This window comes from Uloborus diversus, chromosome 2 (genome assembly GCF_026930045.1).
Source record: "Uloborus diversus isolate 005 chromosome 2, Udiv.v.3.1, whole genome shotgun sequence".
In the NCBI taxonomy this organism is placed as follows: domain Eukaryota; kingdom Metazoa; phylum Arthropoda; class Arachnida; order Araneae; family Uloboridae; genus Uloborus; species Uloborus diversus.
This window is the reverse complement of record NC_072732.1, coordinates 88,782,898-88,854,986: the sequence shown is the minus strand read 5'-3', so window position 1 is coordinate 88,854,986 and position 72,089 is coordinate 88,782,898. Positions and strand designations below refer to the sequence as shown.

The 72,089-nt window shown below is 33.3% G+C and overlaps 4 protein-coding genes across 5 annotated transcripts in view; 2 read left to right on the top strand and 2 right to left on the bottom strand.

The window, feature by feature from the left end:
• Positions 1-1,693: 1,693 nt before the first annotated feature.
• On the bottom strand, positions 1,694-10,764 carry LOC129216411 (G patch domain-containing protein 4-like). Its single transcript, XM_054850626.1, has 5 exons — positions 10,632-10,764; positions 10,343-10,416; positions 6,925-7,017; positions 5,169-5,252; positions 1,694-1,756 (listed from the first exon to the last, which is right to left on the bottom strand). The coding sequence occupies exons 1-5, from the start codon at positions 10,678-10,680 to the stop codon at positions 1,694-1,696; spliced, it is 363 nt and encodes a 120-aa protein (XP_054706601.1). The 5' UTR covers positions 10,681-10,764.
• Positions 10,765-25,202: 14,438 nt separating this feature from the next.
• On the bottom strand, positions 25,203-44,548 carry LOC129217159 (ras-related protein Rab-31-like). Of its 2 annotated transcripts, none has more exons than XM_054851421.1 (7): positions 44,408-44,548; positions 43,823-43,902; positions 42,378-42,474; positions 41,442-41,511; positions 41,249-41,342; positions 33,920-34,075; positions 25,203-25,607 (listed from the first exon to the last, which is right to left on the bottom strand). In XM_054851421.1, exons 2-7 carry the CDS (start codon positions 43,863-43,865, stop codon positions 25,438-25,440), a joined length of 630 nt encoding a protein of 209 aa, XP_054707396.1. In that variant the 5' UTR covers positions 43,866-43,902; positions 44,408-44,548; the 3' UTR covers positions 25,203-25,437. The 2 variants fall into 2 exon arrangements, with proteins under 2 accessions (XP_054707396.1, XP_054707397.1); XM_054851422.1 differs by having other exon boundaries at positions 44,466-44,529.
• A 1,948-nt stretch (positions 44,549-46,496) lies between these two features.
• LOC129217158 (RNA transcription, translation and transport factor protein-like) lies at positions 46,497-60,309 on the top strand. Its single transcript, XM_054851420.1, has 2 exons — positions 46,497-46,909; positions 59,863-60,309. The coding sequence occupies exons 1-2, from the start codon at positions 46,565-46,567 to the stop codon at positions 60,259-60,261; spliced, it is 744 nt and encodes a 247-aa protein (XP_054707395.1). The 5' UTR covers positions 46,497-46,564; the 3' UTR covers positions 60,262-60,309.
• Positions 60,310-70,802: 10,493 nt separating this feature from the next.
• LOC129235279 (cytoplasmic dynein 2 heavy chain 1-like) overlaps positions 70,803-72,089 on the top strand; it is a 288,399-nt gene continuing 287,112 nt past the window's right edge. The window contains 1 exon segment of the mRNA XM_054868999.1: positions 70,803-70,991. Within this exon segment, the coding sequence (XP_054724974.1) occupies positions 70,803-70,991 (189 nt within the window).

Sequence of the window (72,089 nt, the reverse complement as noted above, 5' to 3'; positions counted from 1 at the left end):
CTATTTTTCGAACTTGTAGCTCTAAGAGTACAGTTTTAGACGATCTTTTTGATGATGTTAGAGTGAGGAGAAATTTGAGGGTCCATATCCCAGGAAATTTTTCTTTATTTTTAATCTTCGAAATGCATTCTAACTGTCTTTCGTAATATTATGCGCTCGGGTGCGACTCCCTCCCCACGCCCGTTTTTCGAAATTGAAACGTTCAAAACGCAAACATTATGTCCAATAATGTTCAGAGGAGGGTGATTCGGGGGTTGTCCGGCGGATTTTTTTCTGCAATTGTAGTGCTAAAAACGGAGTTCAATGCGCTCACGTGGAGGAGTGATTCTAGGGCCCGCAACAAGAAATTTTTCTAATTTGCAGTCTTAAAGATGCATTCTACTTGTCTTTGATAATGGTAGAGGAGAAAAGGTTTGGAGCACTCTCTCGGAAATTGTAGCTCAAAAAAATAAAAGATTAAAAAACTGAAACCCGACTACGGCAAAAAAAAAAAAAAAACAACCTAAAAGATAAGAAACAAGGTAGGTGCTGTTTAATATCATCGTCCTATGGAGTAAAACTAGTAACTTGATAGGATAGATATTCCTATTTATTGAGCTCTATTGAAATCCTCTGTCACTTTCATATTAATAACATTATAATTCAATTCAAATGCCGTTGTCGTGCGTTCTCAACTACAGTTCTACTATACCGCACGACTATGGTATTTGAATTGAATTATAATGTTATTAATGTGAAAGTGACAGAGGATTTCAATAGAACTAAATAAATAGGAATATCTAACCTATCAGATTACTGGTTTTACTCAATAGGACGATGATATTAAACAGCACCTACCTTGTTTCTTATCTTTTAGGTTTTTTTGCCATAGTCGGGATTCAGTTTTTTAATCTTTTATTTTATTTAAATATTTTCCGTTTTAATCTAAGATGGACAAAAAATAATAGCGTGAGTAATTTACGGTAAGCATTTTAGTTTGATATACAAGAATGGTAAACTTAATTTATTGCTATTACATGAAGCTGATAGAAAATTTAAACAATAAAAGATTGATTTTACTTAATAAGACTATAATAGTAATCAACACCAAACTTGTTTCTTACCCTTTTTTCCCTTAGTCGGGTTATTAATGAATTTATTTAAAACCCACGCTAAAAAAAATCCTTTAAAATCGAGTTTTACAAGGTAAAATCAACTCCTCCTATTGTTGAAGTCGATTGATAGCGTACGTTACTTGGGTCGTAATACTGAATCAATTGGCACTTTATTCATGAAAGTCGGACAAATAGTTTAGGTGCTACAGTAGAACATACACAAATACAAAGACTGCTAATTTTTTTTAAAGCAAATAAATCATCTCATGCTACATTTGAAGTCGGTTAAAATATAGCCTATGTTACTCGGGCTATAATAGGGAATCGATTGACACCTTATTTATCAAAATCGGATGAATAGTTTAGGCACTATGGTGGATAATACGTAAATACAAAAACATACATAGACTGATGAAATTATAACCCTTCCTTTTGGCTTCGCCGTAGCCGGATGAAAAACAGAAAAATGTTCCGCCAAAAGTCCGTAACCTTTCTGAAACGGTCCTTGAAACTTTTAAAGAATTGGAAAATCTCCTCTGTTAAAGCCAGCCATGTCTCGGGAACCTTCGAGAAGAATGTGGTAGGTGGGTTTTAAATAATTAATTAGAACCTCGCCGTTCCACCAACAGAGCTCCAGAAGCATTAAAGCAGACACGGCAGAACTGCAAATAAGAGAACTAAGCATACTCCTAGCAAAGCTGAAGCGATCCTTGACTAATTCGTTCTTACCGATACATAGAAAGTAATCGTGGTAAAGCCGACACACTTAATAAACAAGCTCAGTCAGTCTTTAAACTGGTAGCGAAAAAATATTCTTCACAGCAGTGAAAAGTCGGCATTCGTGTAGGTTTTGGCAATTCAGGAAACTGTTTGACAAATATCCTCGATTTTCTCAGGAAGTGGATGAAAACCTGCGAAATCCCGAAACGTTCCACTGAAATAGCCAGTAACTTCTGCCTTTTTTTAGTGTAGTCATCCAACTTTGGTGGTTGATTTTCGTATCGTTCGAAGATATTTTTAAAAGATTCAGGACTGTAAGTGTCAAATGTAGCCTATGTTAGCCGGGTTACAATTTAAAAACGAATGACACCTTATTTATCAAAATAAGATGAATAGTTTTGGCGCTGCGGTGAAACAACCGTAAATACAAACATACATAGACTGCTAAAATCATAACCCTTTCTTTTGACTTTGCCGTAGTCGGGTAAAAACGAATAATACAATAGCTTTAGCACTATATACCTGCAAGCAAGCATCTTAGTTTGAAACACAGAAAGATAAATTAAATTAGCGTTACTACATAAAACTTGTAGACAACTTAGATTATGAAAGATTGCTCTTACTTAATAAGAATATAGTAATAATCATAACACCTAAATTGTTCTTTACCAAATGATGTTTTTTCTGTAGAATGGTTACAGTTTTTGTTATATTTATTTAAAACCCGTGCTAAAAAGAGAAAGGAATGAAATTGGTTAAAATCAGGATGTATAAGGCTAAATCAAATTTTCCTATTGCTGAAGTCTGCAAAAATATAGCCTACCCGGGTCTTAATTACGAAACGAATGACACCTTATTTATCAAAATCGGCCAATCTTGAACGATGCTGGCGAAAAGAGAGGTGGGGGCACCCTCCTATGGAAACTTTTACAAGTTTTTTTTTAAACGCAGTTTGTAGACGATCTTTGGTAATATTAACAAAAGGAGTGGTTTGGAAGATCCCATATTAAAAAGGGAATGAAGAATAATTGCATAGACTAGCAATATAAAGCCAGTTTTGTTACTATTTCTAAAACATTTATGATCAGGGCCGGATTTAGACTTAACGGGGCCTTAAGTTATTTCAGGTATGGGGCCCTTTTTGTAATCCGGACCACTTTGTCGGTGGCGAAAGAGGAAATGCTAAAGTGTTTTTTTTTTATTAATGACTATTATTACTTTTTTTGCGCTATATTTGTCTTTTCCCCTGAGACACATAAAGTTATGCATTATTTTCTTTCTTCCTTCCTTTCTTTTTTTGTGTGTGTTTTTTTAATGTGTGTTTGCCTGCTTTTTTGGATTTCCCTTAAGAAGGGGAATAGCATCGAGAGAATGATGCAGGGCTCCCAATTTAGGGGTTCTGGGGGTTCCCCCAGAGGGAATTTTGGAAAAAAAAATGTATAGTAAAATTCTGCAGTTTGAAGCCATATAAAGGAAGATTGGAATCAAAAATATTCGGGGGAAAAGTAGGCAAACAAAACTTTTTCAAATTATGTACTCTTGCAAGTTGAGATAATACACAGTAAAATTATTTTAGGGGTCGACACATCGATGAGGCACTCCACAGAGAGAAAAAGCGAGGGAGGATAAAGGATAATGCATTGTTACTTGCGCTCATGGACTTTCGATACAGCTAGTTTTTAATCACCCCTGCAACCCATCTACAAATTGCTTTAAAAGAAATAAGGTACACACTTAGAAAATAGGTAGCAAGAGAGTAACATACTGCCCATTTGAACAATTCATAATTTATACTCTTAGTAAGAAATAAAATTGAAGCATACTTTGACGAACATACATTGAAGCACACACTGAATTTAACATATTTTGGCACTCCTCCCCCTTATCAACTCCAATTTGTTAGAAATTTCAAAATTCAAGGCTTGTAGCCATATTTTTGCATCATTTCAAGCATTTGAAAATGAAATTGATTTTTTTCAAGTATTTCCACTTTTTTTTAGGAACGACAACTCACATAACTTTTCGTTATAAGCAATAGCTTTCAACTAAAATGTAAATCCGGCCCTGGAAATGATAGTATAAATAACAAAGTCTCCAAAACATTTTTACAAATTAAAAGCGGTAATGGATAACTAAAGTAAAAGTTTTAGAAATAAGTAAATTTTTTTACGAACCAAACTTGCTCTTCAAAATCCTTTGTTTGAATCATCAAAATGAATTTCAATTTCATTATAACTTTAAAAGGATTTTTAATTACAGCTAAAACGTGTTACAAAGACTCCATCATTCTTCAGTCCTGTTGCCTCGAAGCTGGAGAAAAAATAAATAGATTGCCAGTGCCTGCAAGTTTCAACGCGCGAATCCCTTTTATACATAAAGCCACAAAAAAAGGAAGTGGTAGGTGTGGTATAATCCTCAGTTACCCTAAAGCAAAAATTACTGAAAAGAATTCCAGGAAACAATCCCGACCCTTCAGCCTTCGGCTTCACTCTCGGGAAAAATTCCTCTCTCTTTGCATCTTCGAATGAAAAACAGCTGTTTCCGTTCCGCAAACTGCTTTTGCCGTCCCGTCCCAAGTAGTGTTCCTGTACTGGTCCCTGTCCCCTGTACACAGATGGCCGTGAAATGGTTATCGACTATCATCAATGAAAGGGCTAATGAGGTGGGGTGCTAATCGATTGCCGAGTGCGTGGTGGGCCGGTCCACAAGGGAAGAAAAAGAAGGCTTTCGTCATGTACGAGTCGACGGTTTTTTTTTTTAAAAGAAGGTAAGGGTCTTCCTAAGAGTTTTACAAAGATTTGAAATCCGTTTACAAAAATGAGTGAACCTATTTTAGATTTTCCAATGTCGCAAAGTGGTTTGATTTCGCATTTTCCAGGCGACAGATTTTTTTCACTAGTTTTTTTAAGGAAGAAAAAATGAAAAAAAAAAAAGCTTTTTTTTTTTGTACTATTCAATTGAAAGATTTAATGCGGCCCAAACCGAGGCGGCCCACCGGGCATTTGCCCGGCTGCCCGCCGGCCCCATCCGCCACTGGGGGGGGGGGGGTATTTTGCTTTTTTTTTTTACGACTTTTCAATCAACCCAACAATTTCACCATTGAATGATCATCTAAGCTGGTACATTTTATACCAAAAAAAAATCTCTGCTATTGTTTGTGTTTCTTTGGTAAATGCTACATACTGCTGGAAGCTGAAAGATTTTCTCTATTGAAAATGGGTTCATTGTAACCTTAAAACACGTATATGCACAATCTTTGGGTTTAAATAACATTGAAGGTATTATTTATTAACAAATGACATGTTATAGAGAGGTTAAATTCCATATTAAATAATATTTATTTATAACACTTACTTTTATAAAATGCTTTCTTATTGCAGCAGATGAAGGCAATATAGGATTGACAACTCTTTTCTTACTCGATACTGATACACCAGACTGAAAAAAAAAACTTAGACTTATGCAGGGCATACTTATAGTTATGGCAGGTGAAAGCTCAATTCATGTTTTGTGTGAATGTGACACATCTACTCTGCGCACAGGTTTAGACACTTAGGATACCACTACGTCGATCCATGGAAACTGCCTAAAATATTGGTTAGGCAACTGCTGAAATTTATTTCGGTTATCGGGCACTACTAGTAGTCAAAGCGGGGACAGTACAATAGACCAGTGGTCTCAGTGCTCGTGCTCGTTTCAAGTGCCCCCTTTTTCACGTCATACTTCATATACAGGGATGGATACAAAAATAATTTTTGGAGGGAGCCCCAAAAATTGCAACCCCCCCCCCCTTTCCCCAACCATCCAATGTTTCATAGCAAAGTTTTCATGACTATTTTTAAGTGTTGTTCAGGTTCTCTTACGGCAAATTAATCTAATTTTAAGTACAAGTGAAAATGACCCTAAGGAGGGGCTTCAATTTTACAATCATTTTTCAAAATGACACTCCTCTCCCTTGGTTAATATCATGATAGAATTAAAATAAGGTTTTTGGAAGGAGAGCTCATGAATCTTTCATTCCTTGCTCTAATACGTCCCAAACTAACTTAAAATTAAAATTTTAGGGCCTCAGTGGCAAAATATTCCCAGGAAGGGGAGATTCCAAGCACCCTCACTCTCCCTTTAATGTCATTAAACATTCCCAAAAGGTGCATTTTTAGGCTCGACAGTAGGAGAGATAGAAGAACTCCCACCCCCTCTCCTAATTTCTCAACATATAACAGCAGAATATTTTGGTTTCTAAGCTTCATTTCCAAAAAGTATTTTGGGGTTAGCACCCAAACCTCGACCTTTCTCCTTGCATTATCAAAAATTGCCTAAATTGCATTTTTAGGATTCTATTCCAAAATCCATCCCCCTCATGTAATGTCTCTAAAGATAGCCTAAAATTGAGTTTTTAAAACTTCATTTTAATAGAATTTCTGGGGAGTTTGCTCATAAATTTTTGATAGCCCCTCCCGAAATGATCGGCTAGATCCGACACTGCTGTTAGGGTCAAAGTACTATAGTTACATGGTTGGTTTAAAATGTTGCCTTGGCAACATTTGATGATTTCCTGCCAACTTGGAGATTTCTCTTAAATTTCTCACCAGGCTCATAAAGGTAATGTTGAATTGTGCATAAGGCAGCATCAACATACGGGTAAAGGTTCAAGATCTAATATAATTTTGTGTGGAAAATTAATGCAATAAATGCCAAATTTAACAAAATTACAACAAATTAATCACAAAAAAAACATAAAAATAATAACTATTTCAAAAATTTGAAACAATATATAGCAATATTATTAAAACTAAAAAATAAAATGAAAATGCATTATATATAAATGAAAAGATACACGGAAGAAAACAAAATCAGAGGAAAATTTTTAAGAATTACGAGCAAAGTGATTGAAAGAGGCATCTATCTAGATGCCTCTTTCAATCACTTTGCTCGTAATTCTTAAAAATTTTAGAACACAAAAGCTGCATTTTACGTCACAAATTATTTTTTAATAGTGTGCATACAAATGCAATTTTTTTTATTTAAATCTTTTCTCGTTTTTATTAAGTATTTTCCAAAATAACAAACATATACATATTTTTTTACGCAAATAAACAAGTTAACATACCTCATCATTCACAACATTAATACATTGAGATGCATCATTAAAAACTTCACACCACCATTTTGAAGTCCATACTTTAGAGCTATCATGTCCAATCTATGAAACGAAAAATAAAGTTATGGTACAGTAAAAACCCTCCAATGCGGACACTAACAGGAGAGACTTTTTAATCCAAATAGAGGGGTGTCCGCAGGACAGGGGTTTAATAATTTTATTTGCCTTAGAATCGGGGAATTAAATACTGTCTGCATAGGAGGTGTCCACATTTGAGGGGTGTCCGTTAGGAAGGGTTTTACTGTAATAAGATTCTTAAAAGTGCAGTGCATCATACACTAAATATTGTTAAAACATTACAAGTTTCATACAGGGAAAACAAGCAAGTATTTACAATTTTAAAAATTTTTAAAAGTCAAGTTTCACAATTATTTTGTGCCTCCAACAGTGACATAGGTAGCAAAAAATTTGGAGCTTGATTCAATATAAGTTCGGGGGGGGAAGGGATGGTTTGCTTTGATCTTTTTAGTGGTCAAAATTAAAAATCTATTGCTTACACGGAAGAGAAGGATTATGTCTGAAATCTTTCCCTTGAAAATGCCCCTGGCCTCAAGTTGCGGCATATTCCATTGGGCTACCAAATAAAGCAAATAGATATATATACAGTATGGGGGACCCCATATTAAGAAGGATTGGGACCTCGATCTTTCCAGATTTTGGATTCTGACTCAAAACTCTTGTCGTGCAGTATTTGTCATTCTTCCTGGTTTTGCTACTGTTCATGATAAATTAATTTCATTTTTGGACTCATCTGAATGAATGTATATAATGCTGGGAATACTACTTTTCATTTAAAAGCTTTGATTTAAGATGGAAAGATGAAATACTATTTCAAAATTTAAAATAACCTAGCAATTTTTATGTTTGCAAGGCAGGGGGCTTTTTTTAACTGCAAAACTTATTGTTTACTTCTGAAAAGTTGTGTGGTTGATAGAGAATTGCGTTATATAGGTCGGCGTTGTAAAGATATTCTACTGCACTGCTAAACGTTGTTAATTTTAAATTTTTTTTTAATATTTATTAAAAAAGTTCTGCATTTCAGGCCCCCCCCCCCAACACACACCCGGAAAACTCTTCAAATATGCAAACAAAAATCTTTTTTTTTTCATCAGGCATGAATGTGTGGGTAGTGTGTATGTGTATGTATGCGTGTGTGTATGTGTTTGTTTGTGTGTGTATGTATGTACCTTACTAGCAAAATTTCTTGCATCAACCTTGACAGATCTTGATATTATACTGACGGCGTCAATATTGACATGTTTCATATTGCATAAAACTTGCATAAAGATTAAAAAGCAATGTTACAATAACAACACATATGCAACATTGCATTCATCTTAAAATATCAATATTGATATTACCTTACAATAACAACATTGCATACATGTTGACGCCGTCAAGATGATATTGATTTCATGCTGTCGCCGTTAAGGTAATTAGTACACAATAGAACAGGTGGACCTTTGTTGATACTTGCGCATGCGCATAGTTCTTTCTACCCAACGTCCCTCGCATTGCTGGCACATCTTTTTCCTTCGACCTTCGATTCAGAGGAGCTGCACGTGGCGTTGCATTCTTTAGGCTTCGTTAAGTTGATTGCTCAGTTATTAGTGTGGAATAGTATTGTTTTAGGAATAACTTATGAATGACTGATAACTGCATTTGTATATTAATATAGTACTAAACAAGTCATATCGCAGACGATGTGCGATCAATGGTAAAAATGGCCGAAAATAACTTTTTTCGTCCCTAGACTTTGAAACAAAGGACATGAAGCCCAGAATGTCGTATTATCACTTCAATCTCACGAGTAAGATTAATTTTATTCAATAGTTATTTATGTTATTCTTTAAGATAAATTCATATGTTTTGTCCATGGGATATTTTCAATGCTGACATCCAATTGAAAATGTACTTTAATGTATTAATTTATTTATTTATTATTTTGCTATCTTTACTCTTAAATGTGCTATAAAAACTTCCACAATTATTCCTAACTAGGCATATTATGCCTTTATAATACAATTAGAAGCATGAATTAAAAAAATAAGTCAAATATTACGCAAAACGAAGAAACTTTCATTTTTTAAATTAAATTGTGAGTACTATTAATGCCTTTATATGAATTTCCGATCAGATGTCAGCTTTAAGAAAATATTCTTAGGCTAGAAAACTATTTTGAAGAATAACCAAAATAATTAAAGAATGAAATTTAATTCTCGAGTTTAAAGTGAAAATTATACAAATAAATAAATAGATAAAACACCTTGCAAACATGCTGATTTCATACTGTCATGTCAATATATCCTGATATTTTCCTGTCATATCAGAACGTATGCAATATTACAAAAGCAAGATCATCTTGCCTAGACCTTGATTTCATGCTGTCATGACAACATCTTGATATTATCCTGTCATGTAAATACGTATGCAATATTACAAAAGCAGCCTACCTTGATAATTTCCTGATATTATGCTGCGTACACCATGTCAGTCAATATTGTGGCAGCCTGCTGACAGCATAAATGGAGTAACATAACAATATTGAGGCAGCATTAATGCAAGATGATTTTTCTTGCATGTCAACCTTTATGCAATACTGAGGCAAGATATTTTACTTACTGGGTATGTGTGTGTGTCGGCATGTGTTTGTGTATGTGCAGGCATGAATGTGTAGGTAGTGTGTATGTGAGTGTGTGTAGTTGCGTATGTATGCGCGTGTGTGTAGGATATGGATGCAACCTGGAGACGACTTTCGCTGTAGGAGCAGCATCGTGAGGAGCCGGTCGACGGTGATGCTGTAGAGGGTGGCGGAGGGAAAATTAAATCATAGTACATCATTTGACATCAAAACAGTCAAATAAAAGCAATAAGCAATTGTGATTGCTCAAAAAAAATTTAGTTTTTTTTAAAATTAATTAATTTTAGAATGTGTTCTCAGCCTAAAATTTTTGGAAACGGCAACCAAAATTGTTGGAAATTTCGGATCACAATCACCACTTGGTCCCCTCCCCCCCCCCCTTCCCCAATAAATTTTAGTTGAGGACGCCAATGACATTGCCAGTAATTTAATACTTTTAGTGCAATCAGCCGTTCATTGAAGGATTTTCATCAGAATAAGTATAAAGCATAACAAGAGAAACTTTTGTAGATACTACCGTAACAAACAATTTATCTCATATTTTCAGAGTAAATAAAACAAAGTACTTTTTGAAAGAAGCTTTTCGAAAGCAAACGAAGAAAAAAAATTTAAAAATACCTTCTCATAGAAATAATAATCACTTGAAGAGTAAATACTAAAATAAATGCACCAGTTTGCTTCAGCACAATAGTTATGATCAAGCTTTCAATATCAATATAAACTTACCCCATGATTATCAAACTTCAAAAACGGTTTTATCGGTTTTGAAATACCATTTTCTTCTTTTCCAAGCCCTTTGCCTACAAATAATAGAAAAATTGAGAATAGTTACTACAAAAAATCAGTTATTTACCAATGAAACATTTAAGATGATGGCGATGAGTTATGATGTGTCTCATAAAGAAGTTTGTGAAAATCAATTCAAATGCGTTTCTTCTAAAAACAGCCTGATTCTGTATGCTTTTTTCACTTGTTTACAGACATAGAAATCACTCTGAAAAGTTTTTTAACTAACCTTCAGTCCATCCATATTTTTCTAATTGTTTACGGGCAAATGAATTCATTTTTTACATGGTGTTTACAAATTTACGATCCGAAGCAAAGCAGAGCAGACGACCAGACAGCTAAAATGTAACAGTGAAAATTATAGTTATAGCTTGCGTTCGATGAGCGACCGGTAGTTCACCTTTTAAAATAATGACGTCACCTCCAATGCTTAAGCATTAGCTGACGTTACTAGTTGCCACGTGATCAATCACGACAATACCGACGAACCTCACCGGTCGACCGGTGAGTAACTCGTTACTAACCGCAGCGTTCTTGAGAGCTAACCGGTTAACTGGTTGCTTCCGATGTTTTATGAGCCTCACCGGCTGATCTACCGATCGACCGTAACTCTAGCTGATTGATTGGTTGATGGAACCACGTGACATTTTTGACCAATTATATGTATTTTTCACCTGCGTGTTATTCGTCTGCGTCATGTCTGCGCAAGTAACCGGTGATCAACCGAAAGCGTTCGATGAAGCATTGGTTCGTGAGCAACCGGTTAGTAGCCGCTGACGTCATTGTTGTCACGTGATTAACCAACCGGTCGCTACCGGTCGTGCTCGTCGAACGTAAGCATATAATGTTTTCCCCTTTTATTTTGTTTATGTTAGGATATTTTTCTTTTTTAGCAAAACCATTAGGTTGCATAATCAGAACGATTTCTTTATAAGACAGTGACGCAGGTGTTTATTACTTTTTCTCTGGGCTCTGCAAAATAAAGTTATTTACAAATGCAGGTAGTAGAAACTTGTACTTCTATCATCAGAAATCTACTCATGTGACAAGTGTCAGAAAAGTTATTTTCTTTGGATATCGCTCGATGAATTTTGTGTGCTAAAAATTACTAAAATGGAAAAAAATCTACATCGAGTTCTCGAAAATACTTTGAACAAACCAGGTGTTACTGGAGTTCTTTGTGCGGATGCGAATGGGCTTTGTCTGGCTTATAAAGGTGTTGTAGACCGCTCCACATCAGGAAGTCTTGTTCATCTAATGCAGTTGGCTAATAAATTAGAACCTTCTAAAGCCCCTATTTTAAGATTGGAATCGGATACGAAAGAAATCTTAGTTCAAAGTGAAAATGACTTAACGTTGGCTGTTTTGAGAAATAAAAAGTGACCCTATCATCCTCAAAAATGAAAATCTGTGATCTTGACATACATGTTTTTGAAAACTTCTTCTGACGTCAGACTACAATTTTCTTCGTCACTATCTCATTTTCTTCAAGAATTTTCTATGGTTTTTTTTTCTTGTTCCGTTTGTTAAATTTTGTTGCGCGCAGAAAAATGTAGGCATAAAGAAACCTTAAAATTCCGCATTTGTGAATACTCAGCTATATGAATTTATTTACTTTGTATCTTCTCACTAGTAATGAAAATGTAAGCAATTTTGAGAGTAAATATACCAAATGTTTACTGCATAAATAACGCATGTATACGACCTTTGTTCAATGGTATTAATATTGTTACAATAGTTGCTTATAACATTCATATTATTCTGTATCATAGCTAAATATTTGATCCTTATTCAAATAAATTTATTTAAACTAACAAATATGTTGGTGTAATCTGTATGTACTGCTGTTGTTTACGATTGTTTCCAGGGTTACCCATCTGGGGGGGGGGGGGGGTAATGGCCCAGACTGCACCATTGAAATTTTAGGGAAGGGTATTTTGAGGGATATTTTTCTCTCACTCTTGGGGGGAGGGTGCGCCCTTGCCCTTAGGGGTGTGTGGACACCCTTGTTTCTGTAATCCACAGAAGTGGGACCTTTCCGAAGTGGTGGCTCAAGTCAAGTGAGGCCCTATGAGGGAAAAATTTTGGAGCTCTATCTTTAAATATGAGTTTTAAAAAGACGCTACAAGAACAGAAAAAAACAATAAGCCATTAACAAAATGTTAAATCAATAAAATTTGTACTTAATGTAATTATTAATGGATTATTTAAATGATTTTTTACATTGGCTCATTTTTTTACATATTCATCAATTATTTTTTTAGTATCGATGCAGTTTCAAATTTCCTGTTCTAAATTTAAAATGGCCAAGAGTCTCTTCTCCTGTTTTACTTCGTTAATATTTTCCCTCTCTTTCTCTATTTAATTCTGCTGTGTCTATTTTACAATATAGGTATGATTTTATTTACAGTCAGACCTTGATATATGGTCACCCGCTTAGGTCACTCCGCATATAAAGTCACTTTTCTAAAGTCCCGGCTCGCTGAATAGGAATTCTATGTTATGTATTATTGGATGTATGGTCAGTTCATAATGCATTAATTGTTTATAAGGTCACTTTTGTCTGATTTCTTTAAATGATATCATTGCCTAACAGATTCACTTCCAAGAATTTTCCGCGATATACGATCCTTAAAAAGTGAAAAGTCATTTTTCCTATTAACGTAGTAAATTAACAGTAGAAAATGAGTGTTACGACAGTGATACTAAAATATGAAGCAGTAACATGGGCACTCAGTATGTACATATCGCAATTTTTTACCAGTCATTAAAAGTCGATAAAAATTTTCAGAAGATACTTAGAAACTATTGTGCTTAAACTAAAGAAAAACGCGTCTGTCTTGTATTAATGTAATTTTAAGTAAGTTGCACATCAGTTCTTTGCTTGGGTATATTTGAATGCAGTTTTATTATAAATGGCATTTCAAAATTTCTTATTAATTCCAAAAATTTCTACTGGTTCAAATTGATTCAACTATTATAATTTAACTGATGGTTTTGGACGTATTAAAGTTTGAAGAGGACTAATGTATACATCCTTTTAAATACATCCTTATTTATCAATAAATATAAATATGAATCGGTTATAAGGTCAGTTTTGTGAAGTCCCGTGGGGTGACCTTATATCGAGGTCCGATATATATATATATTTTTTATTCATTTAATTTGTTATTTTTACCTATGAGTTAAAGACAAATAAAGTAAGTTACAAAAAAATCCGGAAAATGGGTAACTTTGCAGGTCATCCTTACAACTTCTCGCTTCTTGAGCTCATAAATTGAAAAATTATTTGACGAAATGACTTAAATGAAAATTTTTTTAATCGAAAATATCGGATATATACATATATATATAAAAATATTCGGATATATATATCAAAGTATCGGATATTTTTAAAAATATTATGAAACTTTTCGAACCCTGATTAGGGGCCTCCACTCCTTTGTTGTCCCGGGGCCTACACACTTCCAAATCCGGCCCTGTCTTTAAGGTATGTTGTTGATCTAGAAAAAGGTAAACTAACTTCCATGTTTTAATTATTTTTATTCAATGCACAGGGAAAAACTTAACGAGCTTCTTAGAATCTATTCAGCCTCTCCGCTCCTTCACTTTCTGCTCTGCAGGACAAATTGTTTCTTGAACAACTTCCTCACAGTTGAAAATAAATTCTTATTTCCTTTAAACTTGCAGTTAAAGTGCAATATATATATATATATATATATATATAGTTTTTTTTTTCTTTTTTTTCAATTCTATATTATTTTATGTATACGATATACACGGTAGTTTCGCTATTCTTTTCAACCTTTATCAAAAGAATATTCAGTCACTTATTGACACCCTATTCAACAACCGAGACCACAAAAAGGAGCAATGTTCCCAAATTCTGAAACATTCGACCAACTTTTCTAAAATCCAGTCTGCAGCAACTCACTTCTTTCCCAGGACACTGAATATTTTTTGGAACATTTGATATTCTGCTCATTTTATCATATCATATATTTTTATGCTTTACCTTCTGAGAGAGTGCTTAACTCCCACAAAGCATGTTTGCCGCCCCCACCATGTCGGAGTTTTTGCTCCGATAAAAAATTATAAAAAGCGGAAAATCAATCTTCTTCTCAAAAGGCAAGATTAAAACTCCTTAGAAAGCAGAGACATAAAAAAAAAAGAAAGAAAAAAAAAACAAATAATGACACATCCCAATTTAGTTTTAGAACCGTTGTTCCATAATAATTCTTATGTACAATGCCGGAATTTGCAAAGCTGCGAGACAATTTCAATATTTTTGCACAAATAGCATACAAAGAAGTCATGTAGTGCACAGAATTATTTCTTTTTCGAATCATATCTGATGTTGCATAGACAGCTCATACGGAGGGGCAAGGGGAGATGTTTTAGGCCTCTCCCCAGAAAGGTATCCGTTGATTCGTTGGAAAAAATTCCCCCCTCCCTCCTCCCGCCCTGCTGCTACTGTGTTTGATAGATTAAATGTAACTAAAACAGCAATTTATGTTGTGAAAAAAATCCGAGTTGAAGCGCCTATATTTTTCTAAAACTATTAAACAAATATTGGTCTAATCTTCCAGGGGGTATCACTCAGAGCAACAACAATACAACAGAGGGAAAACAAAAGTACACTTCTATAAAAATATCTTCAAAAAATAGTGTCTCGGAAAAATGTGAAACACTTATGAAGGAACAAGTTTGTTGATGTTTTTTTTAATAGCAAGTATTCTCAACTTTTCATGCCTACATATGTTTTTTCTTCTTTTTAATTTTTAAAATTGAGTATTAAAAGTATACTGATTTATACCCTAGTTTACTGGGGGTAATTCTTGGTCAGCGGAGTAAATCAGGATCAGTATATTTTCGGATATTTTTCTTGCCTATTTTTATGTAAAACATAAAACTGTATTGACTTTAACTGATCCTTTGCTGTGCTAAACTCTCTCTCTCCAAAATAAATGTTAATACTTCAAGTGCAGCATTGGATGATATATCATCTCCGGTAGCGGATTTTAGGGGGGGGGGCAGGGGCCCGGGCAACCCGAATAGGGAAAATTAATTTAACTATTTTTTTTAATTGACTTCTCAATATAAAATGTGACTTCTCAACATAAAATGAAGAAATGTTTATAATTATTTAAAAGAGCAGAAAAGACACAAATCGTATATGAATAAAAGCATTTTTGTTCGTTCAAGAAGTAATACTGGAGTCGGAGACCAAAGCAGAAAAAGAGTCAGAGATCAGAGCGGCAATTTAGTTTACTGCTTTCGAACTCAAAGGAAAGCAATACCGCCATTTGTCCATTAATTCTTCTTTGATGGAATCCGTAAGTAACATTTTTTTTAAAATGTGTGAAAATGTACCTAGAAAAGTCATTTCAAACCAGGAAGCTATTTGCGAAATAATTGATTTTTTTTCAGCTTATAAAAAATGCAAAATGAAGTAAATTGCATGACCAAACCATAATAATAATTTAAACGGCATGTAGTGTCTAAATTTTTTTAAAAACAAATCAGCAACTGCTTTGAAATTCGTAAAGTAGTAGCTTCTGAATTCTATAAAACCTACATATTATAAAGCTATAATTTTTCTTATCTACATAATATTTTATAGTTAAAATATAAATTCATTTAAAAAACTCAAGTGAGGTAGGGGTTTATTTAATGACCTGGTTCTCGTGTCATAATCATTATGAAAATGTTCGTAATAAACCCGCTCATTTTTCCGCATCTCGGTGAAATTATATAGCGTTTAGTGTTTAATATGTAATTGGCTTGAAATGTTAAAGATATTTTACTCCTACATTCACAGTAGAAGAGTGCATAGTATTTATGTATTTAAAAAATATTAATTTGCCTCAAAGGATACTGTACAAAAAGAAAGAAAAAGAAAACACATTTGAAAATAAAGTCATGAAAACTTCGCTATAAAAAAATTGAAATGGGGAGGGAGAGCTTTTCAATTTCTTGGGCCCCCTCCAAATATTATTTCTATATCCACCCCTGATCATCTCCAATTACTGCTGAAGTGTCATGCCCTTTTGCCTTGGCAAATCAAGTCCAGCTTTGAAGATAAACTATGCCAACATGCAATTAGGGGCACACATAAAGTGACAAAGTAAGAATTAAATTAATAGCAATCCCTCGAGTATCAAATGAGACAAGAAGAAAAAAAGATGGAAGAATTTTCAATAAAACAATTGCAAAAACATTTCTGAAACTGTTAAAAGATGGTGCTACAACGGAATTCAATCTGTACTTGAACATCAGAAATATTTTGATGTGTATGACAATAGCGTGCCATTCTACAATCGGAGAGAAACTTAAATTTTGGACAAGGAAAAAAATAATTAATAAATTTCTGGAACAAGGTGTAGGAAATTTTTGCTTGTTCAAGAGAGACACTTTTTGAAGTAATTTGAAAGATGTGCATATTTTACAGCTTAAGTTAGCTCAGGGGTTCTCAAATTGGGTGTCGCGACACCCAGGGGTGCCATGAAGTGTCCATATTATCAATAATATATGCTAAGTGGGTTAGCCCAATAAGATCATACAGACTAATAGTCATCCTACATTTTTGATGTAGTATAGAAAAAATTCGCTAGATTAGGACTTCCTCGTCATCAGAAACTGATGATAAAGTGTTATCAACATGCAGTTTTTAATAACCAGGCAAACGTGTAGCAAAAGTTATTACTGAAGAGTAGAGATGTATAACATTTCCAGAAATTTTTAAGTGGTGAAAAAAAAAGTTTTTTTCTGGTTTTTTCTGAAAAAAATGGAAAATTTAATTTTTTTATGAATAAAAACAGGGTTTCTTAATTTTTCTTGGAACATATAAAGAGTTAAGCATTAAAAAACATATGCAATCCAGGCATCTTCCTTTTCTGTTGACAGAAATACCCATAAAGGTAAGTTTCATTAGAAAAAAAATAGCCTTTTTGTCTTATAACCGAAAGCTTTCTTGGTGAAACACGAGAAATAAGTCAAATCGTTGGTTCAACCAATAATATTGGGTAAGGTGTGTCTACTAATAACAATTAGGTTTTCTATTTTAGTTTTTCGTTGGCACTTGAAATAATAATAGCAATCATTGACATTCAAAGATGATTCATATTGTTTGAAAGAAAAATAAGTATGATTTCCCTCCCTTGCAATGTAACTTTACTGTCTGAAAATGAAAGCTTTTGAGTTTTGATTTTTTTCGATCCAGTCTAAGTCCAAATCAAAATTAAATTGGTTTTTCTTTATCTTTCCAACAGAAACTGAAAACCAAAACGGCGTAAAGGTTTCTAAAGCTGAACCAAAACTCACGCTTGAGGTTCAGTTAACTATACGGCCGTGGTATTAAATTATATGAAACTTTTTTTTTACAGTTATTTTGATCTAAAAGAAAAAATATAAGAGGGTGTGCGACTTGAAAAACCATAGGTTACTAGTATAAAAAAGTCGTTTACCGTTCTTGTAGCCTAATTTATGCAGTTGTCGAATTCACGAAGAGCAATGTCGTATGATATGGCATTGGAGTATCGAGGCGGGATATGATCATGTGCTCCATATGCTGCACATATATTAATGAATCGTACGCTTGAGTGACGAACATAACGATTGATCTTATCTCCTTTCCAAGGAAGTAAACATTGGATTTTTTGTTTTAGAGGCTACCAAATGTAGTTTAATATGTATTGATATTAAAGATGCTTTCAATTTGTTTTAGTTTGATAGTACTTTTTGGCGTTTTCTGCGTGAAGTAATCCTTCCCCAGATTTTTCCTTGTTAGGGCCCATGTTCCTAATGAAGCCAAATCGCTTTTCTTTGCTAAAACTGCTGAAAAACATAGTTAAAGCTTAAAATTTCCCTTGGTTTTTATTTTTTTTTTCTTAATTTTATGAGCCATGTGATGAATATGTAAAAGCCAGAGCAATTGAATCATGAGCGACACATTAGGTTTTGAACTTTTAGGGTAGCCTTAAATGGGCATTTATTTGAAACTTCGGCATTTATTTTAAAAACTATGGAATTACTAGGGTGCCGTGAGAAAATTCTAATTCTTCAAAGGGTGCCGCAGATCGGAAAAGTATGAGAATTTCCGAGTTAACTGAAATGATAATTTAAAAAAAAAGACCTCGTAATTGATAGTAACATGATGAAAGTAGCATACAAATATTAAAGAAATTTCTTTCTGGAATAGTGTGCTTAGGGCAAAGAGCAAAAACTAATTGTATTCAACTAGTAAGAGAAACATCGAACTATTTCAATTATAATGAGTTATTTCGACACTTTTTAGCATTAAAAAATCTCTTTGTGACGTAATAAATAATAATTCAGAATATTCAGTTACTTTTGACTCATATATCATTAAAAAGAAAAAGAGGGGGTGATCCATATTCACCCCATGTGTGACCAGTAATTTATAAAATTCGTGGTAATTCTTGGTCTCTCAATAATTTAAATAAAATAATAATGCAATTTCAGGAAAAGGGATTATTTGACTAGTTTCTAAATTATTTAAGCTTACTCCATGTCAAATCAAATCATTTTATCTTATATACTTTAGAAAAAAGTAAGAGATTATGGTTTTTTGACCCATAATTCCCTACATCCTTGCCTGACCCTACAGCTGAAAACGTAAGTCTGTAAATAAAATATATTTTTAGCATACAAATTATAATCGTTATGAAGTGTTTTGTCTGGGGTGGATGACTTCTGGTACATAGCAGAACTGACAGATCATATAATGACTTATTTCAAAATTTTTTGAATTTAAAACAAAAAGCAAAAGAAAAAAAAGTAAAGTAGAAAAAAAAAGGAAAGTGAAGTAAAGTAATGTAAAAAGAAAATCATTCAGGATTAAAACCCCCATTTTCATAAATTCATTTAAATCATTGATGCCTTTATATTTTAACAATTTTATTCTTCTGGTGTAAAGTAGCAATCTTTTATTGAAATAATTTATCTAACATGGCTCAAAGTTACTCTTTCTGTCAGGATATTTTTGAACCAGGTTAAAAATGTCTTTAAAATAACATAATTGAGCATGTAATCTCTTGTGTTAGCAATTTCAATACTAATTTTAAGAAAGTATTAAAAAAGAAATAAATTAATAAAAGTTTATGAAATAACTTCTTAAAGTTATCAAATAGAATTCGAAAAAGAAAATAATAATAATAAATGTACGTTTGGTTCGATGTAGTAAAAGAAGTCGGATAAAGTTCAAGATGTTGCCGAGACTATGTTGCAAGCCTCAAATGATCAGATCTGCTTTTTTTTTCATCCAAAATATGTAAAATATATAATTCTTTTTTCTTTTTTTTCCATTAATTTGTCATTACATGAAAGACTTCGAACTAATAGAAACTTCAAAAAAGAAAAAAAAAAGAATAAAACAACATTACTTTTCGGTCCTCCAAATCAAAGCTTTCTCTCACCTTAATTCACATTTCTTATTAGGAGTGTTTACATTTTAGTCAGTATTTTCGACCTTCAAAAAAGAACTTGTTTGGTAAGAACGGAAACCACAAAACGACAAAGGATGAAGCAGGGGGATGAAGGCTCATTAGAGATCCAGTAATTTATTGCCTGTCCTGTCACTTCAGGCGAAGGGGAGAGGAGAGTCCCTCAAAGTGGAACGAAATGGATGTGGTCTGGTGGAAGGTGTGATTTCGAGTTTTTCACAGTTTTTCGAAAACATTGCTTTACTAAGTGGAGAATATTAAACGAACAAATTATCTCAGAAACAAACTTAAAATATGTTTTTAAAGAGAAATGTTCAATCTCTTGGGCTCCTTTTTCAGTTTTTCCATATCATCTTTCAAACGTGTGAAAATAGTCGTTTAAAGTTTTGAAATGTTATAAAAAAAATTCAAAATAACTACAGAAAAAATAAAGAAGCACATCTCTAGTTCTGTGTCATAGCCATCGTTTAAAACAAACCGCATGAAAATATTCCAGTAATTTCTCGTGTTATGCTTGGAATAGGTAGCAGATTTTCCCGTAGAGAAAGCATTAGCGTCAAAAACCAAGATGGACGGTATAGTAGAGCCTTAAGGGGGAAGTTGCAAATGAGGAGACTGGGAAACTAAGGGTGTAATTTTGGGGGACTCTATGGTAAAGAAAGTGGGTAACACAGTTGGGAGAGTAAAGCGTAAGGTGGCTAGGTGTTGTTTACCAGGGGCTTGGGTATAAGACGTTAATAAGGTTGCTGAAAAGAAGGAAGTATTCAATAAGGCGGACATAGTTACTTTGTGGGTGGGAACAAATGATGTAGGCCACATTTAAAATGACGAGTTTCCAAGGAATGGGTATCCCTGTCGGATAAAGCAACCAGCTTTTCGACGAATGTCAAAGGTTGGTTTGCTTCCCAGATATGGAGTGCATAGGAGCTGGCTAAATCAATGTCCTAGGTGTATGAACCTGCTACTCAAGTAAAGTTGCGAAAAGCACAGTATCAGGTTCATTGATGTATGGAGTCATTGTAAACGGGATTGGACTGCTAGGGATAGCTTGCATCTGAGCTCTACAGGCGTCAAAATGGTTAGTGGATTAATTTTAGGGGCTTTGGAGTCAAAATAAGTTTGATTGGGGGGGCATGGTTCAAGCATCAAGTATCGAGAGGATGATAATTTTTTGGGTACTTCTAGAAATTAAGTGTCGAAAAAGAGTAGTAATTTTAACAATTGTGATTTAAGAAATTTTTCAGGGTGTTAAATAAAAGCAATTTAGGCATGCTTAAAGTTTTCTATACAATTGCTCGCAGTATTAGGAACAAAATGGATGAATTGAAAAGCATAGTAATAGATCAGAAGTTGGATGTTATTGGAATTATAGAGACATGGGCTACTGAATTTGATGCAGAGTTATTACATATTGCTGGGCATAATTTGTTTAGATAAGATAGAGTAGGCAAAAGAGGTGGTGGGGCTTTATTTTATGTTAGAGATAATTTCATTTGCAATGAATTGGTCATAAATGATAAACCTACTGATATTGATATGGTTTGGCTATAGTTGATGAGCAATAAGGGACAAAAATTACACTTTGGAAACATTTATAGGTCACCTTATTCAAACCAGGGACAAGATGAACAGATGTATCATATTATTAGTGACATGTCCAGTAAAGGATCCATTATCATAATGGGAGATTTCAATTTTTCGGGTATTGATTGGAATAATTTTTATCCTGGTAATGGCAAGGAAGAGGAATCTTTAAAAATAATTGGTGACTGTTTCTTAGATCAAGTTGTAACTTGGAGAACTCGAGCGGAGGCGATTTCGGATCTAGTTTTTTGCGACATGGGAAGTTCTGTTCAGGGATTGTGTGTAGGGGATCATATTGGAGTAGTGATCATAACAGCATTAGGTTCCGGATTAAATTTGAAGTTTGCAAAGATGATAAGTTTAGGTTTGTGCCCAATTTCAAAAACACTGATTTTCTTGCACTTAGGCAGAGCTTGAAAGGGGTTTTTTGGTCAGGATTGGAAAATAGCAACGTAGATCAGCAGTGGACGGAATTTAAGGAAAAACTAGCTAAAATGGTTGGGGATTATGTTCCATTTAGGAGAAAAGGTGTCAGTACCAAAATTTGGCCCATGTGGTTCTGCAGGGAGACTAAAGAAGCTCTAAATTATAAGCAAGGCGCTTTTCGTCAGTTTAAAGAAACTGGTTGGAATGCAGAGAGGCTCCAGTATGGTAAGGCAAGGAAATTTTTAATATTTGGTATGGATTCAGAAAAGGGAATTGGAGCAAACTCTAGCAGATGACATTGATGGGAACTTTTGCTTACGCTAATTCTGGGAAAACTCGAAACAGTCAAATTAGGCCAGTGGTTGATGAGCATGGAAATTTAATCCAAGACGATAGGGATAATGCAATGATATAAATAGACATAAATGTTCTGAACAACTTTTTTTCCAGTGTGTTTAATGATAACTGTATCTCAACAGTGTTGACACTAACAAGACACAAGCTATTATACAGCTTGAGGATTTTGCATTTTCCAGGGAGGAGGTTTTATTTCATTTGAAAAAGATTAAAGCAACTAAAGCTCCGGGACCAGACAATATTTATCCAAAAATTTTAGTTGAATGTGCAGAGGAATTAGTGGATGTTATTTTGAATATTTTCAATGCTTCTTATAACTCGGGGACGGTGAAAGAGGACTGGAAGCTGGCTAACATAACGCCACTCTTCAAGAAGGGGTCTAAAGGTAATGCTGGGAATTATAGGCCTGTAAGTTTGACTTCAGTGATTTGTAAGATTTTCGAAACTTTGATCAAAATTAAGATCATGAAGTTCTTAGAGACTAATAGTCTGTTGACTAGTTTGCAGTATAGTTTCAGGAAAGGTAAATCCTGTACTACTAATTTATTGCATTTCTACGACAAGGTTACCTCAGCTTTAGATAACAAAAAGTGTGTGGATGTTGCTTATTATTGATTTTCAAAAAGCTTTTTACAAGGCACGGCATGTTTCTCTTCTCGGCAAACTAGCTGATATAGGAATAGGGAGAAAAACTTTACTTTGGGTTAGAAATTGGCTCACTGTAAGGAAGCAAAGAGTTGTGACAGGAAAACATTCTAAATGGAGTGACATTTTAAGCGGGATTCCTCAGGGATCAGTTTTAGGGCCTCTTTTGTTTATTATTTTTATAAATGACATCAATAAAAATATTTCTGGAAGCATGAATTATGCATGAGTAAAAGTTATGGGGACTATCGAAAATGAAGAACAAGTAAAACATCTTCAAGAGGATTTAGATCATATTACTAAGTGGGCGGATAAATAGGGTACGGCAGTTAATGTAGGGGAATGTAAAGTGCTACACTTAGGTCATGGAAATAAGCGTATGTGTTATAGTTTATAGGGTTCAGTCATTAGTCAGGCAGAAAAGGTTATGGATCTGGGTATCTTAAATAATCAGGACTTCAAGTTTAGTCAACAGTGCAGCATTGCAAGTAACAAAGCCATCAGAATGCTTGGGTTTATCAAAAGATCTATTTCAAACAAATCAAAGAAGGTTCTTTTGCCCTTGTATAGGAGTTTAGTAAGACCTCATTTGGAGTATGCTGTTCAGTTTTGGTTGCCTTATCTAAAGAAAGATATTTCCACATTGGAAAGGGTTCAAAGAAGGGTAACTAGACTAGTAAGGGGACTTTCTGATTTAGATTATGATACTTGACTAAATAGGTTTAATATGTCCCCATTATTGAAATATGAGGTCTGCCATAATTTTAAGAAACGTCGTGAAATTTAGCAAGTTCCAGTTTGTAATGGAAGACACTTTTCACATGCTTTGCAGAGATGTTCTGCCACATTTTTGCAGACTGAAGTCGTGTCTCGCCAAGTCTTTAAATTGGTGCTTTTCTCAAAATTTTGGCCGAATTTCAGACCTTACATCAATTTTGGCTAAACTGGGCAAAAACGTTTTGCATGAAAAAAATTATCTTGATGTGCTCTTTTTCGATTACTACCTTTCAAAACTTTTTTCATTATTACACTATTCATGTAGTTTCCTGTGAAAGTGTTGGAATGTAAAAAAAAAAACAGAAGTGAAAAAACACATTACTAAGATATTCAGGAGGTTAAAAATAAAAGTGGGAAAAAAGATATATGGTATCATTGCACTCACATCAGCCTAAAATGTTTTAAAAATTTTACTTAGTGGCTTTGTATTCCAAACAAATAATGCTAGGCTGGAAATTGATTTAACTTCCAAATCAAAGCAGTCAAATGGTTTTGGAAAAGAAAAACTGAAGGTGGGTTTTCCATAAGTTTTATCCATTGTTAGAATAAATAAAAGAGTACAGAGACGTAACCAAGAAGGACGTCCCCAAATATTATCTCTTCATTTTACATAACCAAAGGTAGTTCAGGAATGCATTTTGGAAACGTAGATTTTGAAATAATTACATGGAAGAGTTTTCGAACCCCACCATTGCAACCTACAACAGTGTGTTAAGAACTTTTTCAAAAAACTTCGGAAAAGGAAAGCGCACTGATGTGCAGAAGAACATTGTAATCAATTGAACGAGTTTCACAGTACCAACAATCATCATCTTCAGATTTTTAGTTATAGTAATTATTATTATTTCATCCCCTGTAGAGTAGTGTAATAGTATTGCATTTAGTAGCTGTTATAATTATTGCACTTTGTCTCACACACCCATTGGACATTGACTTTGTGCATCATAACACTATTTTATATTCAATAACGTAGGTTTTTTTAAATGCAGCATAAATTCAGTTCTTTATGTGGAAAACATTGACATATAGTTAAGGAATGGTTTAAAGCAGTCTAAAGGGTGTTTACAAGCGTCTAAAATGATTGTTTATGTTTATCAAAAAGTCATTGTCATACCTTTTTCCACAACGGGAAATTTCAACTTACATGAGGGGCCTTGGAATGCACCCCTCGCGTAAGTTGGGACTCGACTGTAGACAGTCAGCTACTGAAGTTCGGGATCATGTCCACCAAATTACACTTGAAAAGAAAAGGTTTTAGGTGACAGATTGCTCAAAACCCTGTGCAAGTTCTTCCGGGTTAACAGTGAGTTGGCAGTAGGGCCAGAGGTGGGGGAACCTTTTTTTTTGCTCTTGCACCTGTACTTTCTGAAGGAAACATCCAACTTCTGTGTTACATATAATTTGTATTTCGTTTCAAAAATGTGTCATATCTTACATTTTTAATCTTATTTATATATCATCCCCCGTTAGTCTTCCTGGTGTATCATTTTATGTTATAGAGCATTCTGTACAGATACATATATACATATGATTGAAAAACAAATGCATTTTAGACTAAAACTCTTTTATTTCAAACTACTGCTTCCTTGACCAAAGTTTTAGGAAAATTTTAACAAGACTTCTTAAAGATTGCGAGTATAAAATGTAAAAAGCACCATGTGTACGATATATATAAAAACATTTCTGCTAATATGCCATTATATACGCTATAAAAATATATACATTCAGCATGATGTTTAAATTTATTTTCTGGCAGTCACGGAAAGAAAACTTGATTTGTTTTTAGCAACATAAGAAGGACTTTTCTTCATCTGAATCTTCAAGCCTTGCTGTATGTGAACCCACTCTAATAATTCTTCCATCATGAAATGTTATATCTCTATTTTCCTGCATATTTTTTGCATGCTTCTTAATTAACTCTTGAGCAATGTCCAAAAACACTCCTTCAACTCCTAAAAAACAGTCAATATAACTGAAATTTGTTTCAGGAAACAAACAAAATATGAACTAACAATATAACATTTTCAATAAGTAAAATATGTTAAGAAAGAGGACATTATAATGAAGCAGAATCAATAAAGTACCCTTTTGTACTAAAAAAAAAAAGAACTTTGTACAAATAGTTGCACAAGTTGTGAAAAGTTACGATCAATACAATAAACAGATTAAACATATTGAAAGCAGATCAAGCAATTCAAACATTAAATAATATTTTTTTTATAGTTTTATTTTTTTTATTAAATAATTATTTCAAGAGAATTAAATGTAATAAAAGAAGAAATGCACTATACAATTATTTTAGATCCATTTGAAACTTCCTGTAAATTTTAAAAACTTGAACAACACTTTATGTTTAGAGAAGAAAAATAAATAAATAAATAAAAATTGAATCCTCATATATATAATAGCGAATGATTGAGTAACCCTGATGTCATCATCAATGAAACTCGCGCCACAGCATGAAAATTTGATAATATTTTTCGGCAATGTTTGACATGCACAGGGGCGGATACAGAAGAATCTATTTGAGGGGATTCTGGAAGTTGAATAGCCCTCCCACGCCCCCATTTGCTGTTTCATAACGTAGTTTTCATAACTTTATTTTTTATTATCTTTTTTTTAAGGATTCTTTTAGGTCAATGAATCTACTTCTAAGTACATGAAAATTATGCTGCACTAATATACGTTGAATGTGGACAGAAATTATCTTTAACGTTTCAAGCCAATCAAATACTAAACCCAATATAATGTCACCGAGGTGCTATACAATGAGCGGGGTTTTAATTAGGAACATTGTCATAATGTTGATAACACGAGGGCAATGTTATTAAATAAATCCATACCTCATTTGAGTTTTTATAAATTAATTTATGTATTTAACTATCAAATATTATTTGATTAAGAAAATCATAACTTCGTAACATATAAGATTTATTGAAGAATTCAAAAACTATATATGTGTGAATTTCAAAGCAGTTGCAGATTTGTTTTTAAAGCCATGATACAGTTGAGATAACATATTGATATTGCATGCCGTTTCCATTAATAATTAGGGTTTTTTCAAGAAACTACCATATGATTTCCTTCATTTTGCATTTTTGATGAGCTGAAAAAGATATCTATTATTTCGCAAATAGGTTCCTGGATCAAAATAACTCTTTTAGGTGTGCTTACACATTTTTTGAAAAAATGATAATTATTGATTCCATCAAAGAAAAATTAGTGAACGAATTGTGACAATATGTTCCCTTGCATTAGAAACCAGTGAGTTAAATGCATTCTGCCACTCTATAGACCAAGCGCTGACCCCCCAAAACGTGATTTATCTCTTTTATGGCTTGTGCCCGGTTAAAAAAATAAAAAAATGCAATTAAAAACTTTGGCTCTAATCCTCCCCACTAATTTTGGGTCACACGGCTGCGTGGGTGGATGAAAGGTCAAAAAAAAAAAAAAAAAGAAAGAAAGAAAAATATTAAAGTGATGAGTTAAATGGCTAAAAATTATATAATAATATTAAATTAATAAGAAAAAACATGTAGCGAATTTCTCCCCCAGCTATGTTGGGGCTAACGTGGTGGCCCCCAGGGGTAAAGTATCGATTATTAAACTTTAAAAAAATGATCACTTTCGTGGGGGGGGGGGAATTTTACAGGGCATTAGTTTCATTATTTTGATTGCCAAAAAAAAAATTCTCCCCCAGTAACTATGGGTCAATTTGTCAAAAAAAAAATTTTTTTTGTTCCTCTTTATTTGGTCCAAGTCGAGTATTATTTGAACTTACGTATGACTGTTTAAGTTGCAAAAAAAAAAAAAAACCCCAAAGTTTGAACGTTTATTCGTTAAAAAAAACTCGTAGCAATTCTCCCCACACCTATGGAGGGGGTTGCTACGCGGTGCGCGGTTTTACAACGTGGTGCTCCCCCCCCCCATGGATGAATTATCGATTGATTAAATAAAAAATGATCACTTTCCTGGAGGAGTTTTACAGAGTATACATTTAATTGTTTTAACTGCAAAACAAAATCTCCCCTCCCCAGCAATTATGAGTCTACTAGCTGCATTGCCTGGTGTTGCACGGTCTACCTCAAAAATGTACGTGTATTCGGCGTTCCAAGCATTTTATACAATTATATAAATTTTCCCGTTTTCATTACATTTCTTATTGCTGCTCCACTCCTATTAGTCAAAGCGCAATGTTTTATAGCCTATAGCAGTGGTTCCCAACCTTTTTTGGCCCATCGCCCCTTTTGGAAGTTAAATTACACCTATCGCCCCCCACGTTCTTTCCTTAAAAACACAAATTAGATGGCGCTGATTTTAGTGAAGATTAATGTTACTGAATGCCTAATTTTAATTTAAAGCTTCAAAAAGTGCATGATAAAGCAATAATTAGCTTTAAAACTTAATTATCCTTAACCCTCCCCCCCCCCTAAAAAAAGTAAAAAAAAAAAAAAAAACGTAACTTGAAGTGCTTTAATTAACCAAACGTCATTTACATACTTAAAAAAATAAGAATACTACATTTTTCAGTAACATGTTTTTTTTTTAAATTGAAATCCGAAAAAAATTGAAATTTTCAACTGGTAAGATTTATTCTTTTTTACCTTTTTAATGGCTGCCTTGTGCTTGATGGAACTCCGTTAAAGCTTTCATGTCTGGCTTTATTATTAGTGAGATTTATTCTGAGGTCCCCTTTGAGGCAGATGTCCAATCTATTTCTTTGCTTCGTGATAAGCTGCAGTACAGAGCTTAATCCTCTTTCAACTAAATATGTTGAGGGGAATGAGATGAGGAGCTGTTCAACTTTTTTCCAAAGTTGTGGGTAAGTACCCATAAGCTTCACCCAGGCAAGTTCGTAACCGTATTGCTTGAAAGTAATTTGATTCACAATCAAATTTCAAATCCATAAACTCTGCCTGCAAAGAGTTTTCCAGTTCATACACATCTTCAAAACTAAATGGGTCTAAAATCCAGTCAAGAATTTGTAAGTTGATCAAATCTGCAAACCTTGATTCCATGTTCTTTTTTAACTGATCAAGGTGATCAATAAAAATCAAAAAAATTTTTCAGGAAGTTCATCATCCACGATTAAACTTTTTTTTAGAGTCGGAAACAGGATAAATTCTTTACGGCCAATGTTTAACTTGTGGATTTCGAATTTGGCAATGAATGCTGAAATTATGCTTTTGGCCTTGATGAGGTTCATCTTGTTTCCTTGAAGTTTAATGTTGACTTCGTTCATTTTTTCAATGAGATACGCAAGTTCCAATTTTCGCTGTTTCAAATTCTCACTTACAGCAGGATCATGCAAGTCGAGAAACTCAGCTACAGAATCGAATAATTCAAAGAAAAAACAGTTTCCTTTGGAAAGCCATCTCACAGACGTATGTAAAAGCAAGCGTTCGAATTTTTCATCATTTTCATGGCAGAGCTCTCGAAACAGGCGATCATTGAGAGAATTAGTCATTACTGGTATTAACAAGATCAAAGCTAATTGTAATGTAACATTTAAAACACCACTCAATTTTTTTGCAGCCAAGTGTTGACGATGAATGAATGACACAATGGATGATAATCACTTCTGGCACTTCTTTTTTAAGGTTTACAAGAAACCCAATATGACGACCCGCCATGGTAGGGGCACCATCTGCTGTGCAAGCACTTACATTTGTCAATGGAATTTCTTTTTCTTCAAAATAATCCTTTACCACTTTAAAAATCGACGATCCCTTTGTATCAGTAATCAAAGTTCTGGCGAACATTTCCACAGTTATCTCTTTCAGCTCATGAATAAACCTCACGTAAGCTAATAAAATAGCTCTGTTATCTGTCGCAGTTTTTCATCAATCTGTAGTGCAAATATACTTTGTTTCAAAACATTTATGAGTTTGCACTCAATGTCAGCAGCCTTTTCATCTATTCTCCAGGAAACTGTTACTCAGGGGGAGAGATTGACTTATATTTTTACTGGAGCCCTCACCAAGAAAAGTTTCAACTATTTTTTTGGCAGCCTGTAGAATAAGAGATTCGCCAATCGTATGAAGCTTACCACATTTTGCTATCAAAAGAGACACTTCGTAAGAAGCAAGAAGCCCTTTGTTAAGATCTGTTGCTTGTCTTCTAAGTAATTCACCCACCTTTGGCCGTTTATCCACTTTTGTTTTGAGGTCTTGAAAATAACTAAGAGATTTACTTACTTTGTCACCATGTACTCTTGACAAATGCTCTTTCATTCGCGAGGGCTTCATCGCAAGCTAGAAAATGTTTTATCGCACAAAAGACAATGCAGAAACTGCACATTTTGCGGTGACGTGACAAAACCAAATTTTAAATACTCTGCTGAATACTGACGGCACTTCTTTTTTGAATTCATATCGAACTTTCACACTACGAAACATGCACAATTAAACAGTTCACTAAATTAAATCAAACAATAAATACTACGTAAGGAGATTTATGCGCTGATTGCAAGATTCTGAATGACAACTGATAAGTAAATGCAAAAATCCATTCCTACACATATCCATCCACTTTTCAAGCGTTAAATATATGCTGGAGCCAACGGTCAGACAGTGCTTACAAGATTTTTTTCTTCCTAGTGAAAACGGCAATAAAATAAAAGATATTATTTTTCGCTTTTGGGATTTTATCCGATCAGATTTCATTGAGCTGTAAATCATACATGCCTTATTTTCTGGGAGCGACTGTCTTTGATTTGACGTGCCATATGCTTGATTCGGCATTACACAACATAGGTATTCTGAAAGATATTTCTGAATTGTGTACCGATTTGTTTTAATAAATATATTTTTTGAAAGGTCAAGAATTTCCCATTACCAGGTATCCGAATACTGGTCGCCCCCCTATCGCCCCCTAGAAGAGTTTGATCGCTCCTTTGGGGGGGATCGCCCCCAGGTTGGGAATCCCTGGCCTATAGCCTTCTCAATAAATGGACTATTCAACACAAAATGAATTTTTTAGCTCGAACCCGTCGTCTCTGTAGACCAAGAGCTGAGCCCCCCAAAACACGGTTTATCTGTTTTATGGCGGGTGGCCGATTAAAAAAATAAAAAAATGTAATGAAAAATTTTGACTCCAATCCCCCCCCCCTCCGCCCACTATTTTTGGGTCAAACATGCATGGGTGGATGAAAGGTCAAAATAAAAGAAAAATATTAATATGATAAGTGAAATGGCTAAAAATTAAATAACATTAAATTAATAAAAAAAAACACGTAGCAAATCCCCCCTCCAGCTATGTTGGTGCGAATGTGGGAGCCCCCCCCCCCCCAGAAGTGAATATCGATTTTTAAAATTAAAAGAAAAATGATCACTTTCATGGGGTTGGGGATGGGGAACTTTACAGGGTATTTGTTTCATTATTCTGAAAAATCTCTCTCCTCCCCCCCCCCCCGAGTAACTATGGGTCAATTTGTCAAAAAAAAATTTTTTTTGTTTCCCTTTATTTGGTCCGAGTCGAGTACTATTCAAACTTTCCCATGACCTCTTAAATTGTAAAAAAAATTGCAATTATTTATTCGGTAAAAAAAAACACGTAGAAAATCCCCCCCCCCAACCCCCAGCTATGTTAGGGCGAACTTGTTGCCCCCCAGGAGTGAATTATCGATTAAATAAATAAAAAATGATTACTTTCATAGGGAGGGGGGATTTTCTCAGAGTTTACATTTGATTGTAGCAAGAAAAAAATCCCTCCCCCCACAAAAAAAAATGTTTTTAATTTAAATTAGAAATTTGGCAATATTTTTCAAAACGAAAGGAAGCAATTCAGCGTCCGTACATCTGCTTCTACCATTGTGTGTTCAGCATGAAAAGAAGGGTACACCCCTGTGATGATTTTTTCTTGCTGTTTCGAGGGCAATTTCGTCAGTGTTCAACTGTAGCCAATACAGTGAAGTCGTTATAGCTGTTGGGTTTTCTTTCCGAGCATGCTGTACCGCATCCTTAAACTGAAAACGTAAAAAAATCCTTTTTTCAAAAATATGTTTTGATGTTTTTATATTATGAGTGTTTTAAAGGGTAATTTTAAGTGTAGCCAGCCACCAGATAAAAGATTGAATGTTTTGACAGAAACTTTATTTGAAGGAATAAAAGTTTCAAAGATTCGAAAACACTGAAAACTGAAATTCCATGATTTAGATTTTTCCGAGTTCTTAACAGAAGCAGATTTATATCATCGAGATTGCAGGAACATTTTTATCAAACTAGATAGACACTATCACAACCAATATGCTGAAGGTAAATAAATCCATATGAATTACCAAATTATTATTTTAAAAATTCATTTAACGCATCAGATTAATGCATTAAAATATACAAGTAAAAAAATCGTTATTGCAATTTTAACATAAAATCACTTTTGTTTGTGAAATAAACTCATAATTACTGGGGTAGGGGGAGATTTTTTTTTTTTTTTTTTTGCAATTAAAATAATTAAATGTAGACTCTGTAAAATTCCCTCACGACAGTTATTTGTTTTTTTATTTAATCAATCGATAGTTCACCCCTGGGAGACACCACATCGTAAAACCGCGCATCGCCTAGCAACCCCCCCCCCCCACCCACAAATAGATGGGAGGGGAATTTGCTATGAGTTTTTTCAACGAATAAACATTCAAACTTTGTTTTTTGCAATTTAAGCGGTCAGGCTAAAGTTCGAATAATACTTGACTCGGACCAAATAAAGAGGAACAAAAAAAAATTTTTTTTTCACAAATTGATCCATAGTTACTGAAGGGGGGAGGGAGGAGATTTTTTTTTTTTTTTGTTTGCAATTAAAACAATTAAATGTATGCTTTGTAAAATTCCCTCCACGAAAGTGATCATTTATTTTTAATTAAATCAATCGATAATTCACCCCTGGAGGAGGGGCACCGCATAACAACCCCCTCCATAGGTGTTGGGGGGGGGAATTGCTACGAGTTTTTTTTTACGAATAAATGTTCAAACTTTGGGGGGTTTTTTTGCAACTTAAACAGTCATGCGTAAGTTTGAATAATACTCGACTTGGACCAAATAAAGAGGAACAAAATTTTTTTTTTGACAAATTGACCCATAGTTACTGGGGGGGGGGGGGATTTTTTTTGGCAATCAAAATAATGAAACTAATACCCTGTAAAATTCCCCCCCCCCCACGAAAGTGATCTTTTTTTTTTAGTTCAATAATCGATACTTTACCCCTGGGGGGCACCACGTTCGCCCCAACATAGCTGGGGGAGAAATTCGCTACGTGTTTTTTCTTATTAATTTAATGCTATTATATAATTTTTAGCCATTTAACTCATTACTTTAATATTTTTCTTTTTTTTTTTTTTTTTTTGACCTTTCATCCACCCACGCAGCCGTGTGACCCAAAATTAGTGGGGGGGATTAGAGCCAAAGTTTTTTAATTACATTTTTTTATTATTTTAACCGGCCACCCGCCATAAAAGAGATAAATCATGTTTTGGGGGCTCAGCTCTTGGTCTACTAGGCCTCCAACTCAAGTATTACTTCTTTAGTAAACGAAAATGCTATTATTCAAAATATGCTGTGTGTGTTTTGTGTTATTTTTAATTAACTACAGATATAAAGAAAATGCAAAAGAGTAGTCAATTAAAAAATAATAAATAAAATAGTTAAATTAATTCATCCTTTTAGGGGGGCATGGGCCCCCCTAAAATCCGCTACTGGACATGCGGGGAAAATTTAATTTTGACAGGGCTGAACTGGATCCGGTAACTAAAATATTATACGCTATCTACTGGAGTTTAGGCTCAATCCACAGGAGTTAGGGTTTGAATTTCAACTATCAAAATATCACCAGACAGATAATTGGTGCGTTCAAATGTAGAAGCATTTTTCACCCCTAATACCTTGATGGGCGATTTTCTAGTAATTATATAATTAAAACATCTTTTCAGTACCACTTCATGATCAAAATGAGTGTGCATGTGATTATGTGCAAAAAATCATATCTCCCCTAAGACATAAGAAAACCTGATTCCTTGTGCAACAATATGATTCTCTTTTGTGTACATAGTGAAAAAAGGACATTATGAGTATACAGAGCCATCCTTACGCACATATATATACAGACTGGGTATGCATCGGACATTACTCCTTTTTTTACTTTTTGACATTAAGATTCTTTGCTTCTCTCATTTCTATTTGAGTATCTCATACAGTAAAAAAATACTCCATATAAATATTTTTTTTGTAAAAATTTTAGTATGTCTAAAATTTAATGATATTTTTTTTAAAAATACCTTCACTACTAAGAGCCGAAGTTTCGTAGTATAGAGCACCAATAGAGCAGGCATAGTCAGAAGCTTCTTTTATGCCAACTTGGCGAAATGTATTCATGTCACATTTGTTTCCAACAACACACATGATTATGGGATCTTCAAGACGCCCTTCGAGTTCTGACAAGCAAAATACACATATTAAATCAGTACAAAATTTTAATAATTTGCAGAATAATAACATTAATTACCATGCACAAATAAGTTTAAATATTTAAAAATTTCAAACAATGAAAAACAGTTAAATCAATTTTTCTACTACTTTATCACCTTTCAAAATATACTTATAAACCAAATTTCTTTAAAATTTTAACTGAAACGCTAAAAATGTTTCATTAAAATTCAGACTAATGATGCATAAAATTGTAAGTAAATTAGGAGCTCTTGCTAGTGGATCAGATGGCTACTACAAGTAAAAAAATATACACCTACTTAAAAGCAGAAACAAATACCTTACAGCTTGTTACAGTATCCAGAAACTGCAGTTTCACCATTATTAGGGATCATTAGTCTACCTTCTACTAGTGTGAACAGTAGTCGCTCGTGTGAGAGGCCAGATGGGGCCATGGCCCTCTCACTTTTTTCAGGCAATAATTTATACCTTTTTATTGATTTTCCTTTTTTTTTTTGTGCGTACGTGCTTGAAATTAAAAAAAAAAAGAATTGTACCGTTATTTCTTGCCTATAATTGGCGAATTATCTGTTACAAAGGTGCAAAATTAATGAGGTGTGGACAGGGCTGGCAAATTTCTGCCGGGGCGGTTAAAACCAGCATGGCAAAAACCACTTTCTGCCACATTTTCGGCACAAACAGGCAAAAACTCCCAAAATGAAAAAAAAAAAAACTATTGACAGACAGTAGAAAATGCATAGAAAAAATAATTAATTGTTAACCAAAGCACAATTTAATTTACTATTTTATAACAATTCAGAATCAAATGTTACATTGCTTAGACCCTGCAGTTGCTTCTTGGAAAAGGTGGTTCCAAAAATATAAATAGTTTCTCAATTTAATATGCACGAATGAGAAACTTTAGAATATTCTTGCAACAGAAGAGTTAGCAGGCAATTCGTCAAGGAACAAGCATTATTCATAAAACTTTCAAATTGTATAGTTTTTTAAACTGGTCCATCATGTAGTAACTAGGGTAGTAGTAAAAATTCGACTGGAAAAATGAGTTTCGAGAAGTGGGGCCAATTTGTTTTGCAAAGCTGTGATATTAGGTACAAAATCTAGATTAATATTGACAAGTAAAATTTGACACTTTCTTCTTGAAGCACATGATAATTTCAATCACAAGCAATTTAGATGAAGCTTATTTGCGACCAAATTACAAACAGTGATGCCAGTTTAATTCTGTACGTCACTCCTCTATCCTAAGAACCAATATGATTTTCGTTCTTTGTTAGATTAATCCAAACATTATGAGCATCAGCAATTGAAAAGTTCCCTTTCTGAACTAAATCAAGGGCACTAGCATAACATTTTATTTTTTACAATGATGAAATGAAGTTTAATTTTTTAGTTTACCTAAACAAATATCATTTAGTAGTGTCTGGTGGGGTAAAGTGGTCATAAAATCGTAGGTTTTCAACTTAGGTGTATAATAAATACAATAAATTCAGAACTGATGTGATACACCCCACCCTTGGCGACTTTTTCCTGTTGGCGCCAAGAAAGCGTCGCCAAGAAAACGATGTATGACGACATATGTCATACATCGTTCTTAGCGATGCTTTTTTAGCGCCAACAGGAAAAAATCAGATAAAAAAACATGATCAAAGCACTTCAGAACACAATATATATATAAAAACAACATAAAAGAACAACAAAAAACATCACGAATATATGCTTCAAAAATGTACAGGGCCGGGGTTTTTTGTAAACATATTAAAATACAATGAAATAAATTATTGTATTAATTACAAGTCGAAATTAATGCATTAATTTTTTTTTCATCATTTCTCCGGGATACGAGCCCTTGGTCTCATAGTACTTTCGTAATGAGACCTCGGCTCGCCGGCCCTGCCTCGGTCTCATTACGAAAGTACTATGAGACCTCTGGCTCGCCAGGACCTCGCTCCGCTCGGTCCGTTATCCCTCCGACTGTTAATATACATACAGTCGGAGTATGGTCACAGTTATGCATATTTCCTTGGAGACACCCAAGGGTGGCTCCTTCCGTTCAGTGTACAATAATGACACAGTTTTAAGTGTGAAATATGCACCATTATTGTGCAGATTTATTAATAAATTCAGCATTTTTAAGAGTACAACCGAAAGAACTTTCAATTGTTAACATAAAATTCAGTACCTAAAGGAGGCACGTTAATAGAATGTCTAAATAATTCGTGGCATCGATAAGAATTAACTTTTAGAACAAAATAACCGTACTATTTCTGTAAAATTAATTTACATACAGTAAAAATAAAGTTAAAAACTACAAGAACCCCTCAAGGATTTGTAAAAACAAAGAATTTTGGAAGTGAGAGGTTTATTTTGAATTCTAAAATAAAGAACTTACCTTTTTATATGGTATAAATATTCACACTCAGTCTAAAACAATACATCATATGACAATGGCACGTTACAGATACACACCACGTTGGAGTTAACTTTTAATTAACCTTCAAGTTTGAAGAAACTGGCATTTTCTAATGTTTTTACTTCAAAACACAACTACTGAATTTAAACTAACACAAAATAAGCATTCCTGTAAGGTATATTGCACGAAACAACACCACGTATCTCTCCTGCGTGAAACCCAAACAACCCAAGTAAACAAGTTTGAACAGATCTGTAAGATTGCCTTCGGGTTGCTAAACACAGGTTAGTTTGGCCAGGGATGCCATGCATAAAAAATTATCGCCTCATTGGCGAAAAAAATATTTTAATTTTGTGCAAAAAAATCAAATGTTGCCAAATGGGGTGGGGGGGGGGTATATCACATCTGTACCATAAATTCTTTAAACACTTTTAACTTTTTTTGTTGTTATTTTACATTGCATTATTAAAGAACACGGTGCATTGAATTTCAGGACAAAAAATATTGATTTAAGTAGTTTTATAACACTTTCATTTCCCTTTGTATTTATGACCACTTTACCCCATGGGGTGGGGGAAAGTGGTCATAGCATGGGGTAAAGTAGTCATAGTTGAAAATAGCTGCAATACCGTTACAAATAACTCTAATTTTTGTATATTTCGGTTATTTTTATAGTTACAAGTATATGCGGTTATACACGAGTATACTATACGTGTCGCGTAGACACGAGTACACATGTTCATATATGAATAGATACATGTATACATCTGATACATGCATGCACGTGCCGACTTAAGTACTTATACGATATACATGAGCATATAAGCATGTATACGTGACTACCTACAGGAGTGTATACATGTCTACAGAGTATATACGTGTCACGTGCCTATACGAGTATACATGAGTTAATTCGTGGATATATCCAGTGCGTGTTTGTACGTGTCTACTCACGTGTATGTATATATATATATACATGGAAGCACGAGTATATATGTATATTTACGTGTATACACCAGTATATGTATCCCACGAGTATATCCGCTAATATACATGTACGCTTACAGAAAGAATCCAAGATCTTTGGCAAAATCTAAGTGGTGTGAAAGGGGAGGATAAGAAGCAAAAAAATCATAAGGAACTTATGTTCGCTGACGCGCTATATGCACACAAGGTCAGAAACTGATGTTAGCAAAACAGGCCACAAATTTGTTACTCAAAGATGATTTTACCCGACATTTTAATTTTTTAAGGAGTATTTAGAGCAGTTGTTAAAAGTTATGGTCTGTAGTAGCTCTAATACAATCATCGCAACAAAGGCGCAGCAACTGATGAAAGTTTTTCAAAAGTCTTGTAATTGCAACAGAGTGATTGTGATGCATGTATTATAGCTGCTGGCCGCAAATTTCATCAATCACTTTAAAACTTTCTTAAAACCTTAAATGTTGTGTGAAATTGTCTTTGTGTAATAAATTTGTGATCTGTTTTGCTTTCATCAGTATCTGGCTTTGCGTGCATGTAGGGCGTCAGCTTTGAGTTTGTGTCCATATGTTTCTTATGATTCTTGCTTCTTATCCTCCCGTTTAACACCTTTTAATAATTTGCCCAAGAATTTAGACTCACCCTGTATCCATGTATATCACATGCTTGTATGTAAGTGTTTACTCGAGTATGGACGCGTATATACGTGTCTCCCTGAGTATATAAGTGCTCGTATATACACGAGCATAAGCGGGTATATATGTGTAAAGTCGAACGTATATCTGTACAGATAAAAAAATACTTGCAGATACCCAAATACTTGTTTATTGGTGCATTTATATGAATACGTATATATACGTGCCTAACCTACACGAGTATATGCGGGTGCATATGCATATACATGTATGTTTAATCCTGTTTATTGTAAAAACAATACACGTTAAGTGAAATTAATATTTAATTTATATCTGCCTTATACTTAAAGATTAAATGACTTTAGAAGAGCAATATTTGTTAAGCCTAACATTATGACCACTTTACCCCATCTTACTTAAATTGTTCTAAAAAATTATTCAAAATGGATTCAGCTAACTGCTAATGAGTAAGAGTTCTTGAGACATGTAGGAAGCTTCCTGCGCAGCCAATCTGTTCATAATTCTAACAAACAAAATTTCCCAAGGAAATTAAAAAAGGTGTTTAGATTTAAAAAAATTTCATATTAACACAAAATATTTTTTTTACCAAATAAAATATTGCCAGTTGTAAAATTTTGTATTCAAAATGTAGTTCCTAAATGCACTACCCTGAAATAAAATTTTCACATTTATTCGAACATTAATTTCCAATCTATAGCCATTCATTTGAATTAGGACCACTTTACCCCATTGACCACTTTCCCCCACCAGACCCTAATTACTTTAGTTTTTTAAGACGATTTTAAGTTTTTGCCAGTTTCTGCCGGTTTTAACCGGTTATAACCAGTTTCTGCCATTGGCACGGCAAAAACTAGTTTCCGCCGGCAGAAAGCCAACCCTGGGTGTGGATTAGAAACGCTGCCGTAGATTATCTGTTTCTTTTTTTTTCCCCACCACATTGAACCTCAATATTTACAGCAGGATTCCCCGAGACCATTACCCTGCTGCATGACGTGATTTAGGATATGCAAAATAAACAGCATACAGTAAAGGAAGACTCCTTCATTTGCACAAATTAAACTGTTTGTTCCTTTCTTGACTTTTCTTTTAAAAAGAAATCTTTGAGTTAAATATTTTCAATAGTTACAGCCAATTAGTCAGCTAGATACACTTCCACCTGCCCCTGTCCTATTTCTTCCTTTTTTTTCCAAGTTCGTCTGAAAGTATAAGTGTCTCTCCTCCGAATCACCCCCCCCCCCCTTCTCGCAACTTTCATTTTCAGATTTTCAATTTCGCAAAATTTCCAGGGAAAATCTACATTTACTTTACAACAATGCTTAAAATTGTGTTCGAAAATCGCTTAAAATTGCTTTTTTGGAGAGTCATTGTGAAAGATTGCTGTTCCTAATGTTACTAAATATGGTTCTACAATCTCGTTTTTAAGATTCAATTTTCAGAAAATAATCGGGCAAATGTCCCTGAACCGCCTTTCTTTAATATCATTAAAATATAGGTTTTTTAAATAGCCATATATAAAAATATTTAAGTAGGATAGCCTCTGAACCCCTCCTTATAATATCATAGAATAATAGAATATTATGCTTAAGTTTTTAGGGCTTCAATTTTGAAAAAAATTCCAGGGGAAAGCTCCGGAACCCCTTCTTGTAAAAATCTTCAAAGTTTGTCTGTCTACAATTGCGTTTTTGAAACTGCAATTTCGAAAAATTGGAAGGATGAGGAGGAATTAATTTCTATTTATTTTTCCAAAAAGAAAAAGAAAAAAAAATGATTGGGGAGAACCCTTACCCTAATGTCAATAAATATGGCCTGTAAACAGATGTTTAAGGCTTCAATTTCTACAAATTTCCGAGGAGTCCCCCTTGTACTGTTCTTTCTCCTATCATCACCAAAGACCAGTTTAAAATTGCGTTTTTAGAATAACAAGTTTCAAAATTGAGAGATTTGATGAGCAAATCAAGTCAATCAAATTGATGATATTTTTTCTATTGTGAACCTACCCCTCCCCCTCAAAATTATTTTCTAGCTGCGCCACTGTTGTGTGCTGTGTTGTAGGAAGTACATATGTGCATACATCGTTACAAGATTAATTTTTTTTATTCAAAAAATGTCTTCCCATTATTACACAAAAATTATTACTTATTTTAAAGTACTGCTCATGCAGCTTTAAAGAAAATGTCAGAAGTTCTCAATAATTTGAAGAAAGTAAAAAGTTTGATTTTTTTTTCCTTCGTCTGAATCTGGCCCATGGGCGCTGGCAGATTCATATGTAAATGGTACACCCGCATAGAAATCGTTGAGAACTTTTTACAAGTTTTTTAATTAATTTATATTATTTATTTATTTTTCTTTTTTAATTTAGTTTAATTTTCATCTTTGATAAAGTTAATGAATTTATAACTTTTACATACTTCTCTGGTGAGAGTATTTTTGCATTCCTGTGTTTAAAATGAATTCAATTTTATTAATTTAAGACAAAAAAAATAATATACAAAAGTTTAAATATTTTTTTTTCTTTTCAAAAACCGGGGGGGGGGAGGAGAGTGACCAATGATCTGGCCCCCTCAATTTTTCAAGGCATGAGTCGCCACTGAGTGTGAAAGTGCACTATCTGGATACTATAACAGACTGGTAATTGCTTTAAATTCTGCCTTAGCTCCAGCTTTAGAGACAGTAACTCGATGCATGGCCCCACTAAATTTTGCTTTTCTAAGACATGACAATTGCTGAAACTCATGGCAACAAAGAGGATGCTACAGGGAATCCCTGTTTTCAATGACGTTGCCATTGATTGGTGGATGGCAGGTTTCCATTCAGAGCCTCTCACGGTCAAAATGGGCGATGTCCAACCAAAAATAACCTGGTCATTGATTGGTGGATGCATAGGATTCTGTTCAATTTCAAGAGCAGATCATAGTTGCATCAGTTTAATACAGAAAAATCATAAATTGTTAATGTCCAAAAGGGTCAGCGCCATCTAGTGAGGTCATGCTCTATGTTAAATAATCCCTAATTGTAATTTTCCAACATTGTTCAGCATTACTAACTTTGAAAGTTTAAGCATACAATATATTATTTATTTTAAATGCTCAAAAAATATGATGAATACAGACCTACAACCCATGCTTTCATGGATTCAAAGCTATTGTAACAGGTAAGGTCGAACATTAAAATTGCAGCATTAGCTTTCCTATAGTACATAGGAGCCTGCAACATTAAAACTTATTTGAGGAACAATAAAGGACTAAAAAACCTTTGAATATGAATAAAATCTCAAAGTTTAATGCAAAAGAAAGAAAAGATTACCATTGAACGAAATCTTTCTTGTCCAGCAGTATCCCATATTGAAAGTTTTAATTCATGATCATCAACCCTTCTGCAATATAAAATGCATTCAGTCACAGAAAATAGAAATGTAGACATAATTAAAAACTTTATTTAGATGCAATAAGAAAATTGTAAAAATGAAATTTAACCTGAAAGAAACAATGAATTATGATAAATAATGAAACAATTCCCTTGGTAAATGAAAAGAAAAAAACAATTAATGCCAGGGGTGATAGTGGACTTAAGTAAAATTTTCTGAAGACAGTGAAATTTTCGGAAACTAAGAGGAAGTTTGACCCGTTTTTTTTTAAAGAAAAAATCTGAAGACTATTATTTTTAGCTTGGTTTGCACTAAAAAGTATGAAATAAAATAGGTGCATGATTTCTTAATTACAACACTCAAAAATTGCAGCTAATCTTAATATAAAGTTAATTCTAAAGCAGCCAATAAAACGTAAACCAAAAATTTGAGAGAACAAATCAGAAAAAAAAACTTTGTGTGAATACCTTTTACTATACCGCTTATATTTCTTCATCTCAAATTTTTTATTTAAATTTCATTGCTTTAGAATTAACCTAAACATAATTACAGTGAAGCACCGTTTATACGTTTTTGCAGGGACCGTATGAAAAATGCATATAAATGAAAAAACGTATAATAGGTGTACGTTAATGTATATTAGACTCTGCAGGGACCAATTTAAAAAAACGTGTAATTGATCAAAAGGTATAAAAGAGAAATGTATAAATGGTGCTTCACTGTATATTCAGATTAATAGCAATTTCTGAGTGTTGTAATCAAGAAATCATACACTTATTTTATTTCATACTTTTTGTGCAAATCATGCTTGTAAAAATAAACTTCTTATTAAAAAAAAACATCTTTTATATTTTACTATATTTCTAAAAACTTACACGTTACATGAAAAGAATGATGCACCAATGGTAGGAGATGTATGTTGTTCAAATATATGACCAACATACCGATTAATGAAACTTGTTTTTCCCACTCCTAAAAGAAAATATAGAAATTATTTTTAAAATAAAATATACACATTAAAATGTTACAGTTAATAAAAGCTTACTAACTAAAGAGCAGACACAGAATCAAGTAAATCCCAGTAAACCAACATAATCATAAACGAAATTGTTTATCAGAAAATATTAATTAAAAACTTAAGCAGTCTGTGGGGACTACTTTGGTTCATTACAATAGATTGTGTGGCAGTTACATGCACATGAGCTTCCATCTAAGCACCGATCAATGGTGCCTATAATAGAAATTAGGGTGCAAAGCCATCAATTCTGGAATGGGCATTGTAGCGAAAGTCTGCCCAAGAAAAAACCCTGAAAATGCTCACTATTCAATGTAGCTTACAACTGTGAGCAGAATTCTCAGACTCTAGACAGCTTATTAATCCATTTGATTCTTTAGTGACATTAACCATTCATTGTAAAGTGCTTGTGCCTATGTGGTTCAAGCTCAAAACAAAACCTTCTACTAGGCTTGACTTACTCTCATGGAGCTTTCTAAAATTGTTACCATAGACGAAGAGTCAAAGTTGTAAATAAAACATGAAAGTAACAATTTCTATCTCTTTCAGGTGATCTAATCAGAGTTGCCAGGGGTTGAAAGGTGCCTGAAAATGAGTAATTTACTCTCACTGAGTTTCCGAAAATTGTTATCATAAATAAAGTGTAAAAGACATGTTATGAAGAAGTGTGGGACATAAAACACTAAACTAAGGTTGCCAATTTTTTACGGTACCTAAGCAGGGTCGCCAGGGGATAAAAGCTTATCAATGAGGGATATAATTTACCCCTCATTGAGTTTTCGGAAATTATTCCCATAAATGAAGAGTAAAAGCTGTAAATAAAAAGTTAATGAAGGGTTGCCTACAATTTTCCGGTACCGAAGCAGGGTTGCCAGAGTCTAAAAAGTCCCCAAAAATGAGTAATTTACCCTCATTGAGTTTCCGAAAATTGTTGTCATAAATGAAGAGTAAAAGCTGTAAAGAAAACGTTAAAGTAAGGTTGCCTTCCTGTTGCAGAAGTGAACTAACCAGGGTTGCCAGGGGCTAAAAGGTGGCCACAAATGAGTAATTTTCTCTCATAGAGTTTCCAAATAAGTTATATAAAAAAATGTAGGCAAAAATATTACAAAACCGATGGTATAGGGTTGCCTAATCAAAAGTGCTCCAATCATAGGGCGGCCGCTATTCAAATTTTAAAAAATCGGATTTAAATTTTTTTTTAAACCTGATATATATGTATATATATTTTTTAAAGTATCAGGATCTTTTCACACCTTGCTCAGAACACTATATAATTCAAGTTCAAGATAAATTAAATTTACAAACCTTGTGCACCAAGAATAACTACTTTAGCTTCAGCCACACGCATTTTTATGCATATCTACTAATGCAAGCAACAATCATGACTAGAAAAAATAAAATAATAATAATAATACTAAATAACATCAAAGTATTAGTGTTTCATGAAAGATATAGATACAATACATTCAATTTTGCAAACATTAAGTTTCGTAACCAACATGCAAACAAATAAAAAGTAAAACATTAGCATACTTTGACATCAAGTCATTAATAAAAATAAAAAAACATGCGTCATCATTAATTTTATGTCAATAATACAGACCTTAAATGAGTCATACCATGGACATGGAAGAGAAAGGCGTCTACTTGACGAAAATGTGCGGAGCAAGTGTCATTCAACTGCGAACATTCCGAATATTTCGACTGAAATGTGCGATCATGCATTGCATTTGATACGCAGGTTTAACTTGCTTTAGAAAATAACGCTTATACCAAATATATTAATCATAGGCCTAGAGGCGTTGAAAAGCAATTTAACAATCCCTAAACTTTGAATATAAAAATAAGAAAAGCCAAAAGCACTAAAAATATAATAATTCAATGTCTCACCCTTTTAAATTTCATTCACAATATGTTGGAGTTTGAGAATGAGTAAGTAAATATTTACTTGAAGCGAGCTGAACGGCAGAAATGTGATTAGGATTGGCCTTAAAGCTGCTACACTAGTTATGTGGCCGTAAATAATTACTATCAAACTAGGAAACTACAGAGGTTTCTAAATTGGCCACTAGTGGCTCTCAAAACGGACTGTTTCCATAGCAACCTTAAGAATTTTATAGACTGCGTTCGGAACAGTGAGCTGTATTCACCAAATATCCTAAATAAACAAACAAACCACTGAAGTAGACCGGAAGTAGCGAGTCTTATTTCCGGTTAAGCGCCAATCTCCATTGCTAGAGATAGGTGTTCATAGCGAAAGCGATTTTGTTGTGCTTCTTTAAAAAGCAGAATAATGTCTTCTTCGTATTTCAATGCATTAAATGAGAAAGACAAACTTAGTTATTGTTAAAAATTATCTTTCAATGGCTGTGACCTTACCGATCCTTTAGTAGATGGATGGCGAATCTATTGCTAACGATTGATGTTTACAGTGTTCAAGCAATTTTGTTTTCTTTCAGTTCTAGGTAGAATCATGTCTTTTGCGTATTTTAATGCATGAAATGAGTATAATAGGCTTTGCTATTCTCAAAAATTGTCGATCAACGGATCTGATCTTCCTGATCCTATAAATACAGAAATAAGAAAAAAAAAACGAGTCTTCGTTTGTCGATCATTACCGCGATTTCAATGATAAGCATTTATGAATATACCTCCTAAACAGAAATAAAGTTGATACAAAGTCTGCTTTCAAGAATCACAAATCTACTGGGTTTTGCAAGTACGTTGTGAATTGTAATTCCTATTCTTAAGTTGAAGCTATTTTTTCAAAGATGGAAGCTTTTCTGCACTGTGTTCACACAGAATGGCTATGACAGGGAGTTTTGGTGTCATATTCAATCAATTCTCCTGTTGTAGCTTTTCAGTTCACACACACTGGTTTACAGTTGCTACCTAATTTTCAGGTTTGATATTTAATATATTTTATTACATATTTGTTCATCACTTTTTTTTTTGTTTAATCAACTTGCTTCTGTAGCAAGATTGATAGGCATAAAAAAAAATTGAAAGATAACAAAATTTAAATTGAATCTCCGAGTGCTTTCTCCTGCGTTAAAATTGCTTTGAATGTAATACCAATATGATACTATACTATAACTTTAATTAATGTGTATGTTTACCGATTGTCGAATGTCTAAATTTGTTTACCATTAGAGCGCCTAATATTAAAGTACCGTCAATAACTCGAAGTCCCAAGACACGGGCTAAATGGTTCGAGTTATTGGTAGTTCGAGCTACGGGAAGTTTTTTTCTCATGAGGTAATGAATAGTGGTTCTTTATTTTAATCATACAAATCAAACTGTTTGAAACCCGTCAAAACACTGGAAACTTTCAGCTTTGCAGGAAGCAAATAAAAAATTGTTCAGGTTGAGTTTTTCTAATAATCAATTTAATATAGATCAATATAGATCTTCACACATTACAGTAAAAATACAAAGCTGATGAAATTAAGGTGAATGTTTCCAGCTCGTAAATACCTCGCACAAAGTATGTTTACTACATAATATTCATTAAGATTCAATCCTTTCGCTTTAAAGCATTGGCTTTGATTCGACGATCAGGACCTTTAGAAATTTGAACATCGTTATTTCTGACATCTTATTTGCTCCTGTCCTCATGCTGTACCCGAAAGCAGAACAACATCCGCTCTTTTTACGAAAATTTTGCGCCTTTGAAATTCATGATTAATTTAAAAAATTCAATCAAATTACAGATACGTAAACAGAGCAATTCGTCGTAAGAAGAAATACAAATAAGACTTCCGCCGGAAGTTTTGAGTGACCCCGTGCAGCCCTGCCACCTAGTGTTCAAAAGAGTAAGCGTGGCTTGGGATTAGAGCTCACTGGTTTTACACCGCGTGGCTAGCCAATATTATGGTTAACTATGGTTATCCAGTTACTCCATTCGAACGTATCCAATGATTATGTTCTTATTCCGATTGAGGCTGAAATTATGTTTTTTACATTCAGTTTGGCAACATTAAAAATTGTGTAATTTTGCCAAATCGAAAACTCACAAAAAGTTGTTGTAAAATTTCGATTCATGTTATGGCTTATCGACGAAAATTAGAAGCTCTAGATTATAACAAGATTGAAGATTTCAACGTATTTGATGACGAACAATTTCGTACTTTAGTGGTGTGGTTAGAAGACCAGTATATACGCCACTATCCTATCGAGAATCGCGCTCCTTTGCGAAAAACTACTGATCCGACTTGGGAAGAGGCTTTTAACTCTTATTTAAAAGCTAATGCTTGTCCTTTCACTGACAGGGAAGAAATAGCAGACTGGCTTCTAGGTCTAGCTGTAAGATTAGAGTATGAGGATAATATAGACAAATATAAAACAATTACGGCTGAAAGTGTAAATGAACAATCGAGTACCACCCCACAGGTAAAAGCTGGCTTCTTATCTAAGTTTCACGCGTATGTAATTGAAACGAGATTTTTGTTTTGCAGCCATGGTTTTTTCAAAACCAATATGCTTTATATTTTTAGTCAACTCTGGATAACTAATTCAAAGTCCTAAGGGGCCGGCAAAAACCTCCGAGTAATCAGAGGTTCCTTTCCCAGCCTTCTCAAAAATAATTTTTATTTTCTTGTTCAGGAAAGACGATATTGGGATATTTCGATAATTGGGAATCTGGCGCGGTCGTCTCATTTTTAGCGTAAATAATTTTATTTTGGTAACCCTGTTGATTTATACTAACCCTATGTGAATAGATGTTTCCATTCCCTTTGTTTTGATTTGCACAGAAAAATGCCTCTCGCGCAGGCGCTGGAGCCAAAAATTGACGCCAATGAAGAAAGATAGCCAGATTCCCAAAGAACGAAATATCCCCGACGATAATACTTTTAGTATGTATAAAATTAAGTTTTTGTATGTGCTACATAAAAATACCTATACAGAGCTTCATTTTATCATTTATGCTTCATAACAAGAACGTTATTTTTGACTGCTTACCTTTTTTTTCATTGCAACTTTAGACCTTTTATTTGTAAAAACACAATTTGACTTGTCCACGTTTTCTTAATTTTCCAAGTACTCCATCCAGAAAAAGGTAGCAATATGATTCCATTAAGCGGTCAGCTTAGCTTTTAAAAAATAATTTTAAATTATATGAGTGATTGAGATCTAGAGTACTTTAAAGTCAGATACCAGGTTTTTTAACTATTCTTCAAAAATAAACCAGATAATATTTTGAGAAGTTAAATTGTTTGATTCAGCTGTAAAAGAACAATAAAGCAGGTGAAAAGATTTTGGAAACAATGTCATACTATACAGTGGAATCCTGATTTAACATCCGTTTCGTACGTAATCCCGCTTATAACATTTTCTGCTGGCCCTTGAAAAAGGCTATTTATACTGATAATGTTAAAATATTCTTCATTTTTGCTTTAACCCTTTTTCTGAAAGTCTGCTTAATACGTTTTTCTACATACAGATAAAAATAACTTTTCATCTACTAAATTCCCCTTGCTTTATCTTCAGTTAGGAGTTTTGATGACGCTGAAAGAGCATCTACACTCAAAAATTTTACGGTAAATAGTACTGGCATCTATGTTGCCAGTACTTTTTACTATGAAATCCTATTTTACAGTAGAAAAAACAAGAACCTTGCAACGAGTAAAGAGTACAAGATAGTCACAACTGGGTCCAAACTTGCGCCGTCAGGAAGAATTTTTAACAGTGTTGTGAATTTTTGTTATATACTGTACCAATGAATGGAGGATTTCTTCACTGGTCAACCGTGCATTATTTGGTGCACTCACCTTACACATAAATTGATATCACAAACACTTCCCAGCACCCCTCACCTCTTCCTATTTCTACGGCACCCCAGGATGCCGTGACACCCAGTTTGAGAGAGACAGAACCCCTGTTCTAATCATTATTCAAATTGTGCAGAGTTCTTTGAAACAGTCACTTTTCCGGGTGTTTAAAAAAGCAGGAAGTCATTATGTCCTAATGTCAGTTCTAGCTTTGTATAAATGTGAAATTCAAACTATTTTTACCTCAAATTATCTGGTGCCGTGCTGAAAATTTGTTTGTAACATGATAACTCTATATGTTAAATAAATTAATGAAATCCTAGAAAAATGAGATTCATTCAGTGAAAGTGAACTGTTTTTGTATTAATTTTAAGTTAGTCCTAGCTTAATTAAAATCAAGGAGGAACTCTTGTACAGTCTGTTTTAACTTATTAAGGTAGAAACATGGCTACAACATGTAAGCTTCATTATGACTGCTTAGCCATTTCACAGTATTTTGTCCAAATGTAGAGTTTGCAACATGATACTTTTTTTTTAACTATTTAATTTAGTTTGATTGGCACAAACTTTTATTTTGAGTTATTCTGACCAACACACAACCTCAAAATAGAACTATGGGCTAATCAAATGTTAAATTAAATAGTTACGGCAAAAAAAGTTCCATGTTGCAGACACCACATATAGACTGAAAGGGCCCTGCTACTCAGCAAATTGAAGCTGAAAGCTTCTGTATTGATAAGGGCCTTTAAACCATGAAGCATGTGTATGCGATATATTTGCGCTTTAATCAGAGCCGTGTCCAAGGGGAGGGTTTTAGGGGTTAAACCCCTCCCATTGGGGAAAAAATAATAAGAAAATAAATGAAGAATTGTGCATGTTTAACAATTAGCTTTAATGTTGAAATTTGTGTACAGAACTTTTTTTTAAAAAGCATTCTCTTTGAAGTTGCCTGGCAACTTGCGACTGTCTTCTCTTAATCAACTAAAATTATATTTTGGAAAAACAGATGGAGGAACGGTTGAATAAGCTGTAAATGCACGTTTAATATTGCTTCTCATAAGGGGTTTTGATCCGGGGTGTGGCACAAAAAGCGATGAGTACTGCCGCTCTGTAGATGCATAGTAATTGGGTTTGTTTATGTAATTTACATCTGCATCGAAACTCTTCCTATTTAGTTTGCTAAGCATTATCTTAGAATATTAAAACCTGGAAACATATGTCATCGACCTCAAGATTCAGAAAATTTTCAAGTGGCCAATGGCCACTAGACTCAAAAAATTTGGTGACCACCAGTTTTACCGGGTTTTGAAAACAGCGCTCTAGTACAAGAATGGGGGAGGGGGGGGGGTTTCAATTTGTATATTTTGAAACAAATATTATGAAAGTGATAATAAAGGAATGCTAACGAGAAATATAAATTATATTAATCATGGAAATATAAGAGGTATTGGGTGAAGGTTGGGAGTTCCTGAAGCAAATGATTCATTCCACCCATTTTAAAGTTTCATAAGAAAAAATAACATTAAACCAAAAATAAAATAGTGTACACAGTACCATGGTCCCACGGTGAAAAAAAAAAGTATTTCCCATAAAAACAACAAATTCCTTTAAAATCTTTTTGTAAATCATTGCAAACGCTATGGTAGTAAAAATCAACATGCACTTTTCAGGTAGCTAGTTTAATGAAAAGAATTAACTGTAAGAAAATTAGCACAAAGGGAATCGAAAAATTATTAGATGAACATATAATTTGAATTTTTTCAATAATTAAGATTTTTTTTTTTTTTTTTTTTGCATACAAATAATTAACTACAAACCTTCTCCAGTATAAACAATTTGGCATTTACCAAGAATGTATTTCCAAAAAAAAACATTCTTTTTGCATTATTTGAACTAAGGGTATGAACAAACATGGAGACTACGTTCCATACGCAGCATCTCCATGTTAGGATGACTATGAAGGGAAAACGATCAAAGGACTGGCTATTTGGCCAAAAATTACAACAGTTATTCGAATAAATAGAAACTAGCCTCCGTTGTTTAAACGATTTTCAATGGAACGTATTCCTAATATCGATTGCGAGTATTAGCGTCCACATCACAGCAGAAATAAAAGATATAGTTTATAGAAATATAGTTTTTTTCTTTCTATTTTTAATGTTTTTAATGAAATACAGGATTTATGGGACAACATGGAACATTGTTTATGGCAAAGGAATGATAAAACGGGGCACACTGGGGGGGGGGGGGGCTTACTGCGGTCAAAAACAAGTTGCCTTTTCAAGTTTTAAATTAAATAATTTGTCTTCCTATTTTGACGATTTTTTCAGGATAAAGGCTGTTTGAGTTTATTGGGAATCGAATAGGATCGGAACGACCTTCGAGGGTTTATGTAAAAAACATATGTTTTTTTTTTTTCACTTTTAAAGAGCCAAAATTTGCAAAATATTTTTATACTTTCAGAACAAGATTTAAAGCAAAACATAAAACTGTTTTAGAAAAAGATCAATAATTAATCCTTAAAAAAACTACAGTTAAGACAAAATAGTTTTTAGCACAAAAGTGTCTAAATCAATTAGAATAATAAAAAAAAAAAATTGCTCTGAAGATAAAATTTCGCATTTTTCCAGAAAATAATTACGAATTACCCGGGAAAAAAGGGCATATTTTGCATAGTTATCAATAGTTTGCACTGCAATAAACATCCAATGCCATTTTCGGAAACTTAGGCTCTTAAAAAGTCTTGTGTATTGCCATCTTGGGAATGACCAAATATGGCGGCTACGACAAAAATTAAGAAATAATTTTTTGAATTTGTAGCGGGAAAACAATTTAAAAATAATAAATCTTCATGAAACTACAATTCAGTTGAAAAGTTTTTAGCACATTTGCGTCCAAGGCAATGAGGATAAGATCAAGTTTTAAGAACAAAATTTTTCATTTCTCAAGAAAGTTACATATTTAAAATAAATTTAAAAAAAAACAAGTTGCAGCACATTTTGCATTGTTTTCAATGGTTTGCAGTGAAAGAAAACATCCAATTCTGCTTTGTTTTTGGAAACTTAGGCATTTAAGCATTGTGTCTACTTCCATCTTATAAATGACCAAAATTGGCGACTACGTTTCATTTGTAGCTGAAAAGACTTTTCGGTTAAAAAAACGATTTTCCCAATTGACCCTACCATCCGCAAGTTTGTGCTTTAGCTGCAGGAAAATGTTCTTCTCCCGTTAAATTTGTGCATAATTCCTGTTCACCCTAGGAATTTTCTTTGGGTCGTTCCACGTCAAATCAACCACAAAAATGGGATTTTAACACCCGCCGTCTCGGAATTTGATCAAACTTGGTATATTTCATCCCTTTATGGTTACAAGCAACCCCCTAATTTTTTTTCTTTCAGTATCAATGCGTTTTGATTTTACAGCCTTTTGAAATTTGGCGATTTTACATTTTTTGTCATTTTCCAGACACTCAAACTGACATGTTGTTGTTTACGAAAAAAATTATTTCTTGGTAACTAATGCTGTAATCTTTTTGAAAATTTTTACACAAAATAGGAAGACTTTGAACATGTTGACAAAAAATATTTCAATAATCTTAGTTTGCACAATTTTTTTTTTAAAAATTAGAAAATTGAAAATTTTGAATTTTTTTTTCAAAAAAAGATGTTGGCAAAAAACTGAATTTCAACAAAAGGGTCAGTTTTAAAAATCATGATTTTTTTAAAAAAATGATCATGAATATGTACTCTAACTTATCCAATGAAAAACATTAGGGGACTTTAAGGGATTCTGCCCCCCCCCCCCCCCGATTCTGGAAAAAAAGCATAAAGCATCATACAATCTCTTCCATATTCTTAAAAACAGAATTGTCAACAATTATGACAAAAATTCAAATATAATGTGTTGAATATGGAATTCAAATATAAAAAAAATATGCTTAAGCTTCTATTTTATTTGAAATAGTTTAAAATTTGTCAAATCAACCACAAAAATGGGATTTCAACACCTACCATCTAGATTTTGATGAAACTTGGTATACTTCCTTATTTTGTGGTTAAAAGCAACCCCCTAATTTCTTTTGTTTCAATCTCAATGTATTTTAATTTTATAGACTTTTGAAATTTTTCGATTTTGCATTTTTTTGTCATTTTCAAAGACACTAACTGAGCTGTTGTTAATGGGGGAAAAAATGTTTCTCAGCAACTAATGATATTACCTTCTTGAAAATTTTCATAAAAAATGTTAAGACTTTAAATATTTTTATAAAAAATATTATAATAATCTTAGTTTATACAAAGAATTTTTTAAAAATCAGAAAGTTAAACATTTTGATTTTTTTGGTCAAAAAAAACCATTGTTGAAATTCTAAATTTTTAACATCAGGGTCAGTTTTAAAAATCATGATTTAAAGAAAAAATGATCATGAGTATGTGCTTTAACTTTTCCTATGAAAAAAGTTATGGGACTTTTAGGGATTCTGTCCCCTCCGCCCTAGAAACAACAAAAGCATCATAGAGAAAAGTTTTTCCATGTCTTTGAAACAAGAGTTCCCAGCAATTATTTAAAAAATTTAAATATGAAGTGTGTTAAATATTGAACTCAAACATATAAATTTAATATTCAAACTATTTTTTTATTTGAAATAGTTAAAAATTATTACAATTATATTAAATATAGACACTCTGAAAATAAGATATCATGAAATTCAAAAGTTGCAAATAACAATATCTGCATATGGATTACTGCATTTTAGTCCAGACAAGTTAAAACAAAAGTAAAGTCTTGACACCAATTCATAATCATGCAGTTTCTAGTACTTTCAGGATCCCCCCCCCCTACGTTTGAGAAAAATTGCTATCGTGGAACTGCTTTTCCATTATAGTTTTACTGCTATACAATGACAAATTCATCCTTTTAATTTCTTGAAATTACATTTAACACCCCTTAAAAAATAATGGCCTGATTGTTTAGTAATAATATGACTAAATAAAGTAAATTACTATTCCCCCTCCCCTCAAAGCAAATGAAGAAATAAATTAGTATTTATGCACCTCTCGTATTCAATGGATTTTTATATTTTTTAATGACAATTGGAAAACAAATTATTATTTGCATGGAATTTTTTTTGTCCAGATTCTCCCCCCCCCCCCCCCCCCCCCAGTTTAATGACATAACTCGCAACTTTTCCTCAACTTACTGGGGTTCCAAAATTTTGTATCACTTATGCTTATTAATGCTTAACATTCACATTATAAAAATTAATTCCAGTAAATGAATTTTCTATTATTTTTGTTTTCTTTCTTTTTAAAAACAACAATTGATTTGAATATCTTGTGAGGAATAAATACATAATTGTTGAAAAGAGATAAAAGCTTCTTGTTAGTGAGGTCTGCTAAAAAAACAAGTCCTGCTCACACTTGTTTAGAAAACAAGTAATGGTGCCTTCTTTCTCTACACCCCTCCCATGGAGTACATTTTATCCTACCCTATCAAAATTGCACTAACAGCACAGAGTGGTTGCTGACTCCCCTGGATAAAAGATAGAATTCTCAGAAAGAACTTTTCTAAAATTTTGAGAAAAGGTCAATATGAAAGAATGAATTGAACTAGAATAACTAGAGTAACAGAGTAGTTGACTTATAGGAGTTCTAGCAAAATGTGTGTCAAGCTAGAAAGCTTTTCAACCATTGAAGTTAGCATTGGGCAGACCCTAAGAAAAATAAATGTCGAGTTACCTGGATTATCAGTGTGTCCAGTTACTGAAGTTTCACTGTATTTAAACTGGAATATATATAAGGTTTATAAATCATTTGTAGAAAATAAAAAGTGGCTTAAAAGAACATACTGCCCTTGATAAAACTAATGCAGCAGTTGAAAGAGGGATCAAGAAAAAGAAAGTGTATTTTAAATAAAAAGTAGTTACCAATCTCACAGTCATAATATAAACAACTAACTATAAACGTAAACCATACAGCTTGCTGATCAGCCGTCATCTAATACCAGCTGTTCCTTTTTGGGGGGCTAGTAAAGCAACCAAAGTTAGGGAGGTGACAGGCAAATATATTAAAAAGAAAACAAAACATCTAAAAAAAATTACTAATGAAGTGTAAAATAAAAATACCTGTCATTTGTACAAATGCCAGGTTATTAGGATCCATTTATGATCATAGAAACACTCAAGATAACAAAACACACTTTTAGGATCAAATGAGATCATGGGCGCCCATATGCAAAGTCGCAAGGGGGGGCTCAAATATTTTCCCGTGGTTTAGCTGGATATTTTCCCTGTAGAAAACAATTTCAGGACAGATTAGAGTCATTAAAATTAGACATTTTTAATAACTTATTCATTAAAAGGGGTGGAGAAGAAATATTTTTACATTTGTGCAAAGAAAAAAGTACTAAAAGCAAGGAAGTTCTAATTTAAAAAGGGGGGTGGGGCTCGAGCCCCCTTGCCCCCCTATATGGGCGTCCTTGAATGAGATTGTTGCAAAGCCTTAATTATAAACATTTTGGGCAATGGTAACCATTTTAAACTCATACCCAATAAAGTGCTATGTTAAACCAAATCCAAGTTTCAGTTTGAAATTGCATTCGATTAATGAATTAAGTTAAAAGCTCTGAGCTGGTATTTATAAGATTTTTAATACTTTGTATAAAATGCCTAATTATAAATTAGAATTAAAAAAAAAGTTTTAATTTCTATGTTGCCCTAAGATTAACAATAATTTTTAGCATGCATAAATTGTTGAAGGAAAATTTTGAATTTTGCGATATCTTATTTTTATTGTTTATTATTAATTAATTTAATTAATTATTTACAATTCAAAAAATCTTGAGTATTTAAATGTTTACATTTAAGTTCAAACACCAATGTATTTCAATATTGAAATTTTCTTTAATGCAATTATTAACTTAGCTTGTAATATTGTGATCAACTTTTTTTCATTAATCAAAATAAGGGGCAGGGGGGCAGAATCCCTCAAAGTCCCCTAAAGATTTTCATTTTATATGTTAGCACACATGTTAATGATCATTAAAAAAAATATATAAATTATTTTAATTTAGACCCTCATGCCAAAATTTTAAAATTTTGACTATCATTTTTTTATTGAAAAAATTAAAAAAATTTCGGTTTGTTAATTTTTTTTAATTGCTGAATATAAATTTAGATTTTTGACATATTTTTTTCTGAAATACTTGAAATCTTAATATTTAATATAAAAAATTTCCATTTTTTTTTTTATCTTTAGTTATTGAGAAATAATTTTTTTTGCAAACAGCTGCTGTTCATTCTCAGAGAACTGTAAATGACAACTAACGCAAAATCGCAAAACTTTGAAGGGCCAAAAAATAAAAACTATTTTTAATAGAGAAGAAATACTTTAGGAGGTTACTTAGGACTATGAAAAGTAGAAGTATACAAAGTTTCATTGGAATCTGAGACGGTGGGTGTTGGGGTGTGGTTGAACTGACATGGAATGACCCCTTTGGAACTATTGAGGGGCTTTATATATTTTTTTTCAGGAAACATCGATAAAAACGAAGATTAGAACTCAAGGTGCAAAATTCCCTGGGAAAAAAATTGGAAAAAAAAAATTTGGGGAGCAAAATTTGAAATTTCCCTGACATTTTTAAATATGTCGTTTTCCATGACAATTCAGGTTTTCCGGAGCGTACGAATCCCGTTTAATAACCGTATTTTCCTGTGTATTATCCGCGGGCGGCCTATAATCTGCAGGTTCTAAAATGGGCCAGAAGAAAAAAAAAGTTTTGTATAATCGGAGGCGATGTATAATACGATGTAAAAAAATAAAGTTTGAATTTAATATACCATTTGAGCAACTAAACTAAAAATGTGAAAAGGTAATTACTTTGAAGAAATAATCAAAATTAATATGAAAAATAATCTAAAATACAATGATTTCTTCTTGAAATCATGATTGTAGTACGCTAATTACTTGAAAAACAAAGAGTCAAGACAAAGGAGCAAACGCTCTAATCTTGTGCAAATGGCTTCCTAATTCGCTGTACTCTTGCTTTTTTTACATGGCCTAAATCGCGTAAGACAGCATTCAAGCATCGTAAAATAACCAACATACAGGCAGGCAGTGAGAAAGAACATGCAAGCTTTGTAAAATAAACAACATTCAGTCGGAGTACGGTCTCTATCGATGAATCCTTATAGTACTGATGCATTGAAATTCTTTTCTTGGGATCTAAATTAAAAATAACCCCCCAAAAAAGTTGGCGACTGCAGAAATTTTTTGAGGTCGCCAATTGTGAAAACTGAGTCGCCACGTGGCGAGTGGCGACCGTAAATCTTGACCTTTAATAAAAGAATTTGTGACATTTTCTCAGTATTTGTTGCAATATATTGCACATTAAACAGATAGTAGGTTGGAATCTAAACAAGTAGTAAAATGGATAAATACTGAGGTTTTCTTGCGCAACCAGAAATTTCCTTCTGAGAGGTGGGGTTCATAGCGATCCTTACATGTATGTACAATACAACCTCATTTATCCAGACTAGATGGGACCAAAGGCAATCCTAAAAAATGAAAATCCTGATAATAATCAATAATATTCTTAAATATGCAGACTTATCTTTTATTGCACCAAAAAACAATGCTTTCTAACAAAACTATATCATGCCGTTTTTTCTCAATTACTTCATCAGTTATAATTCAGCTGCAATAGCATTGGGCTGACATCCAAAGTATATCATATTGTTTGCTAAATTAGTACTATACTTTATTGTATGTCCGTTGCAAGAATAGTATGCTTGATGAAACTGAGTATTTGACGTATTTAAACTTCCCTTCTTGAAATCATAATTTTAAATGATTATTTACGTAAATATATTTTTTTCTACAAATTTGATCCGGATAAACGGGCTGGATAAACGAGGTTCTGCTGTGTATAAAATATATTAATAGAATAGGTAGTATATAACGTAAAATCTAATCTTCTGCGGATTTGAACCATCCCCCCTGCCCTTTGAACCGCTAAGCCCCTCATTGTGTCCATTAAACAAATGTTTTGCACCCCTCCCCCCCCCCCAAAAAAAAAAAAATTTTGAAATGATAGGCCTGCAAACCCCCCCCCCCCCCCCTTTATGGAATCCTGGACACAGGCCTGGCTTTAATAACAGGTTTTTTTTATTTACTGTCATAAGCCTTTTTCAAGGAAATGAAGATAGATGATTTTGCAAATAAGGATTTGAAAAATCCATCGCAAAAAAATATTTATGAGGCTTAAATTTTCTTGAATCCTACGGACGCACCGAAATTAAAGCCGTGAAAATTTGTGTTTTCACAGTATGATGCTTAAGAATTACCAACATACCAGGAAACTTTTCCCAATTAAACTGTTTTTACCCGACTGCGCGACTCAAAGGAGGGTAATGTGTTTATCAGTCTATGTATGTATGTCCGTTTCTAAGTGGCGCTCTACAGGCTAAACGACTTACCCTATTTTGGTAATTCTTACGTCAATCGATTTGTCTTAACCTTGGGAGTGTCACTAAACACATGACAGTAATCAGAAGTATCATTTGAAAAACCAGTTTCCATTTTGTCAGTTTAGGATCGGCGCACGCTGGGTGTCGCACACAGTGTCACACTCTACCTGCGTGCGACAAATGCAGGTAGTTTTCACTTGCTGAATTTTTTGTTCACTAAGTCTATTAATTGGGATCTCGGTGGCCGAGTGGTCTTCGTGATTGCTTCTCTCACTTGAGGCGGTAGATCAAGAAACCCTCGCTCTGAATGTACCTTCCCCTCTATGTGATGTAAATTCTTTCATGTGTTCTTTATATGTATTCTGTACTGTAATAAAAAATATATCATGCGTAACAAAGACAAGACACTCAGATTGTAGTCCTCATCAAAATAAACCCATGCAACAAGCACCAAAAAACAGAAAGTCTACTAATTCGATTTTCATCGCTAACATATGTTGCATTTATTTTTGTCTTGATTCAAAGGATTGAGTTTCGCGACGTGTACTTTCTTGAGAGGCTTTTTTAGTTTTGCGAGAAAGATTTAATTGACGGGGGAGGGGGGACGCTTCCGATTTCGCGTTATCATGAGTTATACTGACTTTATATAGCTGTGCTGTGGTTGACTTAAATTCGCGCATTTTTGCCGAAGGTCAAGCACATGTAGCTTTAAGCCTAGTTAGGTCCCTAGAGATACTAATTATCAGTAGTTTAAACCACCGCAAGTTACTTAATAAACCTTACGATACAAACTCTCAATAAAATTACAAGGTTGCGAAATGTACCCTCTTATAATCATAATAATTAAGTTAATGAAAATTAACTAAAAGGTGAAAGATAAAAAATTATTAAATACAGTAGAAGACCGTTATAACGCCGACCTGTATAACGCAATTCTCTATACACCGCACTACTTTTCAGAAGTAAACAATAGGTTTTGAAGTTCAAAAAATCCCTCTGTTTTTCTTTGCAAAAATAAAAATTGTTAGGCAAATTAAATTTTGAAAGTTTTTCATCTTTCCATCTTATTTCAAAGCTTTTAAATTGAAAATTAGTACTCATAGTAAACAGAAAATACCAGATGGCTCTTGAAAATGCAGCTGTTATACAAACCATGAAGTTAGCAGAAGTGCAGGATTTTGATTGTGAAACATTTATTTGTGAATAACTAATTGTAATATTGATGCTTTAATACTCATTGCGGATAAAACTCCTTCTGAAGTGCTAGTATATAGATATATTCTGAAAATTAACGCAAAAGTAATGGTCCCAAGGTGTGCGTTATAACGGTCTTCTACTGTAAAAACAAAAAACCCGACTGCGTAAAAACTAAAAAGAAAAATGTATAAGCCCAGTAGTTTAGGATGTAATAAGAACTACTGAATAACTACACCGTTGAAATAGTTTTATAACCGTACACAGATAAGACATCATAAATTCAAAAGCGGAATAGAAGGATCAACAGTCAGGGCCCATTCAAATTTTACGGGGTTCCTTGAATCAGGAAGGAATGGATTCCGACTGTTGATCCTTCTATTCTGCTTTTGAATTTATGATTTGTCTTATCTGTGTACGGTTATAAAACTATTTCAACGGTGTAGTTATTCAGTAGTACTTATTACATTCTAAACTACTGGGCTTTATACATTTTTCTTTTTAGTTTTTTTGGTTTTTACGCAATCGGGGTTTTTATTTAATAATTTTTTATGTATTTTGCTTACAGTTCTCAGGAATTAAAATGTGTAATATTTCTTGTACATTCTTAGCAATGATTATAATTTTACCCTCTAAAATATTTAATATTAATCTTTAAAGTGTGCATGATAATTTTTTAACATTATTTTAACTGTGGTTGGAAATGAATTGCTAAAAATTTTATGAATATTATTTTTTCCTTTCTGTTCCATTCTACTAAAATTAAAATGTGTACTCAACTCAATTAGAGTTTTAAACATTTAATATTGGCATTCACTGCAGAAGAATATTTAACTGAACATGAAAATGAACTTATATTTTTTTTAACTCAATGTATTAAGTTATTCTCAATTTCTGTTTCTTGTTTTTCCTTTTAGGTTAAAGCAAGCAATCCTTTAGATAATTTAGATTTTGAAAGTGATGAATTTAAAGGTTATGTCAAGTCCCTCGCTCAATTGTTGGGAGTGTCGCCTCATCCCAATCATCTAGAGACATTGAGTGCAGTTTGTACGATTATTCAAAAACATTTCTCAGAGGAAGCTTTGAAAAATAAACAAGGTAAAAGCAAAGATGCAAAACCATCGCCTATTATGGAACTTCCCCTTGGATTTGAAACCGGTGATCCAGTTCTAGAAAAAGCAGCCAAAATTCTGAGACTTTGTTTTATTCATGATTTGAGAGACTTGCAAACCAAGATCAATGAAATCATAGTGGCTGTTCAAAATATAACTGCAAACCCTAAAACTGATACACGTCTTGGAAAAGTCGGACGTTAAATAACTTGAAAATGGGTTAGAAATTGTAAAAGTCTGGAGATTATTAAAGAAAAATGTAATATTAGCCTTTTTTTTTTTTTTTTTTTTGAGAATCACTACTAGTTTCTGCGACAGGAGAAAATTACTAGTTGCGTAGTGATGATTCAAATTTAAAGGGGGCGATAAAAAACTGCCACTGGGTGCATAAGTTTTGCAGTCTTTCTGTATCCGTTGCACAAGTTATTTTTTATTTATTTATTTTTTTTTTCAACTACTAGTTATGTTTTTCATTTTATTGAGCTTTATAATCAACAGATTAACAGTCATAGTACTTAAAAGAACTTTAGATACAGAATTTAAATAAATAAATTAATGAAAATTGCATTTTAAAAAAAATCAAAAGCAAAATTTTTTAACCTCATATAGTTAATGCTGCTCATTCAGGGGTGATTGTGTTCCGGTATTTTACCGAATTTCCGGTATTTTCGGACGTATTTCCGGTATTTTTATGTCCAAAAATACCGGAATTATGTTTTTTTGTTATGCTTTTATCTCCCTACCTCCGCATTTTTTTTAAAAATTATATAATACTCATCAAATATACCTGCAAGAGCCTTAAGATGGACACCTATCCCTTAAGATGGACAAATGTCAAGATAATTTTGTATAACACCAGCTCAAAAGTAACTTTGTAACCCATTAAAATTTTAATCAAATGTACACACACTATTTTGGCTCAGAGCTATTTAATACTATGGCAAAGGTGCACTTAAATAATAGGGGCCAAAGATTCCCCCCCCCCCCCCCCCCCCCCCCCCCGTTCTCGCTTTGAAACTTTCAGGTATATTTTGGTGAACTCACAATCACCCCTGTGCTCATTACAATGGCAGAGAAGAAGAAAAAACTTCAACTAGATATACTTCCATTACCAACTTGAGTGAATAACTTAAAAACAAAAATCAAAGTTTTTTTTTTTTTTTTTTAATATTTGATTTTTTTATTAAAATCATTGATCAAGATCAGTTGATTTTATTTTTACAAATTAATTTTATATTTTTGGAATGTGTTGCTCTAAATTTAACTATACATTGCATTGTACAATCTTAACGTTTACTGGCAAAACTACGTAGATCTGTCTTTCTGTGTGTCTAACAGATTTTCAGACTTGCAATATTGCTTTTACTCCAAAATTACAGTTCAGAACAAAATAAAAACTTGCAGGTTTTCTTATACTTCATGATTAATATTGTTAAAAAAAGTAATTCTTCAACATATTAATTTACACTAAAAACGTACATTGATGATGGAAATCTTATCTAATTTCAAGGGTAAGCTGAAGGGATTCATCTATAGTCTGTTCCAATCTAACTTGGCACAGAAGGTAAAGCTAAGCGAGCCGAATTGCAGCCGCTGTCAAGGAAACTAGGTTACTCTGCGTAGGGCATGTGCCAGTCGGCTGTGCGATTGCCGAATTTGGCGAGGGAAAAAAGTTATTTAAAATGTCAAGAACGAAACAACTATCCTTGAATTTTTCAAAGAAATTAGATTTGTCTGAAATATATTTCATCATATTTTTATCACAAATGCAAGGCTGTGAATGGGATTTCATTTTGCAATGGCGGAGAGCTACCGATCATCAAAGTAATTAACAAATAATTTTGAATGATTAAAAAATTAGCAGGAAAACTAATTAATAGTAATAATTAAAAGAAGAGAACATGCTCCGTCTCTGGTGATTTCTTCGTTCACTGATAAAAAGAATGTGCTCATTTGTCAAAATACTGATCATCCAGTATATATATCATCTGTTTCAAAAGAAAAGATGAGACAACGGAAGTTGATATAGGTAAGGAAAACGTTAGTACAATAGCAGCGAACATTTGCCATGGTAATAATGGGTACCCAAGTTATCAAAAAGAGCCGTTTTCAAGTATAATAAATGAAAAACTATCAGTCATGTTTCCAAAGTGCATCTTCGTTTTTCTGCTGCAGATTAAAATTCATCAACGAGCCTTTAGTTTAAAAAAAAAATAATTTTTCAATCCTTGCCTGCAATTTTATTAGCTTGTTAAGAAGTGGATCTTTTACCCTGACATTGACATGGGAAGCTTACCTTTGTTACCTCCCACATCCTTTACTTCTGTTTTGACTAACTTCTCTTTAATTTTTCACATGTGCTCGACTTGCTCTCTGGAGCTGAGAAATGCATCCTAAGTTTGTTTAAATCTTAGGAATAAAAAAAGGAACCCTTAATATTTATAGATTATTTTCCACAATCCCTCTGATTTAAAAATGCAAATGTGCCAACCATTACTTCAGAATTTGGAAAAGCTACCATTGTGTCTCTTTATACATATATGTATAAATCAAAGAAGTACCTTTGTGCAGAAAAGTAAAAGAAAATGTAACAACGTTAAATTGTACAAATTTAGAGAACTACAGACACCTGTTTTGAGGTTTCAAGAAGCCCTTTTTCATCAAAAAAAAAATATCTCACTTTTCTGCATTAAAAATGGGTGTTCCTTGAAAATTCGAAACATGTGTCTGCAATTCTCGGCAAATTCGTGACTCAACGTTGTTCTAATATCAAAAATAATATATTTCAACCCTGTATAGGCGTTTTCATTCTTTTCACTCTAGTAATAACGGTAAAGTTCAAAGATTAAATCTCCAGTTTTGGAGGAAAAAAAAGATTGACCTTTTCAAGAAATTATAGTTCAATAAAAAAAACTTAGAAACAATTAGCTGTTACTGCATTCCGGAGCTTAAAAAAGATATTAATTTTGAATTTTCGAAAAAATGATTAAATTTTAAGCTCAAGTTATCTATGAAAGAGTTGAAAATAATAAACAAAAATGCATCAAGGTTTGTGCAAATAGAAAAGTTATGGCTCTCAATTTTGCGTGACTGAAAGTAAATGGAGCTAGGAACTGAACGTCCTGGAACCCGGAAACTGAATTTATTAAATATTATTTTACTTACCTTAGCATAGTTAATGTAGCCTATGTGTACTTTGGGTGTAAGTAAATTTACTTCCTATAAAAATTTAATTTAAGGCAGATGCTCTAAATCTGGAGGGGGAAGGACGAAAGAATTTCTTATTGTGAGGGAGATGTGAATGTTTCAAAAATTAAAATGAAAAAGTAAAACTTCTTCATGAAGCAGTTCATCAGTGTAAATTTAATATACAGTTGACTCTCTGTTTAACAATGCTCTATTTAACGACGGCTTTTCACGGTCCCAGATGGTCCACTATAGTGTTAAAAGCATTCTATTTAAGGACGATTTTTTGTGGTCCCTTGAAAGTCGTTAAACAGAGGGCCAACTGTATATGTATCTGTAAATACGTGAGAGTATTATTTTTTTCCCTCCATAAACTTTTCATACAATCCACAAAAAAAAACTATTTTTGCCGTAGCAACAGTTTGTCATATACCTTTTCACACAACAAGTATTTGTTACATTCAAACAAAATTCGGGTTTCCTTAATTTTTTCACAATAATTTTCTTGAAGTTCAGTCTTATTATGTAAAAAATGAAAGCTATTTAAATTTCCAAGTAATAAATCTCAAATTCAAATTTTAAAAAATCCTGATGTATTTGTAATTGCAGCGAGTAAATAATTCAAAACTAATATTTTCATTTCATTTTTCATTTCTTACTCACAAAAACTTTTTAAAAATGTATTCAATTGCTTGGAAATAACTAGAGACGTACCGAGTACTCGGTAACTACTCGGTACTCGGCCAAATTTTGATCCGATACTCGGCCAATACCGAGTAGTTGCAAAAAATTGAATATTGTCCAAGACAGATATTAAAATTTATAAAAAAGTGCATGCATATATAATATTCTGCAATCATTTATAGAAGTCAAATTTTAATTTTGAGAATAATGAAGTTTGTAATGCTTCAATGGAATAAATCTCTATTTTAATGTCCCCAAAGTAAATAAAACTTATTTATTAAAAATTGTGCAAAAAAAGTAAGTATAAAAAATATGGAATTTTTATATTAAAAATGGATTTTTGCTACAAACAAAAATTAGTTATAAGAATTATAAAAATACCTTTGCTTAAAAAATAAAAGGAAATAAAACAACGTTAAAAGTAAATTACAGGACATGTGTTATAGCATTACAAGGAGTTCCTTTTTCAATGCACAAAGTGTGAGCTCGTGGCTTTAAAGGCATCCGACAAAAGTCGGATTCTTTTGTCAAATGTCTTTACATTCTTTAGCTCACATTTTATGCACTGAAAAAGACGTTCCTTATATCGCAGAAACATGTGTCTGCAGTGTTCCTGCACATTTGCTTTATTTGCTTTTAAAAATTATTCATGTTTTGCAGACTATAACTATAATTGGTATAATTTGTTTTAATTCCAACTTGATTCATACCTTTTATTTATGTATTTTTAATTTTAAATATAATTTTTTTGTAAAATTTTTGACATAAACAAAATGTTTTAAATAATGCATAATTAAATTTCAGCAGGAATTTAGTTTTAAAAACTATTATATATACAAGGAGGTTTATACAACTATTCCAATAATTTCAAAATTCATCACGTGTGTCGGTGGTCCTTCTTAAAACGTAATTAGTACTTGGTAACTCAGCCGAGTAGTGAAAGGCCGAGTACTCGGTAACTCGGTACTCGGCCGAGTAATGAAAGGCCGAGTACTCGGCTACTCGGCCAAAGTGCTACTCTGTACTTCTCTAGAAATAACGATAGAAAGCATAAATGACAACAGACCAGGCGGAAATGCTTTGATTGCAATGTGAAGATGTTCATTTAAGATTCATAATGACAATCAGATGTTTTTCCCTAGCCAATACAAAGTGGGGAGAAGCGAGTTCTGCTGGGGATTTGCCGGTCCACAGGAAACATGCCTAGGTTAACCTTGAAAACTCAAGTCTTCGCCAAGACAAGTTACAGCGCTTTGATTTTCTTTCGTAATCAAATAAGTACAAATTAAATATATTTAACACATGACAGGTTCAACTAGATTTCTCAACCACACACATTCTCTATTTTTTTCACATCATTTGTCAATTTACAGCCTTTTAAACCTTCAAATTTACGAGAACTACTTCTCAATGCGGAGTAGCATATCTCGTATCTTTCCCTTCAGTGCCAAGTTAGATTGGAACAGACTATAGTGTATGAAATATACTACAGTGAAACCTGTGTAAGTTGACCACTTGCGGTGCACTACTTTGGCGGTCAACTTATAGAGGTTGAATTATATAATATCTAATTCGGTGCCTGAAAATAGTGGTCAATTTACAAAGGTGGTCAAATTTACAGGTTTTACTGTATTATCTTTATAAATGTAAAGTAATTAATGTCAGAAATTTTTGAAGACTTTGAAAAAACCTGATTTAAATTTAAAAATCTGACTTTAAAATTTTTTTTAATGAAAAAAAATACCCTTATCATGAACGATTTTTGGTGGTGATTAATTATAATTGAACACCTCATCTGTCTTGGAATTTTGAAAAAATACAGTCGGACCCCGATTTAACTAACTTTGCATTGTAGCGAATTTTTCTTTTTCCCCGACTAAAAGGAAGGTGAAAACCCCTATTTACCGAATATTAAACCCCAAATTAACGAATTATTTTATCATCCGAAACAATTTTTTTTTCGTTAATTTGAGTTAAAAAATATTAGATTGTTCTCGAAATGATATATCCATCTTGTGCGAAGCAGAAAAAGACTTCTTGGAATCATGGGCGGATTTATGGGGGGTCAGAGGGGGGCAATGCCCCCCCTCCAGTTTTGGAAGGACTTTATGTAGTAACAACACATCTTCCAAAAATTCAAAAAAAAAATCATTATTTTTTCGTTTTTGAATAGTTTAAAAGAGCATGGGTTGATTTATAGGGGGGGAGGGGACAATGCCCCCAATTTTGGGAGGAGTTTATATAGTAACAACTTATCTTCCAAAATCTTATAACAAAAAAAAATTATGATTTTTTTCTTTTTTGAATAGGAAATTAAAGTTTATTTTTTCTTTTAAACTTAAAATAGCCGTTTCTTACAAAGTTTGAACAATACTGTACAAGTGTATAATCTACTACTCAATTTCAGAGACTGGAAAGTGCAAATTATTGATAGGTTCTAAAATCCCTGAAAAGAATTGGCGTAGTATAGCCTACAAGGGCTCTTGAACCAAAAATCCAATCTAACCAACCAAACCTTGAAAATAATTAGACAAGTCTTTGAAACTCCTAAGCAAAGTGTGCTTCAATTTTATTTCTTATCAAGTGTATAAATTAAGAATTGTTCAAATGGGTAATATGTTACTCTCTTGATACCTATTCTCTAAATCTGTGACCATTTTTTTTTAAAGTATTAACTTGCATCACAAAGCACTTTTAAAGCATAAAACTTAAAAAAGATTATTTGCCTATTTTTTCCAATTAACTCTTATAAGACTTCAAAATGCAGAATTTTATATCCATTTTAGATAATTTCCTCCGGGGGAGCAACCCCCGGGCCCCCTAAAACTGGAGATATTCTATATCCCACTTAAAAGGGAGCACTGCGTTACTCTCTTAATACCAGCCCCCTCTCTTTTAAGGTCAATTTAAAAAGGACAGCATGATTACACACAGTAATGAAAACGACACATAAAAAAGTAAAGAATGGCCTTACGCATCACAGAAAACACAAAAACATGGGAGGGGGAGGGAGGGCAATTAAAAATGTTGCAAAAAAATCCCCCCAGGAACTCAGTCCTAAATCCGCCTATGCTTGGAATCAGCAATGTTTGACGGGCGAGTGGGCAACCAATGAATAGCCATTCTGTTGCTGAAAGCGGTTTTTCTAATGCTTTACGTGGAGTGGAAACTAAAAATATGTTGTGGGCAGCACGCTGTAAATGACACAGCATTTTCTTCCCTTCATGAAGTCAAAAGAGAACTATTTCGAGTAAAATATCAAAGAAATTGTCAAAAAATTACACAGTAAAACAAAATTTCGAACTAACTAGTGTGTAATAAGTTGCGGAATGCTGAATAAAAAGTGTACACTTTCTAATTATGGATATTTTTGTGCAGTTGCTTATTATGGCTAAAGACATTAAAAAAGTAATTTTGAAATAAAAAAAATTTGCACCTTATATAACAAATAACCCCAATTTAACATGTACAAGTTTCGGTCCCGATGAATTCGTTAAATCAAGGTCCAACTCCAACAAAAATTCAGGAACAGGTAATCAAATGAAAGAAATTGTGAAAGTGAAATTTTGTACGAAATTACTTCGAGCACCAGGGGTTTGCACCTGGAGTTGTGTTTTTAAATTTCAAATTAATTTTTTTCTGCTATTAAATTTTTTAAACTCAAATTTTGTTTAAATTGCCTATTAAAGGGGTGAAAATTACTTCCACATATTAATATTATGTATCGTTGGAAAGTGGAATTTTCCCTGTTCTACGCAATTTGTTTCAATGCTCTAATTGACTACGGCAAGAGCTATTTGCGTTTTTAGCTCGAATTTTTTCAGACTTAGCTGAACTTTAGGCACTACTTTCTTCATTAAATCTATCATTAAAAAATGTCCCACAGTTTTCTCTTTGACGCCACTAGGCTTTTTTTTAACTCCAGATCTAACTCAACCTATGGATGGTCGGAAAACTAAGCTCCTATCTCAAAGGAAAAAAACTTATAATACGTTTTAATAAAGTTCGAATAATCTCTTCTCCATTCAAATTATTGATGTTTTATTTGGCATTGCCAAAGTTACGTCTTTTAGATTCGTATGTTTTTTCTTTCTTATTTACGAATTTTAAGGGTTTCGATTTTAACGGAAAATCTTAGGCTCTCAATTCAAGCCCCGAGCTAAAGAGCAAAATATATTACTAGAGACCACCAAATATAAAAGTGACCTTTCAATCGCACAAAACTGCAGTTTTGCAATGCTCAGCAGTCCCTTAGCCCTTACAGCTCTGCAAGTTGATACAAGTTATTCTGAAATCCAGGGAAGGGGGGTGCTTTTTGTTCTAAAAGGGAGCTCATATAATGCGTTTTTAATTTGTTTCTTTTCAATTGATGATTTAAATCTTTGCGAATCAAATAAGATTGCGAAGCAGTCTTCGGTGGTTGACGAGCGTCAGCGAGCGGGAGGCGGAGCCCCCTAAAAAAAGTAAAAGATGTCGATCGTTATCGTGGATTATCTAGCTTTATTTTTCTCAACACCAAAGTATTGAACCTCTATTTAGAGTAATATTCACCAATGGGAACTGCATCTTTGCCTGTAGGATTAATTATTTTACCTTGCCCAAATTTTCCTTTTATGAGATTCAGACAACCTAAAATAAACAACTCTACAGGTACAGAAGAATCAGTGTCTGTTTGCACTAACCACTTAACTAATTCGTAACTCCAGCGCTCGAATACGCTACCTTGTGGTGATTTACAACATTAAAGAAAAAGGTCAAACATTGCGTTCCACGTGTGTCTGTTGGTAAACATAGGCAGTTTGTTATGAGTATTTATTAACGCATTCGATGTAGCATAGATTGCGTTCAGCAACAGAAATCGTTTCGTCCCGTATTGGTATTCTCGAGCGTCTCAAAATAATGTTAGCTTTCATTATTTCCCTCTAAAAAGCGAGTTGATTTTTGTAAATGGCGAAAGCGTAAACACAAAAAAAACTCTGGATTAACAAACTTTGCATTATTAGCGAATATGCTCGTCTGCTCAATGCTTTTTTTTTTTTTTGAAAAAGGATATAACGTTTATACCAGGTAAATTTATTTTTATTGTTTGTGTGAATTTGTAACTGAATTTGTATTTGGGTTTTTTGAGCAATCTCATTGCTTATTGTTCTCACTCGACTATTTTTGGCGTCCTATGATATTTTCCCCCTCGCTTCCCTCTGCAGCACCACCGTCGACCGGCTCCTCCAGAGAAAACAGTATCCAGGTTACGTCCATATCAAATATTTTCAGGAATATTTACTTGCATACTGTCCATTTCAGTTAGATGCTGTAGTAAAAAGGTTATTTAAATCAATTACTTGAAATTAGGTTAAGGAAAATAATTTTTCAGCATGGCCCTAGTGTTCAGCCAAATGTTATTAAGTTCGCTTTTTTTTTCATCGAAATGAAAAACTAATATTTATTTAAATTCACTCAGAACAATAAGGTAAACAAAATGTGTACTCAGTTTTTTAGCAGATATTTTTGGTGTTACGCTGTTGCGGATGCCGATTCCAAATGATGAATCAAGCAAAACATGCTGCTTATTTTGCCCAAAATGGTACATGTGGAACGCAATGTTTTACCTATTTCGGCAATTTTATAAATCACCGCAAGGTAGCGTATTTGAGCTCTGGAATTGCGAATTATATTATATGTATGTTCAGACATTCGGGAACCGCTTAAAATCAAAATCCGAAAAGCACACTTTAAGGATATTTTTAGTCAAATAAATTGGAAAGGACAAGTAAACGACTCTCTCCTAGAAATTTATTTGAAATTTAATTCGCAACTCCAATAAACTATAGGGAGCGCTGAAGACACTGTGTAATGGCGGATGAAAAAGGTAAAACAAACGCATGCCGTAACTTATAACTTGCATCTACGCTTCGTGAATGGCAGTAATTTTTCATCATGTTTGTGAGAAGCTTTCTTTTCTATTCTACTGAAATTCCATTACACCACAAACTGTCTGACGTCTGTAATTTACCCCAAAGAAAACACGTAGAATGGAATGTTTTACTTTTTTCTTTAGTATTGTTAACCACCGCAAGGTAGCGTATTCGAGCTCTGGAGTTTAAAACGCAATTTTAAATTAACTTTGGTGCTGGGGAGGAAAGTTCCAGTCTTAGGTACGTTCGCATAGCGCAACCGGTTACCGGTGACTAACCTAGAGCGTTTCAATAGAGCTACCGAAGCCGCTAGAAATGCGGATTTTCGACTGAATTGCCATTTATTAATTCCCGCTGTGACGTCAAGCGAATAGATTCCATTCGCATTATTACTCCCTTAACAACGCGCGTAGCAATGGTTTGTTGAAGAGAAAAGTCTCGTTTATCATGGTAATATCAATTTTTATTGATGTATATTTTGAAAAGTCTAAAAATATTTGAAGCATAAAATGGGAAAATACATTCGGAGTGAGGGTGGGAGCCAAAATCCATCGCTCGGCAACTGAGGGCCCAGGAAAAATAAGGTAGAAAACCTCTAATGTACAAAAATCTTCCTCCCTCTTAAAACTAACAACTTTTCTAAATAGAAATTGATATCACATTTGACAAATTTGTTTCTTTGCCGTAGAACCCTCAGAAGTAGAACCAAACTGAGAAGAAAGTGGATAAGCAGAAGGAAATGGATAAGCAGAGCCTCATATATTTTCGCTGGACTCTTTAGTGCAATAATTAAGTTTTTAAAATGGCAACGCAGCGTTTCATATGTTGTTATCTCTGTTACCATAGGAACACTGTTGGCAAACTTTCTTTTTGGCACCGCAAAAGATGAATTAAAAGCTACAACGTTTCTGAATCTTTGAAAAAGATGCAATTTTTGGATCTGTTTGGATAACATAGGTTAAAATGAGCACAGGCGACAGCCGAAAGAATTACATTCTTGCTAACATTCGGGATTTCTTTGCTGCCGATGCATCGGAATTAAATCTGTCTCGCTTGGTTAATGCTGAATCTCTGGAAAGTTTTTTAGATAGCCGAAATTGCTCTGTTTTGTGTGCGTACCTTGATGGATCTGAAATTTTTGTGAACAACAAAGTAATTAACTGAATTTCTTTTAATAATATATTAGTTATTATTGTATTTATAATGAAACTTTTTTTTTTTTTTTTTTGCTTTTAGTTGGTGCGATCGAACTTGAGCTATTTAAACTAGTTCACTCAGATTTTTACTCAACTTACATTTTATGTAAACTTTTGATCTTCGTTTCTAGTTTATTTTAAAGCTGCTTCTTGAAAAGCAAAGTGAATTAATGTATCACCTGACATCACTTGGAGCTCTTTCATTAGTGTTAAAAGTGAAATTGAGATCTTTTGTTTGTTTATAAACTTAAAAGTTGTAGAAAGTTCTTTGGAATGTAGTTTTTAGTAAAATCTGAGGGAAAAGTTCAAAGTTAATGCTTAGAATTGATTTAATTTTTGGTTCTTTTCCATTAAAAAGACCACTTAACATTCTGCTCCAAATTTAACTACCCATGAGATTGAAAAAAAAAAGGTATTGTCAAACGTCTTTGGTATTAAAATTCTGTTGTGAACAACAAAATGACCTTTGTGTCATTGTAAATAATCAGTATGAAGATATGGGGTTCCATTGCTTCAGGAAATTGAACTTCTTTTTTAACATACAAGATAACACAAGAAAGATTTATAGCTTAAAGAGAGGAAGTAACACTCATGGTTTTAGTGGGAATCAAGCCAACCTCCAGCCTTCCGCATTCAAAGCGAAGCTTCTACTCTACCTCAGAGTCATGCAGGCTCCATTAAAATTGTTTAAAATAGTGAAATGTTAAATAAGTGTGGGGAAATTATCACGACATAGGACACTTACCTCATTTTCAAAAATTTTCACCAAAACTAGTTAAAACAAAGCATTTTATCCAGTAATACCTAACCTACAGTCCGGGGCTATATGTGGTCCGTTGTTATGATCAATGTTGAGAATTGAAGCTTTTTTTATGGATCCTTCCAAAACAACTGATCATCAATTTTTATTCATATTTACCATTTATGCTGAATATGAATAAACATGCTGTAAATATTACAACAATTCTCATTTTGCAATTTTTTTTCCTTTTCCGTGTTTTTCCATTTTATTGAGAAAAAATGTAAATGTACCTGTATTTAAATTTTCAATGTT

Coding starts and splice junctions, on each gene's coding strand:
- LOC129216411 (XM_054850626.1), bottom strand. CDS start 10,680: ATGAATTCATTTGCCCGTAAACAATTAGAAAAATATGGATGGACTGAA. Junction 5,253..6,924: donor TTAATGTTGTGAATGATGAG/GTATGTTAACTT, acceptor TTTTTTTTTCAG/TCTGGTGTATCAGTATCGAG. Junction 1,757..5,168: donor TAAGAAAGCATTTTATAAAA/GTAAGTGTTATA, acceptor TCTTATTTGCAG/TTCTGCCGTGTCTGCTTTAA.
- LOC129217159 (XM_054851421.1), bottom strand. CDS start 43,865: ATGCGTGTGGCTGAAGCTAAAGTAGTTATTCTTGGTGCACAAG. Junction 41,343..41,441: donor AAGAAAGATTTCGTTCAATG/GTAATCTTTTCT, acceptor TTAATGTTGCAG/GCTCCTATGTACTATAGGAA. Junction 25,608..33,919: donor TTCGGCTCTTAGTAGTGAAG/GTATTTTTAAAA, acceptor ACTGTTTTTTAG/GAGTTGAAGGAGTGTTTTTG.
- LOC129217158 (XM_054851420.1), top strand. CDS start 46,565: ATGGCTTATCGACGAAAATTAGAAGCTCTAGATTATAACAAGATTGAA. Junction 46,910..59,862: donor AATCGAGTACCACCCCACAG/GTAAAAGCTGGC, acceptor TTTTCCTTTTAG/GTTAAAGCAAGCAATCCTTT.